The sequence below is a fragment of the Meriones unguiculatus genome, chromosome 17 (genome assembly GCF_030254825.1).
Source record: "Meriones unguiculatus strain TT.TT164.6M chromosome 17, Bangor_MerUng_6.1, whole genome shotgun sequence".
Lineage (NCBI taxonomy): Eukaryota > Metazoa > Chordata > Mammalia > Rodentia > Muridae > Meriones > Meriones unguiculatus.
The window spans coordinates 77,596,461-77,668,549 of record NC_083364.1 but is presented as its reverse complement, the minus strand read 5'-3'; the positions used below and the strand labels follow the sequence as shown (position 1 = coordinate 77,668,549).

The 72,089-nt window shown below is 37.6% G+C and overlaps 1 protein-coding gene across 1 annotated transcript; it reads left to right on the top strand.

Annotated features, from left to right (window-relative positions):
* The first annotated feature begins 15,404 nt into the window (after positions 1–15,404).
* On the top strand, positions 15,405–64,568 carry Samsn1 (SAM domain, SH3 domain and nuclear localization signals 1). The gene is made up of 8 exons (XM_060370663.1): positions 15,405–15,582; positions 37,136–37,207; positions 41,391–41,540; positions 44,709–44,838; positions 49,074–49,225; positions 52,546–52,752; positions 53,748–53,898; positions 63,759–64,568. Exons 1-8 carry the CDS (start codon positions 15,526–15,528, stop codon positions 63,956–63,958), a joined length of 1,119 nt encoding a protein of 372 aa, XP_060226646.1. The 5' UTR covers positions 15,405–15,525; the 3' UTR covers positions 63,959–64,568.
* Positions 64,569–72,089: the final 7,521 nt, after the last annotated feature.

Genomic DNA, 72,089 nt, shown 5'->3' with positions numbered 1-72,089 from the left:
GCTATAGGCTACCTCTGTGCAGGGGCTCTAGGCCATCTCCATGAGTGGTCCTTGGCTGGAGTATCAGTTTCAGAAAAGATCCCTGAGCCCAGACTTTTTGGACCTATTGCTGTCCTTGTGGAACTCCTGTCCTCTCCATGTCTTTCTATCTCCTACTTCTTTCATAAGATTCCCTGTACTCTGCCCAAAGTTTGGCTATGAGTCTCAGCATCTGCCTTGATACCCTACAGGGTGGAGCCTTTCAGAGGCCCTCTGTGGTAGGCTGCTATCCTGTTCCCTGTTTTCTCCCTTCTCTGATGTCCATCCTCTTTGCCTTTCTGAATGGGGATTGAGCATCTTAGCCAGAGTCCTCCTTCCTGATTAGTTTCCTTAGGTGTATAGATTTTAGTAGGTTTATCCTATATTATATGTCTAATATCCTCTTATGAGTGACTTTATACCCTGTGGGTCTTTCTGCTTCTGGGATACCTCACTTATGTACACAATGGAATATTACTCAGCGATAAACAAACAAACAAACAAACAAGGAAATCATGAAATTTGCAGGTAAATGGTGGGAACTGGAAAAGAAGAAAGCTCTTTTAAGAAAAGAAATGTGCAAGGGAAGAAGAAGAATCCTAATAAAATATGTAGCCATTGATAATGGAGAAGGGTATTGAGAAAGGGGAACAGACAGGATAGAGTAGAGTTGAGGGTATAACCTAGGAAACACACCGACAAATCTCCTCAACTCTAGGAGCTATGAGACAGGTAGACAGACCTACCACACTCTCAGAAAAAAAAAAAATAACAACAACAACAAAAAAAAAAAACCCACAGGTTCAAATTCTATATAATGTAAAAGCAGCACTTAAAGGTAAAGGGTCTGAAGGAGCAGCCTTTTCTTTGTTACAGACCTATGCTTCTGAAAATGAACTGACTGGAGAGGTCCTGTCTAAGGCAGAACAATCCAACCATGGACTGGGGAGACAGAAATGTGTGAACGTCGGGCTACTTAATTTTACATGCCCTATGTCTAATTTCATATCTTCATATCCAAACCTTTCTAGTGCTATCTTGCTCTTGAACTTCCTGGTTTATAGGATAGTGAGAAGTCAATTTTTAAGGCTTAGAAAATGTCAGTTCATGGTATTTTGTTATAGAAGCTGGAATGGACCAAGACATTTGGTCCTATCTGTGAAGCTGATACTGCCTTGAGGTTTATTCTATTTTTCCTTGCTATGGATTAATAGAGCTCCATTTTTTTTCTGTAAAATGTGCTTGTCATTTCCTTAATCATGTCTTAATTTTCACATTTCACTTGCCTTAACATTATGTCCAAATAATGATCACACTCATTTTCGTACTTCTATAATATTGTCTGCCCTACACTTTTAAATGCTATTTTTGGTTCAGTAAAATGAAAGTGCTCACATTCAAAGAATTAAAACCAGAATTTCCTTGTGCCTCCTCCTTTACTTTCTCTCAGGCTTCATCCTTCAGTTTTTTATCAGATCCCTACAGAATTAAAACCTTGTTAAAATGACTGTTTGTATACAATTTTCTAAAAAATAGGTACATTTTTTGATTTATGTATTGATTCTTGTTTTTGTCCTTGAGAATCGTGTGCTATTCTCTGTCTCTAGATCTCATAACTATTTAGTTAAGTAATCAGCAATATATATATATATGTATACAAGTATACATATATATATATCATTATGTAAACTGTGATGTTTATGTCTGAGCCACATAGTATTTCACACTTTTTATTTCCTTAGTTGTCCAGTTTGAGAATCACTGGCTCATTTTTTATATGTCGTTTTTTTTTTACATAAGTTGTTGCTATTTCAAAAGAGATACTCTGCCAAATACATCCTTCTCTTTCCACCTCTTTTGAAATGATAGCTCTTCTATTCTCAAGTCATTTCACTCTATGTTTTAGACATTTACCTCTTGAGCTTGACATATTTTATATAACACATTGCCCCCCACTTCCATCTGTTTTTCCAGATGACGAATGGGTGGCATTTTTCCTTATGACTTCCCTTTGTTGTTGTTGTTGAAGGAATCTCTATATTGTCTTTCATGGTAGCTGTACCAATTTATGTTCCCAACACTAGTATATAAAGTTCCTTTGCACACCTATATTGAGGGCCTTAACATAAATTCTGGAGTACTGTGGGTTACTGATACTTAGATTACAGCACTGGAGAACTTCAAAACTGTAGGTAACTAAGAACTTTTACAAAATATGGAGAAGACTGAGTTGTATTCTTACCCACATTACACCAATTTGTTTAAGCACAGAATTAGAGAAGATGACTCTGATATAATTAAGGTTAGCACTGAGCAGTGATAAAATCTACAGCAAAGCTATTTGAATTAAAAGATAGCTTTGTCTTCAATTTAAAAAAATATTATTGAATTGATTTTCTCAGCAACTACCCCAAGCTGCTCAGCATTATCCTCCCAAACCACACTCACCACTCCTGACCCCAACTACCCCATAAATCACAACCATTCCATGCCAGGTTCTCTTAGGGTGCCAAGACACAGTTATGACATAGAGTGATGGTTATGAGCAGAGATTTTGGATGGAATCCTGCTGTCAGCACTTCAAAGATGATCACATTAGAATGAGCCCAAGAGAATTGGTAAAGAGTGCATAGAAAATACAAACAAATCATACAGCATACTTTATAACGTATAATAAGCACTAAAATTATAATCACTTCATAAATATTATTAAATTTGAGGATGAGATTAGTTCGTGAATAACAAATTTTAATCACATATGGATAAAGTTTATCTTTATTATGGGAACCACTTTAACATATTTATATTATTTGAAATTACATAGCAAGTATGTATTTTTAATTTATTGATGTAATCGGAATGATTCATATCCACGCATTAACTTTATCAGCTCTGCTAATTTATTCAGTTGCCTTTAAACTTGTCCTCCCTTTCTGTCTTCTTCAGTATCCCTTACACTGATTCTCAAGCATCTTCACATGCAAATGTGAGTTAAGAAGCTCTCTCTTTCAAGTGAGTTTCAGTCTGTGTGATTCTCTGGAAACTTAGCTCATTGTACATTCTGACCTTATTCTACAACCAGGATAACAGTATCTTGTATTGCATTTTCTCTTTAGAAATTAAAAATGAGATTCCCTGAGCTCAGCCTATTGTATGGCTGTGGGTCTCTGTATCTATTTCCATAAGCTGCTGTGTAAAGCCTCTCATAAAGAGCTCAGGAATTCTGTGGAAGAGTGGGAGGAAGGATAGAGGGAACTGGAAGGGTCTAGGACACCACAAGAAGACCTACAGAGTCAAATAACCTGGGCCCATGGGTGCTCACAGAGACTGAACCAACAACAAAAGAGCATGCACAGGGTGGACCTAGACCCCCTACATGTATGTAGCAGATATGCAGCCTGGTCAACATATGGATCACCTAATAATGGGGGTAGGGACTGTCTCTGACTCTGTTGTCTGACTTTGGATCCTCTTCCCCTGCCTGGTCTGCCTTGCCAAGCCTCAAGGGGAGAGTCTTGCTGTGACTTGACATGCCAGGTTGAGTTGGTACCCCTTGGGGGCTTCTCTGAGAGAAAGGAAAGGGACTGGATGGGGAAGGGGCATGAGGGTAGGACTGGGAGGAGAGAGGGAGAGGCCAGATATCAGGCTGTAAAATGATTAAATAAATGAATAAATAATGGGAAAAATAAACAAAGAACATGTACTTAAAAAACAAAATAAAAAAATGAAAGCACATCCTTAACAACTTTTTTTTTTTTTTTTAAATAAGAACTAATGTTGTAGGAGAGACTGTTTCCAAGACATTTCTGCAAATATCCAAAGCCTTCTGGACCATTTATTTTTCACCTCCCAAAACCACTTGGAGTGAATGAGTGAATCTAAGTGTCATACCTACATACACAAGGACAGATGGACAGAGAAACAGACATATCCACTTACACACAAACAAGGGTACATACATTCGATGAAATTCACTTTAAGGAAAAAAAATGAGTTTATAAGATAGATATCCATAAAGAATTTCAGGTAGATTTCTAAATGGAATTGCTGTCTTCCCTGCAGACATATTTAACTACTGGTGGAGCCCATTCAATTTTGAGGAGTGGGGAGTGAGATGGTTGTGAAAACCTACTAGTTCAGACAGGAAGAGAAAGCACCCAGCTGATCTTCCTACTTAGCTCACTTCTGGGTGGAAAAAACCCAGAAGGCTCACTAGCTTAGCTGATAGCCCAGTAGGAAAAGGCCCAAAAGCTCAAGGCCAAAGCTTTGCTAGCTCAAAGCCCAAAAAGCCCCCAAAGGCAGAGAGCTAAAAAGTTAAAGCCTAAGCTAAATCCAAGGAGCTAAATCCCCATCTACTCTTCCAGGCTGTCTGAAATCCCTCCCCTTCAACTCAAGTCCCTCCTACTCTTCACCCTCTCAGTTGATTTCTTACTCTGCCTCTTGACCTAGGTTTAGCCTTATCAAATCCTGTGTACAGAAAGTTCTTGGGCTAAAAGTGTTAGCAAGCCATGGCTGAACCACATCATGATCACCTGTTTACACAGAAAGTTCTTGGATTAAAGAACTTTAATAGGGCTGCATAGTAGGGCTCAACCACACCAAACAAGAAACACGGATTTACAGTTCACAAATTTGGGGTTCAAAATGGGATCAAATATCCTGCAACGAGGTGTTGAATTTTGAAAGTCTTTTTCTGCAGCTAATGAGATGACCCTATGATTATTTTTCCCTTTGAGTTTGTTTATATGGAGGATTACATTGATGGATTTTCTTTTATTTTATAATTTTTTCATTTTTATTTTTTAACATTTTATTCTTCCTTTAATTACAGTTTATTCACTTTATATCTCAACTGAAGCTCCCTTCTTTGTCCCCTCCCAATTCCACTTCTTCTCCCTCTTCTCCTCCTATGCCCCTCCCCCAGACCACTGATAGAGGAGGTCCTTCTTCCCTTCCATTTGATCCTAGTCTATAAGGTCTCATCAGGACTAGCTGCATTGGATTCCTCTGTGGCCTGGTAAGGCTACACCCCCCTCAGGGGGAAGTGATCAAAGAACCAGCCACTGAGTTCATGTGAGAGAATGCCCTTGTTCCCTTTACTATTGAACACTGATTTGCCATGGGTTACATCTGTGCAGGGGTTCTAGGTTATTTCCATGCAAGGTCCTTTGTTGGAGTATCAGTCTCAGGAAAGATCCCTATGCCCAGAGATTTTTTCTTTCTCCTTGTGGAGCTCCTGTCCCCTCCAGGTCCTTTTATCTCCCCCTTCTTTCATAAGATTCCCTGCACTCTGCTCAAAGTTTGGCTATAAGTCTCAGCCTCTGCTTTGATACCCTGCAGGACAGAGTCTTTCAGAGTCCCTCTGTGGTAGGCTCCTGTCCTGTTCCCTGTTTTCTCCCTCTTCCGATAGTCACCCCGTTTACCTTTCTGAATGAAGATTGAGCATCTTACCCTGGATCCTCCTTCTTGATTAGCTTCTTTAAGTGGATTTTCTTATATTGAACCATCCCTGCATTCCTGGGCTGTAGCCTACTTGATCATGGTGGATGATGTACTTGATGTGTTCTTGAATTCGGTTTGCGAGTATTGTATTAAGTATTTTGCATCAGTGTTCATGAGCAAAAATGGTCTGAAATTCTTTTTCTTTGCTGAGTCTTTGTGTGGTTTAAGTATCACGGTGACTGTGGTGTCATAAAATGAGCTTAGCAATGTTCCTTCTCTTTCTATTTTGTGGAATAGTTTGAGGAGTATAGGTATGAGCTCTTTGAATGTCTGGTAAAATTGTGTGCTAAAACCATTTGGCTCTGGGCTTTTTCTAGTTGGGAAACTTTTGATGACTGCTTCTATTCCTTTAGGGGTTTTAGGACTGTTTAAACTGTTGACCTAATCTTGATTTAACTTTGGTAAATGAAATATATAAAAAAATAAAAATGTTCATTTCCTTTATATTTTCCAATTTTGTGGAATAGAAGCTTTTGAAGTAAGACCTAACGATCCTTTGGATTTCCTCTGTGTCTGTTGTTATGTCTCCCCTTTCATTTCTGATTTTGTTAATTTGTATATGGTCTCTCTACCTTTTGGTTAGTTTGGTTAAGGTTTTGTCTGTCTTGTTGATGTTCTCAAAGAACCAGGTTTTTTTCATTCTTTGAATTGTTCTCGTTGTTTCTAATTCATTAATTTCAGCCATGAGTTTGATTATTTCTTGTAATTTATTCCTCTTGGTTGTGTCTGCTTCTTTTTGTTTTAGAGCTTTCAGGTGTGCTTTTAAATTGCTAGTTTGAGAGAGATCTCTCCAATTTCCTTATGAAGGCACTTAGTGTAATGGACTAAACTTAGCACTGTTTTCATTCTGTCCCATAAGTTTGGATATGTTGTGCATTTATTTTCATTGAATTCTAGAAAGTCTCTTTTCTTCTTTCCTTCCTTCCTTTTTTCCTTCCTTCCTTTCTTTCTTTCTTTCTTTCTTTCTTTCTTTCTTTCTTTCTTTCTTTCTTTCTTTCTTTCTTTCCTCCATCTCTGACCCAGTGGTCACTGAGTAGAGTTATTCAGTTTCCATGAGTTTGTAGGCTTTCTGTTGTTGAATTTCAGCTTTAATCCATGGTGGTCTGATAAGATACAAGGGGTTATTTCAATCTTCTTGTGTCTATTAAGACTTGCTTTGTGAGCAATTATATGGTGAATTTTGAAGAAACTTCTATGAGTTGCTGAGAAGAAGGTATACTCTTTTGTGTTTGGGTGGAACATTCTGTAGATATCCATTAGGTCCATTTGATTCATGATGTCTGTTAATTTCATTGTTTCCTCATTTAATTTCTGTCTCAATGATCTGTCCATTGGAGAGAGTACAGAATGGAAATCTCTCACTGTTAATGTATTGAGAGTCTAATGTGTGATTTAAGCTTTAGTAATATTTCTTTTACAAATGTGGGTGCTTTTGCACTTGGGTCATAGAGGTTCAGAATTAAGAAGTCTTAGTGAATTTTTCCTTTAATGAGTATAAAGTGTACTTCCCATCTCTTTTGATTAATTTTGGTTGAAAGTTTATTTTATTAAATATTAGAATGGTTACTCCATCTTATTATTGGGTCAGTTTGCTTGGAAAACTTTTTTCTATCACTTTACGCTGAGGTAATGTATATATCTTTATTGCTGAGGTATGTTTCTTGTATACAGCAGAGGTGTGTTTCTTGTATGTGTGAGGTGTGTTTCTTTTATGTGTGAGGTGTGTTTCTTATATGGATGTTTTCAAATCCTTTCTGTCAGCCTCTATCTTTTTCTTGGGGCATTGTGGCCATTGATGTTGAGAGACATTAATGAGCAGTGGTTGTTACTTCCTGTTATTTTGATGTTTGTAGTGTTAGAGTGTATGTGTGTATGTGTGTGTGTGTGCTTCCCTTCTTTTTGTTTTGCTGATGTAGGATTATTTATTCCAGTATTTTCCTGGGTGTGTCTGGCCTTTTGGGGTCGGAGTTTTTCTTCTACTACCTTCTGTAGGGCTGTATTTTTGAATAGGTAATGTTTAAATTTGTTTTTGTCATGAAATATCTTGTTTTCTCCCTTTATGGTGATTAAAGGATTTTCTAGTCATGGCTGGCATCTGTGGTCTCTTACAGTCTGTAAGATATATGTCCAGCCCTTTCTGGTTTTTAAAGTTTCTGATGAGAAGCCAGGTGTAGTTATGATAGGTTTGCCTTTATATGTGGCTTGGATGCTTTCCCTTGCAGCTTTTAATATTCTCTCTTTGTTCTGTGCATTTACAGAACACATTTTGATTATTATGCGGCAGAAGGATTTTCTTTTCTGGTCCAATCTATTTGGTGTTCTGTAAGCTTCTTGTATGTTTATAGGTATCTCTTTCTTTAGGTTGGGAAAGTTTTCTTCTATGATCTTGTTGAAAGTATTTTCTGGTAAGTCTTCTCTTTCTTCTATTCCTATTACTGTTAGGTTTGGTTTTTTCATAATGGCCCAGATTTCTTGGATGTTTTGTGTCAGGAACTTTTTAGACTTAACATTTTCTTTGACTGATGTATTGATTTCTTCAACTATTTCTTCTACCTCTGAGATTCTTTCTTCCATCACTTGTAGTCTGTTAGTGATGCTTGTGTCTGTAGTTCCTGTCCTTTTCCCTAGAGTTTCTATCTCTAAGATTGTCTCAGATTGTGTTTTCTTTATTGCTTCTACTTCTATTTTTAAGTCTTAAACAGTTTTATTCATTTCCTTCTCCCGTTTGATTGCATTTTTCTACATTTCTTTAAGGGATTTATTGAATTCCTTCACCTATTTGATTGTATTTTCCTGTATTTATTTGAGGGACTTACTTTCTTCTTTTAAGACCTGTATCAGTTTCATTACCTCAGATTTAAACTCTTTTTTGTTGCATTTTGGGTAGTGTCTCCAGAGCTTGCTGTGGTAGGACTGACTACTGGTTTCCTGTGATGTTATATGGCCTTAGGTCTTATTGCTTATGTTCTTATGCTGACCTTTAGTTATCTGCTCCTCTCTGGTGTTAATGGGTCAGGTGGTTTCCTATGCCCTTCCCCCAGTCCACTGATAGGGGAGGTCCTCCTTCCCTTCCAACTGACCCTAGTCTATCAGGTCTTTTATATACATCCATTTCAACATGACGCATGTTTTTGGGGGGCAGTTCTCAGGAAAATTAGTTATTTAGGCTTTGATTCTTTTTTTTTTTTTTAAATCTACCATCCAAATAGTCACTACCAAGATCTACCTCTGTTTTACTCTAATATCCCAAACTATGTAGGAGAAGTAGGCCTTGGCCAGCCTCATGTTTGCATCTATCAGAAATATGCCACAGATCTCTGGGCACCATAGGAGAAACTAATAGAAATGATTTTAATTTCAAATGTGGTCTTGAAAGAATGTGGGCTTGAAAGGACTTCAACAAGTCAGAAGATAGGATCAGTAAACATGGACTTCCTAGGGAACGGGTAAATGACTCCCAGAGCAAGGAAAAGTACAAGGTCTGCAGGAAAGCCACTGCAGAGGCAGGTTCCTGTGAGAGCTCAGTGTCTCTGCCAGGTAAGATTTTATCACCTCTGCCCAGACAGCTATCTGTAAATTTCTCTTCCCAGCCTTGAGAAAACAGAGCCTGGTCTGAGGGACTATCAACTCAAGTTGGTTTATGTTTGACTCCTTTTGTTCTTGCAAGACATCAAATTCTGCAGATTTTAATGGAAAAACCTCTTCTTTTTTTGGTAGTCTAATTTACATTGTGACTTTCAGAGATGGGTTCCATCATGACAGTCTTATTTTGCTGATTTCAAAGTTCTTGAAAGATACTTCCCTGTGGCCCTGCTCAACACTCATTTGAGGCACAGCCAGCAGTGTTTCAGGTTGTAAAATTGGTCTCATACGCAGTTGTCTCAGTAAAACATGGAAGCATATGATTGCATATGACCAGCCATGCAGGTTTGAAAAGGCACAACTGTCATTACTATGTGGGGTGTCTAGGTCCATTCTAAAAGATTTGATTTCAAAACTATTCATAAGTTGAACAAAAAAAATGTAAACTATAATCAACAAGATACTTTTATTAAATTTTATTATTGACCTTATAATGGTAAAGGCAGCAATGTCAGTGGAAGTCCTCAGCCAATCAGTATCTTCAGATCACATCCATCAGACAGAAAATTCTCATGTCAACTACTTTCCTGCCAATTATGACTTGACTTTGATGAAGACTGAATAAATGATTGGTTGATCAATGAAACAATTGTGCAAACCTCACTTCAGTTTTCCAAACTATACACCTCACTTTCTCACTTGCCTGCAATTTCTTCAAAATTTTGACTCACTATCGATGACTCAAGCAGGAAGTGGTCATGCATACCCCTCTCCTACCGGTTTCATCGTGCATGCAGGATAGAATCATTGAGGTAGCCTGTGACAAGCAAAGTACCGAAAGGGCACTTCTGCAATTTCCTTCTTTGGCAAATATGGGAAGCAGCACGTGGCCCAGTGGCTGACTCCACATGTGACTAACACTTAGGTGTGCTCAGTGTTGGCCCTCCACCTCGGTCTTGTTGTTCCATGGACTTCTGGACTCACTGGACTATTTGGGGTCACTCGTTAATAACTGAATTGCAGAATTCCCTAAAATACCAGTAGATTAACGAAAATATTTGTTACATGATGTCTTCTAAACAGCAAGGACTATAACATGGTTACATTGTAATTAGAGTTCAAGCATCATATCTTTTAAATGTCAGAGAACTCTGCCAAAGGTTTGGTCATGAGTCTTTGCTTTGAAAACACTGCTAGTTAGCGTCTTTCAGATGCGCTCAGTAGACTCCTGTCATACGTTCAATGCACATCCCATCTGTCTTTCTAAACGAGGATTGATCATCTTACCCCATGTCCGCTCAATTGATTATCTTTTTTAGGTGTATAGATTTCATTATGTTTATCATATCTTATAGGTCTATATAAGTGAGTATATCCCATGTTTGTCTTTCTCCTTCTGGGATATTTCACTCAGAATGATCTTTTCTAGATCCCACCATTTGCCTGCAAATTTCATGATTTCCTCCTTTTTGATTGCTGAGTAGTATTCCATTGTATAAAAATACCACAATTTCTGTACCCATTCCACCGTTGATGGACATCTGGGTTGTTTCCAGGTTCTGGCTATTACAAATAGAGCTGCTATAAACATGGTTGAGCAAGTGTCCTTTTTGTGTACTTGAACAAACTTTGGGTATATACCTAGCAGTGGTATAGCTGGGTCTGGAGGAAGCACTCTTCCTATTTGTCTTAGAAAGCGCCAGATAGATTTCCAGAGTGGTTGTACAAGTTTACATTCCCACCAGCAGTGGAGGAGGGTTCCCCTTTCTCCACAACCTCTCCAGCATGTGTTATCGCTTGAGTACAGGGAATCATAAGAAAGAAGGGGAGTTAGTCTGATGGGGAAAGGATAGGAGCTCCACAAGGACCAAATATATCTGGGCACAGGGTCTTTTCTGAGACTGACATTCAACCAAGGACCATGTATGGATATAACCTAAAACCTCCACTCAGATGTAGCCTGTGGTAGCTCAGTAACCAATTGGTTTCCTAAAGTGAGGGGAACAAGGACTATTTCTAACAGGAACTCAAGGACTGGCTCTTTGGTCTCCCCACCCCCGAAGGGAGGAGCAGTCCTGTTAGGCCACAGAGGAGGGCTTTGCAGCCAGTCCTGAAGATACCTGATAAAACAGGATCAGATGAATGGGGAGGAGGTCCCCTCTATCAGTGGACTTGGAAAGGGGCATGGTGGAGATGAGGGAGGGAGGGAGGGACTGGGAGGGAATGAGGAATCGGGACACGGCTGGGATACAGAGTTAATAAAATGTAACTGATAAAAAAAAACAAAATAAAATAAAATAAAATAAATAAATGTCAGAGAACATTTTTCTTAAATAAATGAAAGACTGGAGTCCCTTCTTTCATATATAAATTTAACATATTGATTTTATTTACATTTTAAATATTCCTTATGGAATTAGAACTGGTCAAATGCCTAGAAATATAAACATATAGTTATATGGAATGCTTAAGTATGATATTGTTTACTATAAAAATAACCTTATTTATACTCTGATAATTTTATATGTGCATACAATTAAGCTTGATTTACACATATACCTGATTCCCTTTCTCATTTTCCCTGAGATGCTGAACAGATACCCCTCACAACTCCATGTCCTTTTATCTTTTTTATAATCTACTGAATCCAATTAGTACATTTGCAAGCATTTGGACCACCTGCTAACAGCAATGCCTTGAAAGGAAACATGCACATTAATGTATATTAATTAATAATACATATTATCAATTGAATTAATTGAATCATTATTAATTAAAATAAATATATATTAATCAATTAATATATGTTAATGTGTGTTCCTTAAGTTCAACATATATACATGCATACATACCTATATGTTTGTATATGTATATATATGTATATAATGTGTATATACATATATCTAGCAGCAAGTGTTCTGGTCCTCTGGCTTTTATATTCGCACATCTTTCGCTAAGTTTCTGAACCCTAGGTATAGAGGTGGCATTGTAGATGTACCAGTTAGGGTTAGCCATCCCACAGCAACTTATTCCCTACCTTTTGACCAGTTCTGGGTCTTTGTAGTAGCCATCACTGGTGGGAGGTTAAAGCTACACTTTGGGTACAAGAATAAGTATTCGAACACAGTTAGAAATTATATTAATTTAGGAAAATGACAATAGTAGTTTCTTCTCTAGGGTCCATGACCTCTGCACCCACACACAGGCACTTGGCCATGTTACACAACCATGCATGGCCTGAGGTCCAGTGAGATAGCTCTTGGTCATCTCCAAGATGATCGTGCTACGGTTGCACCACTGGGCGTTCGTTTGTTTGTTTGTTTTTTCCTGAGCAACTAATTGTTGGCAGCTTGCAGAAGCAAGCTGGTACTACAAGAGCTATCTGAACCTCCAGGATGGCGGTCCAGGTCAGTTCCAGCCTGATTCATCTGAGTCTTGTGTCTGCAGTGTGTAGTATCTTCATCAACATGGTATTATGCTCGAACTCTGCGAGGTGACCAAAGATAATGACAATAGCATAGATATTGGTGAGTCTCTTGGAGTATGCCACAAATCTAGAACTCAAAGGATATTTCCTATGACTTCCATGGAGGTTTAAGTTAGGGGCCTGTGGCTCTTTAGGAGAGCATCATTACCACATGTGTAACTCCATCTAAACTGTAAACATGCACACACACACAACGTGGGCACTGGGGTTTGAGCAGTCACTATATTTTAATTATCATAACAAAAATGTAAACTATGAAAATCCTCCAAATATAACTGATCTTTCATGTTCATTTAGTACCCACAAATAATTTTTGATGTAAAACTGTTCTGAAGCGATGTTGCCTAAGTGTGGGCTATACTGACATTAGTTCTTAGTCTCAGTGAAACTTTCATGGATAGGCACCGCCATTGCACTTGTCATTGAACTGATCAATTTCCACTGATGAATTAAACTTCCATCTGTTAGACAAAGAAATGGAGGAGCACAAGTGTTTCAGCTAAGAAAGTATTTTTATGACTATTAATTTCTTAGATGATAGAGTAATTTATTTCCTTAGGTTCACTGAGACTCGCCCAGAAAGTTTACAGAAAGGCACACTTCTAGGGAATTACCCAGCCTCAGAGTTTTCGGGTCTTCTGGTGTTATTCCCCTGCCAGTACCTTGAAATAGTAATCTCTTAGTTCTCAAAGTACCTCTACTGTGAATAACTGCACCAGTTTGTTCACTATAATCCTCGTAAATGATTTACCCAATCCTACTGTAGTGCATTAAAATATCCTTTTGGTCTTGTTAGTGAAAATGTTTGATAAAGCACATAAATTGAGTGCCCACTATGTCCAACAGCAAATAATGGGCACTCAATTTAGTCTATCTTAAGTGAATTAGTGAATGTCACCTGGGCTCAGAGAGGAAGGTACAGATGTAGGAGGGAACACTGAGCAAGCAGGGCCAGAGCAATGGTACCTCGAGAAGCTCTTACTGAGAATATGGCACTATTGTTTTTTTTTTAATTCTTTTTTATTTTTATTAATTACAGTTTATTCACTTTGTATCCCACCTGTAGCTCCCTCCCTCCTCCCAATCCTACCCTCCCTCCCTCTCCTCCATCCGTGCCCCTCCCCCAGCCCACTGATAAGGGAGGTCCTCCTCCCCTTCCTTCTGATCCTAAGGTAGGATCCGAAGGCTCTACTGTTTTTAACCCAAAGAGTCTATGAGCAGAAACTATAACTCATCTTGAAGCAGCCCTTTAAATAGACCCAGCATTTAAAACACGCTGCACATGTACTTCAGATAAGGCCTCATTTTTCAGAGCTTCTTGTAAGTGTGGATATCTGGATTTGGCTTTTAACAAAATGTTTAAGGCATATTGGTGCTGTTCTAGGCTTGCTTCGTAGACACTGGATGCCTTATCCAAGGGGAACACTGATAAGTCGGTGACATCAACAAGGAATTATCGGAATACAGAATTATACCATGTAGCAGAAAATGGGTCATTAATTAATTAGAGTTTTTTAACAATGACACGCTTGCTTTTTAAACATTACCTATGAATTGCCAACAAAAGACTGGCCTTACTTGAGATCCATCCCACAGGAGAGAATCAGTCTCTGACACTATTAATGTTACTCTGCTATGCTTATAGATAGGGGCCTAGCATAACTCCTCAAAAAGGCTTCTTCCATCAGCTGATGGAAAGAGATGCAGAGACCCACAGCCAAACATTAAACACAGCTTGGGGACTCACATGGAAGGGTTGGGGAATGATTGAGGGAGTCAGAGGAGGCAAGGACTCCACAAGAGCCAACTAACCTGGGTCCTTGAAGGCTCACAAAGACTGAACCACCAACCAAAGATCATGCATGGACTGGTTCTGGCTTTCATATGGATCCCCTAACATTTGTAATGGCGGACCTCTCAGACTCTGATGCTATCCTTTGGATCCCACTCCCCTAACTGGCCTGCTTTGGCTGGCCTCAGGGGGAGAGAATGAGCACAGTTCTGCAGTGACTTAACGTGCCAAGGCGAGATGGTACTCATAGGAGACTTTCTCCTTGGAAAATGGGTAGAAGGGGTATGGAGGGGCAATTGGGAGGTCAGGAGGGGGGGGTGCAATCAGGATATATAGTGAAAAAAAATAGATACATTTTTTAGAAGTATAAAAATAAGTTACCTACGCCTAATCATTAATCTCTGGAGTTATAATCTTATTTACAGTTGGGTGAATTTAATCTATACACTACATATTAGTAGCTTAGAAAATATTATTTAACTTCAAATAGATCTTTATTTAAAAATGTAAAATCATACATTTAGAAAGACACAGACATATGTCACATTAAAGAAAAATAGGCAATTAAATTGAGAGGGAGCAAGGTGAGGAATAAGGGAAAGTTTGGAAAAGAAAGGGAAGAAATGATGTAATTATATTATTACCTCAAAGAGTAAAAAAATGTAAAATTACAAAGTTAACTTCTCTAAATAGTCTCTAATTTTTCATAATTAAAATCCACAGTATTCTGTTTGATTTCATTTATTAGTTCAGATCTTCTCCTCTTATACTTTCTATTTAATATGTTAAATTCTTTTATTTTATATAAACTGAGAAAATAAACTTTCTTTTCAAACTATTCTACCCCTAATAATTACTGTAGGCACGTCAAAGTTGTGAGATAGGAATTACATCATAGAACACAGCACCAAGAAGGCAGTATAGAGTTACCAAATAATTACGGTAATATAGGAGAGGGGGGGAAAGAAGAAGAAGCCTTTACCCAAGCAGACATTGAAGTCACATCCTGACCGAAGGAGGAAGTGTCATATCACCAGGCTCGGAGCTATCAGATGCTGTATACCACAGAGAGCAACTGCCGCCTGTTTTCAGTTGTCTCTGTAACAGTAGAAACTGGGCTCACTGGAGGTGGCCTGAGTTCAAAATGCTGAGGAGGAAGCCGTCCAGTGCCTCAGAGAAGGAGAAACAACACAAACCGAAGGTAAGGCGATTTTCTAACATTCTTAAGTAAAGCAAAACTTCTTACTAGGAAGCATACACATATACACAAATGCATATCACATACACATACTGTGTCTGCACACACACACACACACACGCCAACCCCCTCACTCAAACACACACATTTTTAAAAACACACATACACACCACGACAAACCACACAAAAACATACACATACACACGCCCTACACCATCACCTCCACTACATACATGACATTTTGTCTGTCACTAAGTTCAAGGAGAGCTGAGTGCATCAAAATACAAATAGAAAGAATCCACATGCCAAAGTTAGGTGCCAATGGGCAATTACGGTCTTCACAGCTGTGTATTAGATTCAGCCATTTATGTTGGTAGCTAAGGTTGGGTTTAGATAATTTTATGGAAATCTGTTTGGTGGTCTTTGCTTAGTGATTAATATCATTTTTCATTACTTGGTTGCTCAATGTCTAACCAGAGTACTTAAGGAATTATTTCATCTGTTAAATTTTAAACATTTAAAAATACATAATTGTAAGAAGACTGTTAAATGGAGAAGTTTTGGGTTTTTTTTTCTTTTTGTATTTTGAATGTTAAACTGTGATATTTTGTTGTAGACATGCATTTTTACATTTGTCAATAGAGAAAGAATTGTGTCCTATTTTGAGAAGCAACAAAATATATAGGTTAGTAAATTTGATAAGCCAGTCTTATATAGAATGTTCTTTTATTCTTTCATTTGGAAACAACTGCCATGAAAAATAATATAGAAGAAGCAAAGTTTATATTTTACCATAGAACTCTAAACTAGTCTTACCAGTAACATTAATTTCTTTAGTATGAAATTATGTTATCAAAATCTCTGTCTTATTTATGCATTACTAAAGTTTCTCAAGAAATTCAAACATTTTATAGTAGTTGATTCTCAGTGTTTTTACAGACTTTATATTTTGTTATCAGCTTTTATTTGTCATTGTCAGAGAAACAGTTTGGGAATTGATTTTCCTTTGGAATTGAGGTTGCATGCAATCCTCTCCAAAATATCTGAAGTAAAATGAGAATAAATTACTTCCAAATGTAGGAAACTTAGACTAGATGATTTTCAATATTACTTTTTTCTAATACAAAAATCCAAAAAATCCAATAAAGGTTAGACAAGCATCTTATAAAAGTATAGCAGAATAATATATTGCAATTTCTGTCTTTTTACTACTAATATGAAATTTCGAAGCAACACATCCCAAAATATATAAAAAAGGTTTTTGAAAGTATTACTTATATTTCTTCATATGATTATTTTTATGTAAAATATCTCTGATTAAATGAAATATTCAGTTGACAATAGCTTTGGAAGAGATTACAGAAATTAAAATCAAGTAGTTGTTTCTCTGAAAATGTTTCAAATGTGACTTTTGACTATCTCATAAAAACTATTGTTCTGTGTGTTATCCATATATTCAAGTCACTGTACTCTTTTCAAAATGATCTTTTATTATTTGCAGTGGGCTTAATCACAGTAATTACTACAGCACATTTGAACCATTGGTCATCTTGTTGACTTCCACAAATATAAAATAAAAATACGCTTGATGCACCTGGGAATAAAATATATCACACAAATTTGTCACATTACAGACATTTAAATTTTTTTATATGAAACCAATATTCCTCCAATTACTATAACTATGTCTTAGAAACACCGCCCTACTAATTCATATTTATTTTACCACAGAAAACTTTTGACTATCTTATGAATAAAGGGTATAATCCATAGGGGTTATTAAGAATACATTTTAGTCTTATCCCTACACGGACGGCTATTTGAAGGAGTACAAACTCCACATACAAAAAGGAATGTGACGCCTGTCTAGAAAGACACAGCAGAGCTACCAAGAAACTGGCCTGAAATACAGGATGTAACTGTTTGTACTGATTATCTGTCAGATAATATTTTCCATATCCTGACCCACAGGCATTCATTCTTTGTGCTGTGCTCTTAAAGTGTAAAGGGGATTTCCTTGTTTTTTTTTTTTTTTTTTTTTTTTTTTTTTTTTTTTTTTTTATTGTGATGTCAAAAATGAGGGAAATGTTATCTCCCCACCTGGCATATTTTAAATCTACAAATTCAGGCTTGTGGATGTAGCTATATGATATAGAACCTGCTGTGTCCATAGGTTTAATCCTCTAACACCAGAAACACAGGAGACACCTATTCTACCTAGTGTTACCTTAAATGAAACCTAATGAACATTTTATTTAACTGGAATACTGGTGGCTACTGAATTAGCTGGGAATAAGAAGTCCTGGGATGCGACTGCATAAAATGACTCTCTGCAATTAAAATGTATCATCTTCTAATGGAATAATAAGTTAGAGGTGAAGGCACGGCTCATTCTATAAGTTGATTTCTAGTCAACCATGATGACCTCATTTTTTTTCCATCAGATCCTATGTAAAAAAAGGACAGTGTGGTGTCTTTGCTAGTAACCTCAGCACTGGAGAGGCAAATGCAGGCATTGACCTGAGCATGCTGGCCAGAAGCCTAGCCTAGCCTTAAAGACTCAAGTGGTGCGAACCACTGTTTCAAATCCCAAAGCAGACAGGGTCTGAGAAGGAATGACACCGGAGGCTGTCCAATGGCCGCCACATAAGTATACATGTACAGGCAGCGGCACACCCACTCACATGTGCACACACACACACGCACACACACACCCCAACACAAGAAATAAGACGATAAATATTTGAGAAAGACAGAGACATGATTGATTAAACATTTGCAAGCTTTACACATGTATTACATCAAATCACCAGACACATGTACAATTTGAACAATTTTTATTTTCTTAATATATCAGCTAAAAATAAAGTTAGAGAAATAGGCTTTGTTATTTAATATTTTCTAGTAAGTTTTATAGTGACATTAAAGATATTAATTAAACAATATGCAGTAATAGATTTTTAGAGAATACTACATATAAAATGATGTATTATTTTTTTGTTTACAATATTTTCCAATAAACATACCAATGCGTTAAAGCCAAATTATAATTTTGCCACATCTTATTTTATCATTGATGATGTGCTGATCTATTATGCTTTTTCTATGCTTTTTCTATGCTTTTTCTATTATAGCTTATTTTATTCAAGTAGCTTATATGTGAGATGAATAGCATTTAAATATGTTATAAAACATTAAAAATATTGGTTGAGACTCAGAAACCAAAGATCTTTCCTGTGAATACCCAAGAATACATGAAGATATATTATAAAATAGCTAACTACATATAATCAGAGGTTAACAAATTCTTGCAAGTTTAGCATGCCCCAGAACTATTTGTCATATAGGTAATTTCCAATTAAAAATGAAACTTGATGAATAGTGGCTAAACATTCTACATGTGGAGTAGTTAAAAATAACCTCTCTTCATCCACCACACTTTTCTTCTTGAGTTTTATTTTTCCTCTTTCAGTACTAGTGCTCAATGCTGACAGTTTAGAGATGTGTAAACATATTCCACACGCGGTCTCAATAAGCTTTTTATCTACATAGTTTATATGATATGTAAATGCTCAAATAATTATAGGGCCTAATTTTTCTCATGCATGTCTAATGTTTATTTTTGCTGCCTCTGTTTATTATTAATTTTATTATGTAACAGTTGTTCTACTCAGATTTTCTACCCTAATGTTTGCTACAACTCTGTGAGAGAACGCTTATGTAGCATCACAAATGAAGGAGCAGAAACATATGAAAGATTATTTATATTAAACAAAATCAATTATCTTAGCCAAAAATACATAGGTAAAAAATTGTGTCATGAAAAACATATGGTGTCAGTTTTCACTACTACAAAACTGGATGTCTTAATGCCACTGTCAGTGACAGTCCTGCCACTGTCTGTTTTAAATGCCAGATGAGTTTTAAAGACACCAGGGAAAGCCCATCTTTAGAAACTTTCGTACTTTGAAAAGAAATTTAGTGACCTCTCCTCCTCCAACTAAATTCAGGAATTATTATCTATGAACTCTCTGCAGGTACTCTATCTGTCTAAATTTCAGCAATTAGAATTGTATACATTTTTTTTCTTACTTGCCACGTGGTTTTTTAAAAAAATGTTATCCAGTGGTGAAAGTGAGGCCTTGCATATTTCTTCTTTGCTAAGCTTTCCAGTGCAGTTGGCTCTGAACAGATGTGTAGAAAAAAGATTCCCAGGTCTACTCACTGTGACTCTTGGTAGCCAGTCATTTATGTGTATGTGTTTACATCCACCTTTAGTTAATTTTCGAGTGTTAAAGAACAACTCCATTGTGCCAAGGATTGCCCAAGATTCCTAGAAAGCTTATTTTCTTTCATGGCCAACCTTTGTTCCAGGTGAGAGAACATGCTAGAAAGTTTCGAAAGAAAAAGGGAATGGACCACACAGATAAATTTGGAAGTGTTCTAGGACAACAGGGACTTAATATATCTGTGCATGGTAATCTGTGTCAATACATTTGAACTGAGGTCTGCACCGAGTTAAGGAGATTCAATACCACTGTCATTGGAAAGGGAAACATTGGAATAATGGCACTTCTTGAAATAGCTTTGTAAAAAAGGTTCTTTTTAATCTAAAGTGCATACAGAATGAGACACCATTAGTGTCACAGATGCTAATTTTCACTAGCAGTGACTGAAGTGGCATTCTTTCCCATTTGCATTTGATCCCAGAAATGATGAGAGGTGATGAGTTGATTAGGAGCTGTTTTCACTGTACTGCCCGCTGTGCAAATTTATGCTCCTAGACAGGGATGACACGTAGTTGTGGCATTAAAGAGCCGTCTGCATTGCTTTTTTGTATCAAGGCTGTTAAAATGCACTTTAACTCTTATTTAACCATGTACGGGAAAATGGAGGGCATTTTCCTCACCTGCTACTGACTTGAGGTAAGACATTGCATGAGGAGCATATGTCCATTAACTGCTTTATTAATTCTTTGAGGAATGTACAATAAATTCAATCAACACCTACCAGATATACTGCAGTTATCATATCTGTCCAAATTTTAGCATTTGGAACTGTGTTAATTTCTTCCTTGCTGGGCAGTAATAATCATTTGTATATTTTTTTTTCTTTTATAAACCACCAAGTCCCATTTGTGTTGTACATATATTGATGGGATTGGGATCATGCCCTGGAGTGTGGGTGACCTACCGGAGGAATGCCTTCGAGGAAAACTGACTCTCTTTCCCTCAGATGCCAGCATGTGTCAGTAGCTACTCAGCTAGGATCAGGCTTGTCAAACTCCATTCACCGTCGGAGAATATTGACCACCTTTATCTGCTTCAGGTCTCCTGCAGACAAATACAGACAAACACATATGCTGCAAATTCACGGAGCAAAAGCCCTGTCATGTCCAGAAGATACTCTTTTGCCCTGCTCCTCCCTAACCTCTGACTCTGACTAATTTTCTACTCTTTCTTCCATAATAGCCCCTAGAGCTGTGTAGGTGGGGTGATACAGATGTCTCATTGTAGCTGAACAATCCTCTGGTGCTTAATCTCTGCAAATGGTCAGCTATGAGTTTCTGCACTACCACCCGCTGCACAAAGACATCTCTCTGATGAAGTCTGAGAGCTGAGCCAATCTATTGGTATAAAGACAAGCATTCAGAAGACAGTTTTGTTCTATGCCCACTCTCTTAAGTTCACCACTGTGGCCTGTGAACTCATCAATTATGGGTTCTTGAGTAGATGTAAATTTCTTCTTACAATACAGGATTCAAATCCAATCAGAAAATAGTTTGTTACACCCCCGCACACATATACCCCAACACACACACACACACACACACACACACACACACACACACACCTAACATTTGTCTCTGTATTGCACCCATGGACATAGCTGACCATGTTGTTCATGAATGTAATTCAGGAGATGGGTAGAGCATTGATAACCCTCTGCCCATAGCACACATAGCACCTTATAGAGGGATGAGATCTAGTCACGAGAGGGGATGATCCCTGATCAGCACCAACTTGATTTTCTAATAATCTTTGACCAAAATGTTTAATGTCTACATTATAGGGTCTTACCATCTAGCTCTGGTAGACAACCAAGAGCAGTGGAGATGGCCTGCACTGTTTGGGTGGATACTTAGAATACTCCTGACAACAACTAAAGGGATGCATCCCACACCAGCTCCCAATAATTTTTTTCTAAGACCACAATAGCATAGCATTATCTCCCCCTAATTTATAGAGAACAGTGCAATATTGTACATGTGAAGTATTTCACTCAAGGTTAAGAACGTATTCTGAAATTTATATAAGAGTGCTTCTATAACCAAATCCGTGCCATACTATTGCTGCAGCTTCTCCTTGGATTTAATTTTTATATACTAGTTTAGATAAATTCAGTTGACTGTTCAGTTTTTCAAATAATAGGAGTTGAAAAACTGTGGAGCCATCAAGGGAAGTAGTATCTTGATGGTGCTGTAGAAAAGAGTTAGACTTTGTCATCTGTACAAATAGACATATTTCAACATATACACACATTAAATGTAGCAAACATTAAAACTGCTACTATCCTATACCATCCTTGTATTCAGCTTGTGCCTATATTCTAAGAAATGGCTCAATTTTACTGTTCACTGGTTCAGAAAAAATTGCCCATAATTGATGAAAGACTTCTGGAGGCCTTTCCCCTCTTCTTTCAAAACACATTTATTTATACTGAATTTTATTTTAATTTTAGGGCACTTCAATTGAAGGATGAACTCATAACTTATTCAGTTCACTGTCAAATTGATTAAAGTTATGAACTGTTTTTAGTGATGAACATTCTTTCCAACAAATTACTATTTTGCTTTAGATTTTTCCCATCTTACAGAATGTAAATCCAAAATCAAACTTTAATCTCAAGCAAGCAGCAAAAGCTTTGGGGCCAAATAGACTGCCAATAAGTCGAAAGTGCTAGGTCAGCATGCAGAAAAAAACAAAGACAGTGAATTAAGAGAATGTAGTTTCCTCTTGTTGTAACATTTGAATATTACATGTCCTATAGGAAGAATATAGAACCACTACCTTGACTGTTAATGCACTTAGTTCGTTAAAACTTGACTTACTCAAGTATTTGTGTCTTGTCTTTTCCTATTTTAGAGAAAAATGGCTTCATTATCCACAAGGAATGTATTCTCTAAACAAAGGAATCAAATCCATAAACAATATATCTACATTCCCAAGCTAAGCATTACCAAACTTATCAAATTCTCCCATTTGTTAGTATTAAGAATTTTGGTGATTGAGGTATTGAAGCAGATGTTGAGATTCATAGCCAAACTTTGGGCAGAGTGCAGGTAATCTTATGAAAGAAGGGGAGATAGAAAGACATGGAGGTGCCAGGAACTCCAAAAGGAGATCACAGAGCCATAAAAACTGAGCTCTGAGTCCCTTGAAGAGACTGATACCCCAACCAAGGGCCATGCATGGAGAGGACCTAAAACCCCTACTCAGATGTAGCCTCAATCTCCAGGTAGGTGCTCTAGTAAGTGGAGCAGGAACTTTCTCTGGCATGAACTCAGTGGATCGCTCTCTGATCACCTTCCCCTGGTGGGTGCAGCCTTGCCAGGCCATAGAGGAAGACTATGCAGCCACTCCTGATGAGACCTGATAAGCTAGGGTCAAATAGAAGGGGAGGAGGACCTCCTTTATCAGTGGACTAGCGGAGGGGCATAGTGGGAGAAGAGGGAAGGAGGATGATATTGGGAGGAGATGAGACACAGCCAGGATACAAAGTGAATAAATTGTAATTAATAATAATAACAAAAAAGAAAAAAAAATAAAATATATAAATTTCACATAAAAAAATTCAGGGTCTTTTCTGAGATGGACACTCAACCAAAGACCATGAGGGGATAAAACCTAGAACCTCTGCTCGGATGTGACCCGTGATAGCTCAGTAATCAATTGGTTTCCCATAGTAAGGGGAACAAGGACTATTTCTAACAGGAACTCAATGACTGGCTCTTTGACCTCCCCACCTCCCAAGGGAGGAGCAGTACTGTTAGGCCACAGAGGAGGACTTTGCAGCCAGTCCTGAAAATACCTGACAAAAGGGAGTCATATGAAAAGGGAGGAGGTCCTCCCCTATCAGTGGACTTGGAAAGGGGCAGGGAGGAGATGAGGGAGGGAGGGTGGGATTGGGGAGGGAATGAGGGATACAGCTGGGATACAGAATTAACAAAATGTAACTAATGAGAAAAATAAAATTAAAAAAAATCTGGTGGATTTTTAGTAAGTCATTCACATTTCCTTAGCAAAGCAAAAAGCTGTGCTCCATTAAGAGAAATGGGTGTTCTGAAACTGTCTGTGGTGGCAGTTGGGTGATTCTTATATAGATGAAGACAGCCACTGTCACTACAATTAAGTCCAGCTCCTCCAACATTAGCATGTGAGGAGGCTTGGGATCCAGTGAGGTCTGCAAGAGGAGAATCTGCCACAGAGCCTCTATTCTGGGTAGTAGATGGATGCCCCATGTTGTCATTTTCTCTGCAATTCTGCTCCAGGATCTTTAGCTCTGAAAAGACCCTATAAAGAAACCGGTAGGATTTGATTAGGGAACACCCCAATGATTACATCTTTTAGTTAATAATACCTTTGAAGTTCTTCACACAGATTTACCTCCTGAAACAATCAAGTTAGAAGACAGCACACAGATTTGGGGGCAAGACAGTTTAGCCACTAACAGTCAAAGAGCTCCCATTAGTAGAGGTGAGGATTTGACTTTGGCTGCTTCTTTTCTTCCAGTTACCTTTGATTTCTTACTTCTGCCCCACACTTGACCTGCACTCCAGATCGAATAGATGCTTCCCCTTTCTCACACTCTCCTGCCCACTTCTCACTCTCATCTTTTCTCATGCAAATATACCTCTGCTATAACCCAATAGCTTCCATGAGGCCTCATTTAAAACATATAAGAAAATTTGCTCTATACCTTTAACCAGTGATTTACGGCTACATATTAGGATCCTCTGGGGTGCTTTATGAAGATACTCACTAACGTACAGTCTGGTTTAGGGAGTCCATAAAGACTTCTGTTCCTGATGCTATGACCACACTCTCTGCTGCTCTTACTCTGGAGTATCTCTGTATATTCGTAACCCATGCCTAGTGAGCTGTCATCTTAAAAAATCCTCCATCCGTCACTCCAACACAGAGTAGGAGTGGTTAGCTAGCAAAGAAAAAGGCAACATGGAATACAGTCACACAGAATTGGGTTTGAAAGTATGAGTTTGATATTTCCTAACCAGAGAATCATGAGCATTTTATTAAACCTCATCCGAGCCTTGGTGTTGTGATTGCAAAAGGAGAACATGTTAAAGCCTGTCATGTAGGCTTGCTATAGGCTGTTAGCGTGTGTGTTTCCTGACCTATGTTCACTAGATAATCTTTCCTTCTTTCTTAATTTGTAATATCTGTTCCACAATTGCTCTATTTTCCTGGCTATAGTTGGTTTCACCCCAACCAGTTGCCCTGTCAAGAACAGAAGATATATCTTACTTTGTACCCTTTGACTTGTGGCAGAAGTCAAGAAAGCTTGAACTCAGATGTTCTTACTTCCAGACTACATTGGCTCTTCCCACCCCCCCCTCTTGGCTAATTGTCACCAAAAGCATTTACAGAATACAAAATTTTAGTGATTTCTCAGTATATGTGAATTGAATGTGGCATGACTAATAGGTAAAATTAGTCATTTACAGAATTAACCTACTTCAGAGAAGCCAGAAAACTCATCCGTGATAAAGATCTGAGCAACACACACATAAAAATAGAGCAACCGTTTCTAGAATCAGAATGCAATGAAATGAACAAACAAAAATCAAATAGTGTATTACAGTGTATGAGGAGTGGAAGACTGTTAGCAGGACAGTGTTGCATTGTAGGGAGCAATATACATACATACATACATACATACATACATACACATATATGTAATCTACATCTACATCTATATAATGAGGGAGAAATTTATCCACTTGCCTGCAGAGATGCACAGAGAAGCAAGAATTTCATTTACCTCTGCAGACTTGCTAACTAACACAAGATGAGACTTGGAATAACGTCATGTCTCCAGTCCTAATGGCACCTAATTGACTTCACTGTTATCCAGCACATCACCAGACCAGGTCCCAGTGGTGACCTTCTGCCTCAGGTGTCGTTTCTTCCAGGGGAGACATTGTTTCAGTAGTCTGGGGCAGGCATTCTTTTTGAGAGTGTACTCTCTTGTAATACAGAGTTATGCGACAGTGGAAGTTTTTGGTGTACTTGTTTATAAGTGCATCAATCTGAAGTTGTTTATTTGTGTAAGCTGGACAAAATCCCAGTATCTGACCTAGAGACACACCCTATGTATTGGTTTCCTAGAAGAACTAATTGGTGTTACTTCTAATAGTTTTTCTTTACGTAATTAAATGAAAATCAGTAAATAATGAGTTTTATTTCTATAATTACGCAGCGTTAGCATCTAGAATAAGACTCAAGACAGATTTAGCCAATATAAAATCTTATTTTACAATACACAGTGTGCTTTAGAGAACACACTGAAATTTTACAGGGCTATTTCCTTGAATCTTTAATTGTTATTGTTGACTTTCTTTGTAATGTTTATGCTTACATATGTTCTTTATTAGAGTTGGATAGCCATCATTTTTTTCCTTTGGTTCAATGCTAGCTTTTGATGACTTCATTAGTCAGTGTACTTACAGATTACATGAAGATTAGGACGAGCTCACTTTGATCACCTCATTGTTAATTTCTACCAATTTTAAAGTAGCCATTCACAATGAAGCAAATGTTTGTAATTTAAGAAATATAATTCCTTCAGAAGTAAATGCACTGCAATTATGAGACATGACTTTTAGGTCATAGAGTGTCATTAGCTTAATTTATTTTTATTACTACTATGTACTCCTCAAAACACTTAAACACACAGGCAGCCAGATGCAAATTCGCTGAAAGAAAAAAATATCATAACAATAGAGATTTAGTTGTAGTAATACGTGTATTTGATACTGAAGAAAACCTTTACAAAAACCTAGCACCCAATACCCAAACTTTCTACTATTTTTTCCACATATTCTTTTCTTGTTTGGGATTGCATAGCATATATTTACCCCACATAAACATGTCTGTTCTTACTAAGAAAAAAAAAAAAACCGTTTAAATTCCTAAGCCCAGTGGCAGCAGTTGCCTGGGAAGAGAATGTTTATAAGCTTTACGATATTAACTGCAGCACTCAACCTCAGGCAGCATAAAGCATGCAAAAAAGAACTTTCTGTCAGTTTTATTATTTCTAAAAAGGTTCCCCTTGAAGCAGAAGAGTGACCTTGCTTTGCTGAGCTGACATATGCCACTGGATTAATGGCGGAGCTCGGCTGAAGGGAAGCTCACAGACACATTACAACTCCAGAAGCTGGGCTGGCAGTGACCATTAATCAGGGCCACCAAAATCATGCATCAAACCTACCCGTTTAAAAGTAGTAAAAATGACTTAAAAAAAAACTTTTTGAGAATTAGCTTATTGTTTGTCATTACCTGTGTTCAAGGAGATTGCTGCATGACTAAAACAGCCCATGAGAGGACCTTTAGAAAGGTCATTTTGTACCCAGAGGCCACCAAAAAGGAGAGCATGTCTGAAGCAAAGGGAATCACAGGGCATTTGTGCTCCTGTGTCTGATGGGAAATTACTGGACAGATTCTTTCTTCTCAAGTTAACACTCAAGCCTTTGACTATGATGTCATAACAATGAGTACTATGAATGAATTTTATCTCTTTGCTATTATACGAATGTATATATTACCTTAATATATCATAACAGATAATAGTAATATGATATAATTAATAGATCACTTATTATCATATTAATATAATGTAGGTTTAGTTATAGTAATACATGACTGACATACTTGTTAGAGGATTTTTCAGACAACTAAAGTTTGAATCAACATATTAATTGATTGAATATGCTAAAAAGTGTGTTGTGCTTGGAAGCACCACATATATTTTCATCATGTTGATCATGATTTCATTACGAATTTTTAGGGACTTTCCACTTCTAATTATTGAAAAGGCTTTTTTTTTAAAAAAAAACGTTCTGATATACTAACTTCTAAAAGGAGGTGTTCCATAAGTAAGAAGGTAGATTACTCTTAACTTTCTAGAACTCTCTTAATACCTAAATTTAATGGTTTTAGCTTCTGTTTCATACTTTTCATTTAGATTAATGCTGTTTTATATAACTATGATATAATTTCACTTGGAGGCAGTACAAGTTGAAAAATAAGACACACTAAGGAAACCAGAAAGAGTTTTTTATTTAAAAATTGGGCTAGTGTAGCAAGGCAACAGTATATAAACTTCTTCTAGATAGTATTTGTTTTCTCTCACCAGGATCTGAAATATTACTTTGGTTGTTCTGCATATACTACAAAAATATTACAATGCAGAACTATCTAGTTTTGAAGTTATTTGACTACATAATTAGAAGATTAAAATCAGTAATGCCATGACCAATTAAAATCATATTTAATATCTGATCACATATTAAAAATCAAATATTCATAAAAGTTATCTTTTGAAATTTGCTGAAGAAGAATGTATGGATTATTGTTTTCATTCAAAATTTGAATCATCTGTCCTTTGCATGGCTTTTCCTGTACCACAGAGTGTACAGAAACTACGATTAGTCTTATGAAGGTTGCTAAATGAAATTACTTAGCTTCTGGTGAGGATGGTGGATGTGTAGGCCTGTTCCCTTGGCTCCTCATGTCTTTCCCTCCTACGTCCTACATCCTCCCAAGCTCTAACTGCACCCTGTATCCACGGTACACCACGTCCAGGGGGTCATTAAGCCTAAAAGGGGCTTCTGAACATTTCTCAATACGGTTCCTCATAAAGGCTTTTAACAAAATAGTCAGACTAGCATACTGCTATAAGAATGTAAAACTTCTTGCTAATTCTCAGCTGGAGGTATTGTTGTCCATACCTCCAGACAATAAAAATCTAGTGAAATAACAGTGTACCAAAATCTTAAAAAATAATCATTAAAATGATTATGCCCATATGGCAGTACACACACACACACACACACACACACACACACACACACATATTGTCCCATAAAAGCTGGAGAGGTCACATTTGTGTCTTCCAGAAGTACTTTCAGTAAGTAGTAAACATACCACAACCTTTTTGCTGTTTTAGCATTATTTAAGCAATATTGCCTTAGCCTTTAATAGGTTGCAAAGAGCATTTCCATCATTAACTATAGAATCTCTTAGAATAAAAATTTTAAAGAAACTTAAAATTGTGTTGATGTCTGTCCCATTTGCCTTTACTGAGTGAGGATTGACCATCTTCCCCAAGGTTCTCCTTCTTGCTTAGCTTCTTTAGGTGTACAAATTTTAGTAAGTTTATACTATATTATATGTCTAATATCCACTTATAAGTGAGTATATACTATGTGCGTCTTTCTGCTTCTGGGATAATCTTTTCTAGTTCCCACCATTTGCCTGCAAATTTCATGATTTCCTTATTTTTAATTGCTTAGTAATATTCCACTGTGTAAATGTACCATAATTTCTGTGTCCATTTCTCAAATGGGTTGTTTCCAGATTCTGGCTATTATGAATAAAGCTGCTATGAACAAGAGGGAGAAAGCAGGTAACAGGACAGGTTCCTGCCACAGAGGAATTCTGAAAGACTCTACCCAGCAGGGTATCATCAGAGTGAAGGGAATATTATGGAAGGAGGGGGAGATGAAAGACTTGGAACAGGAGCTACACAAGGAGACCAATAGAACCAAAAACTCTGGACAAAGGCGTCTTTTCTGAGACTGATACTCCAACCAAGGACCATGCATAGAGATAACCTAGGACCCCTGCACAGGTGTAGCCCATGGCAGCTCAGTGTCCAAGTGTGTTCCCTATTGAGGGGAACAGGGGCTGTCTCTGACATGAACTCAGTGGATGGCTCTTTGATCACTTCCCCTTGAGGGGGGAGCAGCTTTATCAGACCACAGAGGAAAACAATGAAGCCAGTCCTGATGATACCTGATAAACTGGGGTCACATGGAAGGGGAGGAGGAAATCTCCTATCAGTGGATTTGGGGAAGAGCATGGGAGGAAAAGAGGGAAGGAGGGTGGAATTGGGAGAGGCTGAAGGAGGGGCTACAGTTGGGATACAAAGTGAATAAACTTTAACTAATAAAAATTTAAAATAGTAATATTGTATTGATTTTAGATAATTTTATATCCAAAACTTTTCATCATTTAATTTATATTCTGCAGAATTAAAATTACAGGTACAGGGGTCTATTCATACATACAGAATAGTATTATCAAGACTGACATTTTTATGAGTATGTGTATATGTGTGCATGCATGCACTTGACAGTTTATCTATGTGGGTTCCCATGTATATATGTGAATATGCATGCAGACATTGGAGAACAACCTCTAGTATTTTTGTTAACAGCATATACCTAATTTGGGACAGGGTCTTTGGCCTGATGCTCACTAATTAGGCTGAACTGGCTGTCTAGCAAGCTCGAGATGTCTCTTAGCCTCTCCATCCCCAGTGCTGGGTGTGACACTGCACCCAACATCTTTAGTTATGGGGATGTTTAGTTTAGGTATGGAGACCATACACGCTTGAGCTTTCACAGGATGGAGCTTTACTATTGAGCCACACCTACTTCATAGTTGCTACTTTTAAAGTTTATAGTTTCTTTTATATTTTATAGATTTCTAAAAGATTGTTCATAGGGATGTTTGCCACATGATATTTTGTATTTGAAAATATATTTAATGCATGTCAAAATATTACTATGAGCTCCCTTCAACTAAAACAGAATAGAGAAATTTCTACTGACTTCCTAGAATTGTAACATGGCTTACAGTCTTTGGTTGCAGTAGAAACTAGTGGAACATAGTGCTAGATCATGTAGAAGTGAAACTGAGAATTTTAAATACTCAGCTTTTCTACTCTGAAAATTGTTTAATGCACTGTCAGCTGCTATAAATACCATTTTGCATTGACTCTTTTCTTGTATTATAGAAATTCTTCCCACACCCTTAGTGTAATTTCTGAAATAGTTTCAATTTACAGAAAACATTTTAGTGTCACATAAAACTCTAAAAGTAAAGTTTCAGTATGGAAATTCTGAGCAAACTTTAGAAATCTATGACAGCACTGGCTTCTACGCATTCTTTACATATTTTGCAGTTGATATGAAGCTAAGGAGCTGAAGAAGGAGCTGGCAAACTTTGGTTCATAGAAGCCAAATTACACAAATTATCCACGACACTGATTTGTGTTCTGTTTTGTTTTGATAATTTGATCATTTAATTTATTTCTGAGTTGCCTTCACACAAGGTTGTAACGATAGTGTTGACTGCATAACTTTGCAGTTCTTTTGTTTTTTCAGCTTGAAGTTTCCTGACACCCACACACACTGTCTTCCTTTGGCACCACATCATGCTGCAATTATTTAACACTGAGGCAATCCTAACAGACTATTTTCAGTGAGTTAAATTTTATTCTCACTCTACAACATCTTACCAGCTGAATCAGCCAGGGCAGTCAAATCCTTGAATGCTTTTGGATGAGGGGGGATAGACTTGTTGAGATGCAGCCTTTTACAATTCAGTATTTCTGATGAGTTCAAACAGAATTTTGAGCTGAAAAGTGGATAATAAAAAAAGGCTTGAGTAATCATTAGCTGTGAGAACTTGTAGGTAGTAAGAATATATAAATTCCAATTTGCCAGTATACTTCAAAACACTGTGGGTGTCTGACTCACATATGTGAATGTTTTCTTTGAAATGGATTGGCACTTCTATTGGTGCCTAACTCAAATTCTAAAGTCATGGTGCAGATGAGATGTTATCTGACAATCCTAAAAGCTGGTCGCTGGGTAAGAAGGAAAAGTAAGGTCAAATACCCTGGTATTGGTCAAAATATGATTCATAATTTTAAAAGGGATCCCATATGTTTCTTCATGCTCATAATACAGACAGAAGAGTGGTTGAAACAGCCTGCATAGTTCCAACATTCCAGACTTTTCAAAGACCCAAATCCTCTTCCCAGCACTGAACATGCTGCTTTGTCTCTGTACTAACTAAAATCTGGTAGAGGCAGAAGCATGTTGTAATTTTATCCATTGTGTCGACCCCTATAGCCACAAATAGCTCTGCTCCACTTGCCCTCTCTCCTCTCTGAATACCATCTCATAAGAGGTATAGAGTGCCTTAATAATCAATCTCATATTTTCATTGCTTCTCTTTCAGTAGACATTGATAATCATTTCCTATGTCTAGTATTATTATAGAGATTTGCAAAATAGAATTTTATATATTCCTCAATTTTAATAACTAGAATACATACCTATTCAGGCTAATTTTCTTTGATCAATTGTTTAGTTAACTCTGAAATATATTATATTCAGAAAAGACAGTTTATTTTCTTTTATTTTTGTCTGTTCTTAAAATTCAGCTGTTATATTTCCTAAGACTATATATTTCTCTTTTGTATGATCATAAATCAATGATTTTAGACCTGGTAAGATATACTGCAATTATTTCACAGCACATTACATGTATTAATTTTGTAATACAGGATAATCATACTATAATCTGTACACTCAAAGAACCTAAGCAAGAAGGAGGACCCTGGGTAAGATGCTCAGTCATCATTCAGAATGGCAAATGAAATAGACATCAGAAGAGGGAGAAAACAGGGAGCAGGAAAGGAGACTACCACAGAGGGACTCTGAAAGACTCTACCCAGGAGGGTGTCAAAGCAGATGCTGAGACTCATAGCCAAATTTAGGCAGAGTTCAGGGAATCTTATGAAAGAAGGGGGAGATGAAAGACATGGAGGGGACAGGAGCTACACAAGGAAAGTAACAGAACTAAAAAACAAAAAAACAAAAAAACAAAAAAAACTGGGCAAAGGGGTCTTTTTTGAGATATTCCAACCGAGGACATGCATGGAGATAACTTAGAATCCCTGAACAGATGTATCCTATGGCAGCTCAGTGTCCAAGTGTCCTCTAGTAAGGGAAACAGGGACTGTCTCTGACATGAACTCAGTGACTGACTCTTTGATCACCTCCTCCTGAGAGGGGAGCAGCCTTTCATGGCCATAGAGGAAGACAATGCAGCCAGTCCTGATGAGACCTGGTAGGCTAGGGGAAGGGGAGGAGGACCTCCCCTATTAGTGGACTGGGGGAGGGGCATGGGAGGAGAAGAGGGAAGGAGGGTGGGATTGGGCTGGGATGAGGGAGGAGGTTACAAAGTGAATAAAATGTAATAAATAAAAAAATTAAAACGCTAAAATAGTTATGTTTTGGGTTACAATTGATTCAAATACTGAAAACCTCCATTATAGCCCCAAGATATTTGGAAGACTAGTCTGTGGTTTGACAAGGAGCCAGGCCTTCTAGTTTGTGTTCTATTTAGTTCTGAAGAGATCAGCTTCCCTTTTAATGGTGTGTGTGGTAGGTCTAATTTGTGAAGTAGAAGTGATACAAGACTGGGGTGTCATTGTTCTAGACCTTTATAAATGTGAGTACAGCTAGGAAAAGAATGTTTTATAAGGGAGCAAATTGGGAAATGTCATCGGTGTTTTCAATTGGGATTTAAGATTGCAGGTTTTACTTAAGCATTTTGTTTTATATCTGCATTGTTTTTATTATAGGCTGAGAATCTTGACTTCAAATGTTGTTGACATTGTTACTCATTTTAATTGTTTTTTGTGTTTACATATGCACCAATATTAGTAACCTCAAGGAGTGCACACAGGTTAAGATTTAATTTGCCGTAACAGTTTTTCCTTGCAGTATTGCTGTGTACAGAGTACCGTGTTACTTTGTTTTAAAATGACTTGGAATAAGTTTTCCCTTAAATAATGAAATCAATTTCAAGTCAGGTAGATTTATATCTTTAGGATTTTAAAGCTTAGGGATTTTTTTATTTTTATTGAATTTGGTTTATGAATTTGTAAAACTTTTACAGTTTTATATTCAAATCTATGAAGCAAAGTATATTCAGAGAAATAGATTTTCTTTCCTGCCATCTCTACTCATTTATTTTGATTTATTTCTCTGTGAAAGAAGCCCTGTTCTTGCCTTCCTGAGACACAATGTTCCCTCACTTGGGCCGGTGGCAGCTTATTCTGTATACCTTTCCCTGCCTTGCAGTTTCAGTTGTACTATATATTAGGGATCTTCCTATTGAATTAGGGAAGGGTGAGTTTCAGAAGTTTTACCTTGATATATACACATACATTTATATACAGTTATTACCCTCTTGATGTGTGTTGGTGCTTGCAGGGTTTTGGGTAAAATATTACAATGAATATGTGTGTGTGTGCATATATATATATATATATATATACATATATATATATATTTATACATTAATATGTTAGTATAAACCTGGCATAGAAATTTAGAAATTTAATTGCTATGACAAAATACAAATATATATGGAAATTTATAGGATGTTGGCAAATTTTCCTCCATAGGTGTGCCATTTTAGAAGTGATTTTTTTTAGAAAATATATAAGAAGGACATGTACACTTCATTTGGCTCTGGGAGAAATGGAATTGAACATAGAGCCTTGCACATGCAAAGTATGTGTTCTGTTTTTGAGCTCTGCTTCAAGCTCCTGAACATTTACTTACGAAAATGTAAAGAGCAAATATGAAAATATGATCTAATACCAACATCATCAAATATTATCTAACATATGAATTGCTTTTATATTCACACTGCTTTTCCCAGAGACAGTTCCTCTTTCATTTAATTGCCTTATCTTGATCTGCTGTCACCAACCAGTATCTTCAAAATGATCACAGCATACACATTTGTGAATATTCAAACATCTTCTCATTTATTAAGACTACTTTGTAGGAAGCAGGTTTTCCTTCCATATAATTCAGCTTTATAAAATCTGACAGTAGAAACTGTAAATCCATTCTTGTCCATACCTTGTAGTAGACATTAATTCCTTTCTGACATAAGCTATAACCTATAAATATATTAGGAAAATATGTTCTCGAAAAGTATCTAACTTTTAGACTGGATAATGAAATATATTAAATGTCCTTTTAAATGAGCACTGAAATTTTTGTCTTAAGAATATCTTAGGAGGACAGACAGACTCCTCTTCCTTTAGGTTGTTGAGGAATTAGCATGGATAGAACTGACAAAATCCAAAGTAGCAGGTTTTTTTTTTTTGTTTTTTTTTTTTATCTTTTATCTTTTTAAAGTCACTGTTCCTTTATCAGCTTTTCTTTATTGGTATAATGGGGGAAGAATTAATTTTAAAAGGTGGTGGATATTGATTCCTTAATGGAAGAATATAGTGTAGAGAAATGCTGAAGTGAATCTCTTCTGTGCTCTTCCATGCAACAGGCCCCATTACGCCGTAATGGGAAGCATTCTGTAACTCTCATTAATATGTAATAGGCAGGAGCAAGCTGGATATAAGCTACTAAATTGCCACAGGCCCAGGTTCCAATAGGCCATAAGAATGTCTCAAGTACACAACAGAGTAATAAATGTCCTTGATGTATGCGTCTGTAAGCAGGACAGTAGTTTCCTCACGTCCCTCTGATCTCAGAGCAAAGGTGTCTGACGGAAGTGCCCACTAGGCAAGGCAAGCAGAAGTGATCGGTGCCCCGGGTCCCTCTCTAGTCTGGTATGCTCTGTATGAGATTACTTGGAATTTCCCACTGAGGAGCATAATTCCAGCTATTTAGGCTTTTCTTTCACCACAAGCAGAAAGTGCTGTGAGCTTGTTCAGCAGGGGAATCAAGTCAGCAAAAGGTATATGTCTACCACAGCCATCACTCTTGGAGCAGAATGTCTAACAAGCTTACTACTTGTCACATGCCCAGGATATTTTTATTTCAACTCATTTTATGGAGAAGTAAGGAGTTTTAAAGGCACTTAGAAGTAAGAGACATGTTTAAGAGTTCCAAGGACAACGATTCTCTGGCAAAGAATTTTTAGAGTCAGCTATGATTTCTGAGTGGACAATGATAAATTCTATAGATTACTGACTACTGCTAGTGATTTTTTTTCCCAAATAACTAGGTTACCTTTTCAGTAAAATCTATTAATTTCTAAAACCATTTACTTTGAAATGAGGTGCAACCATTAGGACAAGCTGTTTTCTTTGTATCTATAGGCACACACACACACAGAGAGAAACACACACACACACACACACACAGTTAGATTCCCATCACCCTAAACAATGCATAAAATTAAATAGATAGTGAGAAAGTCAATTTTTTGACTCAGTGACTTTGAAGAATTTTGAAAATGATTCAGGAGAGCCATTTACTCTGAAGCACTTCAAGATTATTTATAATTACCTACCTAGAGAGAGTTTCATGAGAATAAAAATCTAACATTATAACACCGGGGCAGTGTTCTGCTAACGACATATGGAGCTTGTCCTTGAAATCGGTGAGAGAATTTTACCTGCATGGTGGGGGAAGGGCTAGTATCTCACTGAAATTCCATGTGAAATGCAAAGAAATTCAGTTTGACTCTCGATTTCACACTGGGTATGCCTTCATGTTCAGTTTATTAATAGGCCCACTTGAATGCATTCTCTTTCTCATAACCAACAGAAAATTTAAATTTAAGTTAATTTACTAGTGGGGAGTGTACTTGTGTTAGCTTTGATTTTAAATAAGCTTATCTTAGGAGACAGAAGAAGGATTACTATGATGCTTGCTTTGTTTTGTTGTTGTGTCTATATTAGTTATCCACTCTGTAAATAAATACTGCCTGTCCCTTCCTACTGAAAATAATTTAGTGTTCAGCTTATCCAAAGAAGGCTCAGTTTATAATCTTCAGAGGCTTCATCTGCTTGTGTCAAGAGCCTAAGAAAGTGTATGAAAATTGTTTTTTAATTTTAATTTTTATATTAATTACAGTTTATTCACTTTGTATCCCAGCTGTAGCCCCCTCCCTCATTCCCTTCCAAACCCACCCTCCTTCCTTCAACTCCTCCCATGCCCCTTTCCAAGTCCACTGAGAGGGGAGGTCCTTCTCCCCTTCCCTCTGACCCTAGTCTATCAGGTCTCATCAGGACTGGCTGCATTGTCTTCTGTGGCCTGGTAAGGCTGCTCCCCCCTCAGGGAGACATGATCAAAGAATCAGCCACAGAGTTCATGTCAGAGACAGCCCCTGTTCCCCTTGCTAGGGAACCACTTGGAGACTGAGCTGCCATGGGCTACGTCTGAGCAGGGGTTCGTAACTACTATACGGTCTTAACCACTATTGCACAAACTAAGGGGAGACATTTTAGCAATTTTAGTATATGATATAAATAGTATTTATACCTTCAATGCCTTTTGATAGCCCTGAGAAGGACTTTTCATAGCCTCCATATTCAAGAGGCATTTCTCAGAAGTTATAATAAATTTATTGCTCTCAGTTGTGAAAGTCACAAACCTTAAGTTTCTTTTCCTTTTTCAATTTTACAGCGCAGCAGCAGTTTTGGGAATTTTGATCGTTTTCGGAATAATTCCATATTAAAATCTGATGACTCAAATGAGGTTAGTGTTTTATTCTATCTTTATGAATGTTGTGATTGCATATTATAAAACTTTATAATGTAAAGAGATAATATCATTTTCAGAGCTAGGTAAGGAAATTTAATACATTTTCATGTCATGTAGACCTGCACAGAATTTTGAAATAAATGAGCAATTATTTAAGGCCTAGTACCATGTTGGGCATTAAGGTGAATAGCTGTCTAAAAAGCCTACTCAGTATTGGGGCAGAACATGCATATCAAGTTAGTTATAATTTTATGATAGTTATAATTCAAAGTTACACTGACAGTACCAAGTCCTGTGAGCACATTCATGCTAAAGCAATACACATGTAAGAACCAATAGCATGCTAAGGGGTTAAGGGGGCTTGATGGTCATTCTGATAAGATGAGCATGTAACTACTCCATTGACTATATCACTTTTAATGTAGGCATTAAGTGTCTTATTGGTTACCATTAAACATGTATGTGTGGACTGTTCACCCCCTGTAAAGGCCTCTAAGCAAAGCACTCTATGACATTACATTTTATATATAATAACAGTAGCAGTATCAATGATAGCTATATTTAATGGAGTGCTTGAAATGAAAGAAGTATAGTGTAACTAATTTACGTATCTAGTTAGGAACTATTAGTGTTTCAATTTTACTGTTGAGGAAATGCATGTGTTCACTGAGCACAATTTCTTTTCAACTACAGACTTAGCAAATGACAAAGGCAGAATGCGAGCTCTTCTCTCACTCTAATGTCTGCAGTTCTGTTATACCATCTTATTTATCAAGGGACACCTACTGTAACTAAGGAAAGGTACAGTAACTAGTTAAATAATATGAAGGTTGCACACTTAGAAAACTAAGAATGCAGAACATATTCATTATTAAAACTAACTCTAAACCTGAGTCAGTGAACTCACTAACAGTTGATTTTTGATAAACAGGTTATATAAATATCACATACATATATATAAATACATTATTTTTAATTCAGAAATGGATATTCTAGATAAAATAAATTAAAATGAAATTTTATATTATATTATTTTGTAATATTTCCATTAGAGCATATTTCTATATGTATAATATATTTTAATTGGTTTATGTAATAGGTAGATAAACCATAACACACACACACACACACACACACAATCCTGTCTTAGTTTTTTTTTCCCCCGCTGATGTGATAAAACACCATTCCAAAAGCAACTCTGTGTAGAATGGGTTTCTTTTAGATAAAGATCACAGTCCATCCTGGCCAGGAAGTCAAAGATGCAGGAGTTTGAAAAAGCAGGTTGTATCACACACATCACCTAGAAGCTGAGAGCAATGAATGCATGCTACCACTCAGTTTTCTTTCTCCATTTATCAAGTCCAGCCAGGGAATGGTGGCTAGAGAGGACGGCTCTTCCCATCTCAATTACCTAGTCAAGATCATCCTGCATGACCATGCAATAGCAGTTCTAACTGATCCTAGATCTTGCCAAACTGACTATAAACACTAACCTCTACAATCACTTTTTGCCATCTATATGTTTATGGATGATTATATATGTACTCACAAAACATATATTTGTAAACACTTGTTTATTTATGTATGTGTATGTGTGTGTATGTGTGTATACACAGAGGAGAGGTTACTTATATGACTATTTTCATGTAGTGTGTTGTATATAATTTTAACACTCTATAACTAAATGTAGCTGTATTCTCTTGCTATTTAGCTTTTAACAAACCTATGAAAGTATCCAAATTTCATTCACTGTCATTGGAATAAGTTATTAATTATTCTTTGTGAAAATTGGCCTTGTAAATTGCTAAAGCATTTAACAGAGCTGATAAAGTAGTTTCTCATTTTTTCTTTAAATGTTTGTAAAATATTTATTTATTTATTAATATTAGTTACATTTTATTAACTCTGTATCCCAGCTGTATCCTGCTCCCTCATTCTCTCCCAGTCCCACCCTTCCTCCCTCATCTCCTCCCTGCCCCTTTCCAAGTCCACCGATAGGGGAGGTCCTCCTCCCCTTTCATCTGACCCCAGCTTATCAGGTATCTTTTTCATCCTGTTCACAGATAACTACACAATGACAAGGTTTCTCTTAGCTACTCCAGAGTACTGTTGCAATAAAAGATGAAAATGCCTATTTCATGAGGCCTGGAGACTGGAAGCAACATTACTTTAAAAGTGGGACTGGGAAAAGATGGAGAGGGCTACAGCCAGGATACAAAGTGAATAAATTGTAATAAATAAATAAATAAATAGATACATAAATAAATGATGAAAATAACAGAACTGTAAATTCAAAACAAAAATTTAGTTCAGGATATGAAGAACTTCACAGAGAAGAAAAATAATTCAAAATATATGGGACAAGTTCTCTGCAATGAAGGCTTACATTGGTTGTCCATTTGTATTTATCATGTGCAATTTGGGGTAAGATATGAAGCAAAATATAATATTGATTAATAATGATGTTAGCTATGTGGTTAAACTTTCATATCAAAATGCTGAGGCCCTCTAAACAGAAGTTCCCATCCTCTTTGTGTTCTGGAGTGACTGGCTGTCCAGTTCTCAAGCATGGTGGGCGGCACTAAGGCACATGCGCTTCAGAGTTGACTGCCTGCACATCTGCGGTGTCAGGAGCGTCTGACCCTGACGCTCTCCAGTGGAGGGGGATTTCCACATCGGGGTTTTGCTTATATAAAGGAGAGTGAGCCCCAGTTAATGTGCCTGGAGTTCTTCTTGAGCACAGACTGGAGTACATAGAGAAAGCCTTTACTCCAGTGGAGTATGTATCATGTGGGAAACGCAGATAACCATTAAAAGAATAAACGTGATCAAGCAAAACAATATCAGAGATTAATAAATCAGATAAAACAAACAGGAAATGTGGACAGGTATGGAGTGACCGGTCAGATCACTTCCTTCCTGTTACTATGCATAGAGGAGGAAACCCAGATAGCTTAAGAAAGACATTTGTGGCTATTTAGAGGAAGGCAAGGCAAAAGCAAATCCAAACTCTGGTGAGAACCTAATAAAGTTAAGGATATGCATTATCATGGCAATATTATATTATCAATTCGTTCAAGTTTTATTGTATATCTGTGGGTCAGAATCATAATTGTCTTGTAAAGCTGTCCTCATATACTGTTTTGAAATATACGTGCTGTTTTGGAATCTGATTAGTAGCTAAGAGTATATTCATAAAGATATATTATTCCAAATAGATTCTATAGGATGTAACACATAATTTATAAACATCATATTAATAATATGTTAATTATGTGGTTAAACTTTAATATTAAAGCATTTAAGATTACCTCAAAGAAGTTTCCCATTATTAATTATACTATACTGTGTCGATTTATGCTTTGCTGTTGAGCTTTGTAGCAAAACACCAATACTTGTTTTATTCTGAGTCAGAGGGAAAAAAATCACTGCTTTAGGAATATTGTTGAGGAGCACCAGCTAACACCAACAAAAAAATAAAAGACTTAATTAGTACCATGTATGCAATATTTATGAATTATGTATTTCTCTATTAATGGATTGAGCCTGGTAATATTTACTGTTACTTAAAGTGAAAAACATGCAAGCATATGCAAATGGCCAGAAGAAAACATTGCAGATTACAACTGTTTTAATTAAAACTTTAAAACTTCTTTGAAAATAGCTATGACCATGAGAATCTCTTGGAGACACAAGAGGCTGTTATAATGTTCTTCCATCACAGATCACAGATGGGTGTTAAAGGTTTTTCTAATCCCTCCATTACATGATCTCTCTTCTTAGGAGCTGGGAACAGTCAGGATGCCTGATGATTACTTATATTTTGTTCATCTCAAAGACAAGAACTAAAATGATTGTTCAATAGAGCTATTAAGCCATAAGTTCTCAAAGACTTTCACATGCAAAGATGAGAACTTTCAACCAAGTTTCCTATGCAAGAAGCCAGCTGTAAATGTTTACTAATATGTGTTATGTCCAGAATGTGTACTTCATGAAATGAACAAAAAATTCAAACTTGAATTCTCCTAAGGAACTTATCAATCAATGCCCTTCGGGTTGGACTTGGAGTTTAAATGTGGTGCCCTTGCCTAGCACATGAAATCCCTAGCACTGACAAACACTTGACTCAAATGGTCTTTTCTTTATTATTTTGTCTTTTGTAAAAATTCTACATTAGGTCCATGAAGGGGAACTAACAAATGGAAGTGAAGAACAAGATAAAACTTCAAACAATGGAGGAAGTCTAGGTAAAAGAATGAAGGCTATTTCATGGACAATGAAGAAAAAAGTGGGAAAAAAATACATCAAAGCGCTTTCTGAGGAAAAAGTAAGTATATTTTGGCATCTGTGTTTATATATAAATAGATTAAAAGTATCCAGTAGGCCCTTCCTCTAAACCTAGACTATTTGGTATTTTATGAAGCACTCAGACATATTTTTTCCTTTGTCATACCCAGAAGTTCTGTAGTTTTCTTTTTTCACCAAACCTACTTTACTTAGGGTTCTTTTTGTTAAATTATAGGCTTTTTGTTTTCTATTTTTTAAATTTATTACAATTTACTCACTTTGTATCCCAGCTGTAGATGCCCCCCTCAACTCCTCCCTGTCCCACTCTCCCTTCCTCTTCCTCCCCTATCCCTCTTCCCTAGTCCACTGATAGGGGAAGTTCTCCTCCCCTCCTGTGTGACCCTAGCCTATCAGGCCCTATTAGGACTGCCTGGACCCTCTTCCTCTCTGGGTTCCCTAGGTCACTCTACCAGGGCGAAGTGATGAAGGAGAAAGAAACCAAGTTCATGTCAGAGACTGTCTCTTTTCTGTTTACTAGGAGACTCACATGGGTGCTGAGCTGTCTATGGTCTACATCTGAGCAGGGGTCTAGGTCCTCTCTCTGCATAGTGTTTGTTGATGCATCAGTTTCTGCAGTGTCCCCTGGGTTGGACTGGTTCTTATGTTGTGCATATCATAAACATTGATTCTTTGTATGAAGAACTTTTTTGTTTCCTTTTGATATATGGTAATTATACAGCTAATATTTTGAGAAGCTGGGAAGTCCTAGCTCAAAACTGCACAGTTTTACAGACCCAATATCTATGAATGAGTGGCTCCAGTGTTTCTATGTCATTCCAGCCCATGGGATTTTTAAGTATCAGCCATTAGTAAATATGAAGTAGACTCACACTGTTATTTTTATTTCCGTTTTCTTATAATAGAAAATCCTTATATCTTTTAATGTGCTTGTTGGTTATAACGATTTATCTTTAGAGACATATCTATTTAAAAATTTTGTCTGTTTTTTAATATTCAGTTATCACAATTTATTAAACTTTAGAGGTTTACATAATTTCAGAATGAGAGAAACACCAAGGATTTACTAGGGGGAAATGCCTGTGAACTCTAAAGAAGATACATGCAAAGGGCACGCCTGCAATGGCAGTGCAAGTCTGACATCTATAAAGAGAGAGGGAGGAGAGATAAGATTCAGAGTCTATCTTTTCAGCCCACTTCTGAGAACATTTTGACATATGTATTGGGAATTCTTGAACTAAGCCTTCCCAAAAGAAGAGCTCAGTTTTTCACCAATATAGTTGGTTAGGTACTTGTATTCAGGCACTGAAGTGGTACAGTCTGTGTGAACACACGGGTGGATACAAAGGGGAATGGCTGGAACGCTAGTGTATTAGTCACATTGCTGTGCTATTGACATAACACAGCAGACTTGTTACTCACAAAGAACCTTATTTTAGGCCATAGTTGTGGTCCAAGATTGAGGGGCCACATCCCATAATGGCTTGTTTAGTGTCAGGGTGACAGTGCAGCAGAGGTTATCATGCAGCAACAAATACAGTATATGTGTAGATGTTTTTAGTGTCTATATCTTTGCTAGTAAAGTCACCGCTATCCAGTCATGGATGCTCTGTTCTAATGCTCATCTAGTCACCTCTACACACCAAAGTCAGATGATGTTTCTCTTTTATGATACTGCACAGTGAAAATGTCATGCATGTGAGTTTTTTGGAAACAAAATGAAACCATAACCTTTGGTCTCCAACCTCCAAGGCTCATGTGCTTCTCATAAGACAATAGTACAGTCAGTAAGGTAGAATCCATGGCAAGAGGTCTAGGGGTCACATGCCCATGGCCACCACAGTGGTCTATGATGTTCCTCATGAGCTGGCTATCATTCACTGCTTTTCTTTCACTACATTGGCCTGAATAGACAAGGCTAATTGTGAGTTCCTGTTTTGTTCTTATCTTCCCTTTTGGTTATAAAAGTATCTTTAGAAGAAAATGTAAGTTCTATTGTCTCATAATTCAGGTCTACATATTTTAAAAGAATATCTTCATATTTTTTCAGGTGGATTCTGGGCATTTGTTACCATACGATTGAAGTCTTTGGAAGTCATTTTGTCTAAATCAGCTGCCTCCCCTCCATCCTTGCCTGACTTACTAGTTGTCTCACCTTATATACCTCCATCCATCTCCTTCACAGCATTTGTGATTATCATCCTAGTCTGTTCACATACGTATGTCCACTTGCTTCAAAGCATATAAACACATCGTTTACATACTATGCATTGCCCGTTCAGGCTATAACATTATTTGTTAGAGTCAAAACACTTTTACTCTGCTATCTTGCTTATTACAGTATTCACAAATTTTAGAAAGGTGGCAAGTACCTAGGCTGTGCTTTATAAGCCTTCCCTGAATGACTGAATATAGATGAAAGCAGAGAATCTAAGTCTATGTGTATTATAAAGTTTTATCAATGCTCAGTAATGCTCAAAACTAAGACTATTGAATTATATTGTGATGAGTATTAAGAAATTCATAGGCTTTGCCCAAAGGTTCTAAAAATGGAAAACATTTGATATGTTTTCAAGGAAATGTAATTTGTTTTGAAATTGTCAGTCTTTTCTAATTTTATGCAAGATCTGCTTTTCACTTGACTAAGTGGCAAGCACAGTATGAGATTTGTAAAGCTCCTTAGATAAGGCTTGCTTTAGAATTGCAAAGTGAGCATGTTTTATTCATATCTAGTGATCTGGTAGCGTGCAAATAACTGACATGAAACAAATGTGCAGAGTTTAAACCTGTAGTATCAGATCTCAAAGGATTAGTAATGGTGGCAAACAGATAAGGAGAACATGAAGAAGAACTGCACTTTAGCAGAAAAAGCATTGATGCCAATACATCTAACATTTCTGATTAAATAGTTTTGATATGATATTCATCTTTATTTGCAAAAATAGAGCATTATAATTGCAGTTGAATTCCATAACATGCAATGTCTTATCTAGGGAATTTTTCCAAGTATACTCTAAACTGTTTTCCTAGAAAATGAACTGAAGATTAATGACTCTCATATTTTATGCTGATGTATTCATGAGTGTTTTATTGTTTAAATGTGTCTTGCTTGTTGAGTCGGTGCACACAATGCACATCTCCATGGAAATCTGATCTGCACACTTAACCTCTGATATGTTTTGTTCTGAAGGAGGAGGAAAATGGAGAGGAAGCCCTCCCATATCGGAACAGTGATCCCATGATTGGAACACGTGCAGAGAAGAGCACCCTCAAAGCCAGTGACTCTATGGATAGTCTCTACAGTGGGCAGAGCTCATCAAGTAAGGCTAATGAGTAAGGGGTGGTGCTGTAGAAATGAAGCCAAGGATAAGCTAATTTAAAGAACAAGGAATGATCACCCAGAGGTTCTTTATCAAATTAGAAACAAATATAATAGAGAAGTTGAAAAGGCTACATACATTGAACATACATTGAGTATATGCAGACTTATTATTGATTGTGATACGAAGCATAGAGCAACATATTTTTTATGCTATAGCCTGCAGGGCTCTTGTGAATATTTCTCCAAAAAGTTGTGTTAAGAAATGAAATCTGATAGCAAAATTGTGTGCTCTGGAAACCTAGTGTTATCTTGATTTGAAAGGCATAAAATTATTTGAAATGAAGAAGTAAAATTTTATTTTTTTTATTATTTTCTGATGTTCCTTCTTTGATTTTTTTCTGTCCCTTCTTCTGTCTATCTTTCACTCCTCTACCCTTCCTCTTCTTTCCCTCCCTCTCTCTTTTCTTCCCTTGCTCCCTTTTTCTTTGCCTCCCTCCCTTTCTCTCTCTTTCCCTTCCACTCCCTCTCCTTCTCTGCCTCCCTCCCTCCCTTTTTTCATTCCTGCTCTCCTTTCTTTTGTAATTTCCTGATTTTTTTCAAAGTGTAGGACATTTGGTTCAATTCTGTCATTTACATTTACTGTTAGTAAGGAGAGACTGAAGCAATGGATAATACTGCATGATAGATATGTCACCTGTGGGGTGAGAAAGGGGATTAGCAGAAACTGTAAGGACTGCTGAATCAAAACTGATATTTGTCTAAGAAGGACATTTCTCAAGATCAGTTACATTTTCTGCAACAATAGTTGCAAGAAAATACTGATAGTGCTGGTGTTGTATATATTTTATATGTAAACTGCTATTTTTCCTGCATTCTCTTCAGGACTTTTAAATGTCACTTCAAAGTTTATTTTTTCCATTTCCTTTTTTTGAGATTTTAATTTTTTTATTAATTAGACTTTATTCACTTTGTATCCCCCCGGTAGCTACTTCCCTCTACCCCTCCCAATCTCTCCCTTGTTTCCCCTTCTCCAAGCATGCCCCTCCCCAAGTCCACTGGTAGGGGAGGTCTTCTTTTCCTTCCTTCTGATCCTAGTCTATTAGGTCTCATCAGGACTGGCTGCATTGTCTTCCTCTGTAGCCTGGTAAGGCTGCTCCCCTCTCAGGGGGAGATGATCAAAGAGCAGGCCAATCAGTTCATGTCAGAGACAGTCCCTGTTCCCATTACTATGAAACCCACTTGGAGACTGAACTGTCATAGACTACATCTGTGAAGGGGTTCTAGGTTATCTCCATGCATGGTACTTGGTTGGAGTATGAGTCTCAGGAAAGACCCCTGTGCTCAGATGTTTTGGTTCTGTTACTCTCCTTGTGGAGCTTCTGTCCTCTCCCAATATTACTGTTTTCCACTTCTTCCATTCACTCTGCCCAACAGTTGGCCATAAGCCTCAGCATCTGCTTTGATAGTCTGCAGGGCAGAGCCTTTCGAGGCCCTCTGTGGCAGGCTCCTAACTTGTCCCCTATTTTTCCTTCTTCTGATGTCCATCCATTTCCTTTTAAACTATTTCCCTTATTTGAAGATGGCTCATGAAGCGCAGGTGTTTTAAATACCCTTAATTTTAATCTTATTAGCTACAGAGCAGTTATTTTGGGGTAAAAAGCTAATGCAGAAGCATTTGAAGGATCGTGTGTGTGTGTGTGTGTGTGTGTGTGTGTGTGTGTGTGTGTTCTATTTGGGTTTCATAAGTGTCCAGTTCTGTTGGAAGTTTTCAAATTCAAGGTGTGGTACTGAATGTGGGAAGAATTAATTCTCCCAACGTGCCATGCTAAGCCTGCACCTTCACATTCATCCAGAATGGAGGCACTGGCAGACAGCGGTCTACTCAAATGCTTTATTTCCCTTCCTACCCAATGTGGAAATTACAGAATTTTGCCTTATTTCACAATTCATGGCAGCTCTTTGAGCAGCAAAAGGTCAGCGTGCAGGAGGAAGTGAGGAAACTGGAGCTGTGCTAGAAACAACTGGCCTCTCGCACTGCAAACAGACCTGACATTACAAAAGGGAAGCAAAAGGGAGCGAAACGGAATGCTTCTCTCTCCTTGTCTTGCTCTTACTTGTTTTGATTTACCTGGAATTCAAGATCAGAAAGGAAAGGGACGAGAAAACAAGCATTCAGGCTGTTTAGGGTAGTTTGGAGGTTCACACAATTCTGCAAATGACCTCTCCACTCTTATGACAAACAAAAGTATTGCCATTTATAAGCAGAGATATTTCTCTCATATGGCCTTTGGCCCACAGTAAGAATTCTGTGGATGACCTGTTTTTGAAATTATTTATTCATTTTATATCTCATGGTAGCCCTTTCCTCCTTTCCTTTCCCTACCACCCTCCTCTTTCCACCCCCTCCCCCAGCTCATCAATTCATTCTCTTCCCCATGGCCTGGTAATGGTGTCTCATCAGTGGGAAGTAATCAAAAAGCAGGCAACAGAATCCATGTCAGAGGCAGCCCCTGCTCCCCTTACTAGTGAACCCACATGAAGCCTAAGCTGCCCATTGGCTACATATATGTAGGGGACCTAGGTCCAGCCCATGCAGGGTCCTTAGTTGGTGCTCCAGTCTTCAAAAGCCCCTCTGGGCTCTGGTTATTTGGCCCTTTTGGTCTTCTTGTGGAGATCCTGTTACCTCTATATCCTTTTATCCTTTCCCCCTCTTTCCCAGTAGACTCCCCATGCTTCCCCCAATGTTTGCTGTGAGTCTAAGCATCAAACTGTCGCTGGGTGGAGCCTCTCAGATGACAACTCTGATAGTCTCCTGTCTAAAAGTTTAGCAAAGTATCTTAACAATGTCACAGGTTGGCTCTCTTCCATAGGATGAGTCTTGGATTGGGCCAGGACTTGGTTGGACATTCCCTCAATCTCTGCTCTGTCTGTTCTATCATAGCCCAGCAGGCAGGACAAGTTTCAGATCGAAGTTTTGTGGGTAGGTTGGTGTTCTCCTCCCTCCACTAGGAGTTATGTCCAGTCCAGTCTAGGAAGCTGCTGCTACTAGAGTCTCAGCTAAAGTCCCCCTCATATCCTCCCAGACAGATGTCTCCAGCTTATAACAAAGGTGCCCCTACCCACAGCTTCTCTTTTCTCTGCAAGCCTTCCATCCTCCCACCCCCACTCTCCCCAGGTTTGATCTCTGCCATCATTTCTCTCTGAGATTCATCTCCTATCTTGTTCCCTTTCTTCAACCACTACCTGTGTCTATTCTATTTCCCCTTCTGAGTGGGATTTAACCATCCTCCCTTGGCTCCTCCTTGTTACTCATCTTCTTGGGGTCTGTGCATTATAATACATCTATCTATCCTGTAGTATATGCTAAAATCTGCTTAGAATTGAGTACATATCATGTGTGTCTTTCTGGGTCTGTGTTACCTCACTCAGGATGATCTTTTTTTAGTTTCATCAACTTGCCTGAAAATATCATGATTTCCTTGTTTGTAATGGCTGAGTAGTATTCCATGATGTAAATGTACCACAGTTTCTGTATCCATTCTTTGGTTGAGGGACATCTAGGTTGTTTCCAGATTTTTGGCTATTACAAATAAAGCTGCTCTGAACATAGTTGAGCAAATTTCCTTGTATGGTAGAGCATCTTCTGGGTGTAGGCCCAGGAGTGGTATAGCTGGGTCTTGAGGGAGGGCTATTCCTAGTTTTCTGCAAAAGTGCCAGATTAATTTCCAAAGTGGTTGTAAAAGTTTGTACTCCCACCAGCAATGGAGGAGTGTTATCCTTTCTTCACATCCTTACTAGCATGTGCTATCATTTGAGTTTTATACTTTTTTATAATTATGTAAGTTATAGGAAATCCCAGAATATCATGTGTTGACCATTTATGATCAATAATAACAAATGATAGAACGGTTTTGATTGAATTCTTTTTTAGTTTTCAACTATACAATTATCTGTGTAGCTAAAGGTTTGAACCTATACCTTGCTCCAACTTAGCAAGTAGGCATTGTTTATGCCCTCTAAGACAGATCAGATCATAGTGTCCAAATGAGGCCTGATTGTAACAAGAATTGAAAAGAGTATTCAGACTGGCAGGGAAAGTGTCAAAACTACCTCAGAACAGAGTCTTTGCAGGACTTTAACTAGGAGCTACATAAGATCGTCATCCATTGTTTCAGTTCTAGGTGCAGGAGGCAAAGAACCTTTTACAAGAAATGTTAACATTTCCTTCATCAGGTGGAATAACAACCTGTTCAGATGGAACAAGTAATCGAGACAGCTTCCGACTGGATGATGACAGCCCTTACTCGGGGCCTTTCTGTGGCCGTGCCAGAGTACACACAGACTTCACACCAAGTCCCTATGACACTGACTCCCTCAAAATCAAGGTGGGCCAACATTACATATGCTTCCTGGTTTGCCAAACACTAGTTGCATGATATACTTTAAGGACTGATGGAATCTGGAAGTTTTTCCTATACAGTAAGCTGGACCAGCTTCCAGGGAAGAGTTTGAACTTAGCATAAGGTGGGATGCAAGCGATCAGTCTACTGTGGCCATTAGCCACAATAATATAAGTTCAGAAACTGGGAGAGAGATGAACTGTCTGCATTCTTCTAAACGCTGCAGTCTTCAGAGGTGGCCAGCCAGATACTCCCACCTGATACATGGCAAAGTAAAAATAACAAAGCAAAAGAGAGAAAAGGAAGATAGAACTCTCAGACAGGAACCCAGCAAAGCAAAGAAAGACATGGGGAACCAGACTTGGCTGCAAAGCTCCAGTTCTTTCTAAGTGGTTTGCCATGAGCAACCACAACTCTTTTTTTCTAATGAAAACCCCGCCCCGAATTCTTCTTACAACAAATTACCCTCAGCTCTGAGGCTTTAAATAACACATATTTATTTAATCACAGTTTTTGCAGGTCATAAACCTAGGTATGACTCAGCTGTTTATTGAACAAGGATATCCCTGGGTTAAATCAGGCTTCCAGCCATGTTGTGACCCCCTGAGACTTGAAGTCCTACTTCAAGCTCCCACACTGCTGGTAGAAGACAGTTTTTCATGCTCTCTGGTCCATGTGCCACCAAGACGATCCTTTGGATCTCTCATACAACACAACAAAGAACCCACAGTTACCACTGAGGAAGTACATTGACTGAGTCTTTCTTTGCCTGGGTCACCTGTCAGCTTTGCTGAAATGAGCAAGTTTAAAAGATATGAGGTACAAAACATGAAAGTTAAAATATGATAGGAAAGACCCGGTAAAGAAGTACCACACCTAGAAATGCATCAGCACTTTGTGGAGTTTGCTGATCTCATTGTTGGATGGCATCTGGTTTGCTAATTCATTCTCTCAAATGAAAAGTGGAAATGCCAAGACTCATACCCAGACAGACACACAAACTATACCAAATCAAAGAGATCGTATCTTTCAATCACACTCAATTCTAAGTAAGTATAACAAATAAAATTGTGTTTCACATCAATCACATTCACAGGCTAGCAGGAAGATGCAAACTTAAGCATAGCTCCAAGGAGCAAATATTTAAATCCAGCAAATATTGGGATCTGTTACATCTTTTGGGGATCTAAAGCTGTATCTCAAAGGAGCATATATGACTCTTACAAACAGACATTCATTTGCCCAGAAATCAGTTTTCTTTATAAAGAAATAGCTGCAAGAGAATTTTTTTTGTATTTTAAAAGTAGGTTGTTTTTATTATCAAAATACATAAATATAAAATCTGAATTGTCCTTTTTCAAGTTTTGGAAATTTTTTATGCATTCAGTCATTACATGTTTAAAAGCCACTTAATTCTTCTTTTTCAAATTTTTTAACTTTTATTAATTACACTTTATTCACTTTGTATCCCCCCATAAATCCCTCCCTCCTCCCCTTCTAATCCCACCTTCCCTCCTCCTCCTTCACGCATGCACTTCCCCAAGTCTACTGATAGGGGAGGTCCCCCTTCTCCTTCCTTCTGATCTTAGTCTATCAGATCTCATCAGGAGTGCCTGTATTGTCATTCTTCTGTGGCCTGGTAAGGCTGCTCACCCCTCAGGGGGAGGTGATCAAAGAGCAGGCCAATCAGATTATGCCAGAGGCAGTCCCTCTTCCCATTACTCTGTAACCCACATGGGCTACATCTTTGTAGGGGTTCTAGGTTATCTCCATGTCTGGTACTTGGTTGTAGTATGAGTCTCTGGAAAGACCCCTGTGCTCAAATTTTACTCTTGCTAGTAACTGCAGCCTATAGGCAAATGTAGTCTTAGATGACTATACAAAATGCAAGCTGGTTTGGCCATGTCAGTCTGCCTAGTTCATGCTTCTAAGAAAACTTCATTGTGGTTTTTCAGTCTGTGTAATATCTCCTCTTGATGTTATCAGAAATTTTGGGGAATCCCAGTGAGGTTACCATATTACCTGGGAAATCAGAGTTCCTATGTGGATTTCTTAGTCTCCTTAATAAAAGAATTTAAAAATAGACTCAAAGTTGAGGAAAATTTGATTATACTTAAAAACAAACAAAAAAACAAACAAAAAAAACAGGGTAGCAAGCTGTAAGTCTTAGCAGCTACAGGGAAGAGGAAGCAGAAGAAAAGGAACAGAGAAAGACATGCCCTGTGAATTAACTCTGTGTAGAGGTTCACCCACATGACAAAGAAGCAGCCAAATGGTAGAAGTAGGCATCAGAGAAAGAATGACGTCAAATTGTTAGGGAAGGTGCACTTAGAGAAAAGGTAGGCTTATGGAAGGAGAAAGTTATGCTTTTCTGAGTAACTCAGACAGAGCCAGGAGACTGTCTGCAGTGCTGTACTAGGGGTGCCAATTCAGGAAAGTTGAGCACTCTTCTTTCAACATGGCTTAAGGTATACCCAATTACCAAGAGGTGGTCTTTTGTCCAGAATAAATAGATTATTTCTCTTCTATTTGGAGTACCTTGGAATGTTAGGGCTCCCTTTAGGCCCTAGAAATAGCTTTCCCTAATGGGCCCCCACCGATTATAGCTCAGTGCTACCGTGACACTGGTGGGAAGAGCGCCATCAGTGCCTCAAGAATCAAGCAGCAAACCTGGCTGCATGAATACTTTGGGTACATATTTAGTAAATCCTATACTTGCATTACTTTAGGTGAAGAAAACTGTTCACGTGGACTTATTTTAGACTGTAAATGAATTATGTTAGATGAGCTAAAATCATGGACGGAATCCATAGCTTCTTTCTCCCCTTTAAGAGAACAGATTGGATGATGACTTGATGATTTGGCCCAATGCTGATTTAGGAAGAGGAATGAAAAGTCTGACCCCATCCTTACCCTCTTTTAGGCTCTTGAGAAGTCATTTAATATTGCTGTTTCTTTTCCTGTAATACTTAAAGCAGTTATCTGATGCTGCACACTCTATACCCAATACATATGCAGTGGGTTCAAAATAATAGTATATTTAATTTATCATGTATATTGTTCTACAAATGTAAGTCAGTGAGTTGATACAAGGACAAGAAAAGCATCCTCAAGCATGTGGGCATTTTCTTCACTACACAGTGAAAACTTTCAAAGAATTGAAGTCACATCAATTTTTGTAATCTCCAAACACCTTGAGCTTATTACTCTCATTTCTTTAAATTCCCAACAGCTCCTTTCTTTTTACATATTACTACAGCATGATGGTGCTTTGGAATTTGATTTGTATTTGTCTTCGTCCTTAGAAAGGAGACATCATAGACATTATCTGCAAAACACCAATGGGAACATGGACAGGGATGCTGAACAATAAAGTAGGAAACTTCAAGTTTGTTTATGTGGATGTTATCTCAGAAGAGGAAGCAGCTCCTAAGAAAGTAAAACCACAGAGAAGCAGTAAGAGAGAGGACACCAAGACCGTGCAGGAGTTCTTAGAGACGATTGACCTTCAGGTTAGTAAACTTTTGGTATGTTTGATTTTGTTGGAAAATGGAGAGAATACTTGAGGAGAGTGGATTAGTATTTATGCAGAGTTGTTAAAAATATATTTACAGCAAAAGAAAATCTGTTTTCCTAGAACAGCTCTTATTTTGCCTTGATTACTTTTATTATGCAAGGACAGGTCTTAACATAGCACCCTTTGGATTAAACCCTAATGGTACTTAGCAGCCAGTGACAAGACAAATAAATGTAGAAAAGCAAAAAAGGGAAATGAAAAATGAAAAAAAAAATATCTAGGAGAATAGAAGACCATGGAAAAATTTAAGTGAGAATGATAAAGAGGAAAGGAAAAATATAGTAAAATCTGTGAGATTGAGAGGAAAAATGACAAGAAGCTTGAAATTTTATAGTAGAGAAAGCAAAATGAAGTGCGAAGAAAATGACTGAAAATAAGATCTCCAAGGTAATTCAAGAAACAGTGATTATTACTGTTCTAGCAGTTATTTCAAAGAAAAGTTTGTTTTATTAGCACTTCAGTTGAACCCATCGCACCACTGGCACTCCAACTGTCTATTTTATAACCTTATTTACTTCTATTATTACATTTTAAAAGAGAACTCTCGATAAATGGTATAATATGCCATATAGTACAGCATACACTATAGTCTCATTCCAGTCACAGTTTTGCATTCCATTTGTAAAAATGAACTCAGCAGTACTTTGATAATGTACATAATTCATCCTGACAACAGAAATTATATTTTTCTTAATTGGTATTTCTGCGCTACTAATTGACTCTACTGTCTGTCAACACACTGTTTAAGTATTTTCTATCAAATGCTCTAGAGTTTGTTTGGAGGAAACTAGTATATATAAAATGGGCTTAAACAAGAGTTCCATTGTTTTGATTATTGTAGACATTTCTATACTTAATTCCAATGTAGAGAAAACACAATATTTGAGCCCTACTAGTTTACAGATAATACATACTTCTCTCCACCTATAGGAATACACTTCAACACTTCTGCTCAATGGTTATGAAACTGTGGATGACTTGAAGGATATCAAAGAAAGTCATCTCATTGAATTAAACATTACCAACCCAGAAGACAGGATGAGGCTACTGTCTGCTACTGAGAGTCTCCTGGATGAGGAAAGTAAGTATATACATCCATTCTTCTCCCGCTTGCTCATCATGCCTTAATGTAAAGAGTGAAATCATTAAAAGCGAAGCTCAAATGTCTTTTACTAAGAATCCTATAAAGTATTCTTTTCTTTGACATGAGGAACACTTTTTACATAATATTGGATAAAACAAACGCTGGCTAAAATGTGTAGTCAAGGAAAATATATTTTTACTATATTCTTAAGAAAGGAAAATATTTCTTTGGGTCTCTTGTTTTGATTCTACCAAGCTATTAATTTACACACAATTGGATGCCTGCTTTCTCAAAGACCAAGGGACTTACAGACAAATATTCTAGTGCCAGCATGAGCTATTAGTAAGTAATGCCACACATGTCTTCTGTAGCACAACACAGAGCCTGGCTATATGCTAATGAGCCTTCCCTGCCACATAGGAGAATTCATTTCATTACCACATAGTCACATCTTGTGTGTGTGTTTATAGTACTCTTTGTAAATGTTATAATAGCTTGTAAAAATATTCAGCACTCACTTTTATTATAGGAGATGGCTCTCTGTATTTGTAAATATAAACTGAAGATGAAATAATAAATGCAGATTCATTTATGGTTGAGTACAAGTTACACCAGCTAGGTTTATAAAAAATGAAATAGCTTTTATTTTTACAGTTGTCCATCCAGAACACCATTTCTAATGAATCTAGTTAAGCCTCCAAACCCTGAGTTTAGGGTGAACATAGTACTGTAGAGTATTTTGTAATGGAAAAAAAGGGAAAGAGCCTCACCCTACAAACATGCAAAGAACAGAAAAACTAATTAAACTCAATAGCTATAGATGTATAGTTATTGCTGTGTGCTTGTGAATGCAATTATCGATGGGACGCTAGGGAAACATGGTGGGAGATGGCAGGAGGAGGAGAATGGGTAGAAATAATGTCATTACAATGTATTCGTGTATGGCATTCTCAAATAATTTTTAAGAGAAAAAGAAAAAAAGAAGAGAGAGAGAAAGACAGAGAAGAGGGAGAGAGAGAAAAGGAAGAGAGAGAAGAGGGAGAGAGAGAAATAGCCAGAGACAGAGACAGACACAGAGAGAGAATAAAATAAAAATCGGTGTTTCCGAAAAGTGGCAAGAGCATCTCATCATCATGAGAGGGAAGAAGCTACTGCAGCTGTCCTGCAGCAGGGTTTGTAAAACGCAGGGCATGGATGCAGCAAGCAGTGCTGTCAAGGACAAACAGTATTCAGCAGGAGCCAACAAAGGGAAGGCAGAGTCACTTATGTTCACTTCACCTCTTCATCTGTATTTCAATTATCAGTCTACTCCCTACCTTATCCAAAGAAGAACGACTCACAAAGATAACAATCTGAGAGCTGGGTGCAATTTTACCAACTTCCAACCCCAAATATTAGCAAGGTAGAAAAACTAAAACATGAATAGCTAAGTGGATTTTTTAAGCCCATATATCTGGGACTTAGTGTCCCAGTCCTCTGAGATTGTATGTGACAGACTTTCTTGTTGCTTAAAACAAAATCCAATTGTTAGACATACAGAAAGGACAAATCCCAGAAATTACTTCCTTCTATAAGGCTTTAGAATGTGCTACTTGAAAGTCAAGAGATACTGATTACTCGGTAAGAGCCTCTTCTGTACAAGCATACATGCAGAGACTCTATGGTTAGGAGACAAACAATAGAAATAATGCAGATTTAACTTGTGTCACTTTTAACACAGAACCCTGAGATTATTCTCATTTTAACCTCATGGTATAAAGTAGTGTTAGAATATACATGCCAAAAAGATGCATTTTGTGTGTTAGACTATTCTGACTGAAAGTGATTTATCTTACATGAAACTGCTTCGCTTAAGAAATAAAGAAGAATGACTTCCATTTGTTGATAAGATTTCTGAATTCTGATGATGCGGCACCATTCTGCTGCAGGCTTATTTTTATCTCTCCTACCTTGTGAATCACATCTTCTACAACCAAGCTAAGATTAAATGCACAACCTTCATGTTCCTGGAATGATAAAGACCTTGAATATATGGTTATATAAAAGTGCAACATTATTTTAAAAACAAAAACAAATGCACACACATCACAGTCATACTAAAAATAGCTCTTTGAAAAGAATATGGCACATAAGTTAGCCTCATTTTATGTCTGTAGCTTTATTACTATCACTGAAGAGAAGCAGATCAGGAATGTCAGCAAAGTCCTATTTTGTTTTTCCATAGTTAGGTTGAACATTTGCAGAGGTTTGGCTTTTCCAGTCATTCAATATAAAAAATTAGCTAACTGGGCATGAGTTTTGAATGCTAAAAAGCTTGTGATAATGCAGTAAAGATCACAAGCTCCTTGTGACTCCTTAATGTATCTGGAGTATTGAGAGGATAGGAGATAGAACAAGGGGTAGGGAACAAGAAGTTAAGATTTAGAAAAAAATTAGAAGCAATTTTAATTTTCTCATGGCCCTGAAGTAGATAGTACTGTTCTCGCTTTGACCTTTAAAATGTAAACTGGATTCAACATTTTAGGCCACTGGTTGGCAGGAGACAAGATTCTTCTCCAACTGGCAGACTGGAGAATTGAGATGTGTTTCAGCTGATCGCAGGGTTACTGCAGGAGGTCAGTGATGACTTCGGACATCATGATGTCCCAGATAGACAATCAGAAATGTTCAGAACTCACTGCCATGTTGCATGATCACTGAGCAGAACAGGGTCACTGGCTCTTTCACCTGGGGATGGAGATAAAGAATGAGACAAAAAAAAAAAAAGTGGGGGTGTTACCTAGCTCTTGAAGAACATAAAAGCAGGATGTTTACTTTGTACATAGAAGGGTTCCTGTATTCATGACGAGACTTTAAGATTGGTCTCAGCATTGAGAGGAAATGTTCTTAAAGAGAACAGTGTGTGTGTGTGTGTGTGTGTGTTATAGAGGTGTTCTACAAATAAAATTCTTAAAGCCCAATTATCTTATTAAAAAATGCTTCCTTAGAATAAAATAGTTAACTGCTATTTGTAGTAAATAGTTTCCATTTCTTCTGCACAGTTTCTCTCTGTACATTTGGAATTATGTTGATGTGTCCTAGAATGTATCTACCAAAATATATACTGCTGTCCTTGGGGCAAAGGAGTGATGGAAAAGTCTTCCTTTCTTAACATTCAGAGCTAATTAAATTTTAAATTGAAAAATAATGATAACAAAATAGGCAAACTTCACAGAATTGCTACTCAGAATATTTTAGGTACTTGTAAATTCTGATTTCAGTGCCAAGAGAGGAGGAAGGGGAAAGGGTGGGTTGTGTGCCAGGTCATTGGCACCGGCTGTGGTCACAGCAGCTCCTTGTTGCTCTACCATCCCCATTTGTGCCTTCCTGCCTGCCCAAGTTGATGCAGAGCAAATGGGAGGGCCCTGTCAGGAGCTGGAACACGAGCCGCCAGAGGGGAGATTTGTAGTGGTGCCAGACAGTAGTCCAGCAGTTGGTCCAGCAGCGTGCCAGTCTAGCCTGGTGTCTAGCTCCTGACATGTGTACCTGGGCTTCCCAACCCACCCGGCATATGACTTAAACCTAGATTTAAAAAGGTACCCAGTTTAGAAAAGATACAATAACTGCTCACATAAAAAGATAGAGAAGATAGACAGGTGTTTTATTGGTGTTTGTTTACACATCCATGTGCACACACATTCATATACACACTACACACACAATTTAATATATTTTCAGTTGTTGCTGTTTGGCTTTAGGATTTAATTTCTTCAGATTTACTTTTGTTCTTACTATCTGAGATTTCATTTATGACAAACAGCATATTCTATATGACAAATAATAAACTGAAATCAAAGCGTCTTTACCCTTCGCTGAGAAAGTAATCTTTAGTGAGACTTTGCACATCAGTCACTTAAAGATTAGTGCAAGGAGTGTGTGTGAGCACTGTTGCACATGAAACCTCCCAAAATATGTGCATTTCTGCAGACCCCAGTCCTGCTCCTCTTCCCGTAGGAGTCTAGCAAAGACTCAAAGAAATCTTATAGATACTGAGTGAGGATTTGCAGCACAGAGACTTACAAGTAATGAGGAAGACTTTCTCCTGACGGTGTCAAGTGATGTGGACTGAAGTGTGTTACATACTGTATGTATGAGTTCTTCAAAGGGCAGAAGGGAATTCTGGTGTGTGGTCAAGATTTATTTCACAAATATGCCAGTGATGTATATATGGCGTGCAAGTGTAAATAATTTTTGGAAAGCAACTGTGTATAAAATTGAAAGTTTAAAATACAAATAGCTAAAATAAATAGTAATTCAAGATCTAGGATTATCCCATTAAATATACCAAGAAAAATAGTAGCTCAAACACTAGTAGGTCTAGTTAACAACTTAAATTTCTACCCATTAATTTAAGTGAATTGAGAGGTACCTTAGAAACACGATATTGTAAAGATATTAAGAGCCTGATAGTGGTCTCCATGCTGATATGCACATACGCGCATAGCATTAAATAATATATTCAGTGTTTTATTGTTGCTGTGGTTAAGTCACTTACATGAAAAAACTTAAGGGAAGGTTTTTGTTTTCCTTACAGTTTCAGAATACAGAATTGCTGGGTTTCAGTGTTAGAGCCTCAGGCAGAGCTCGAACATGAAACGGTCTGTGGCTGTACTAAAATGTGTGTGCCTTCATTTCCTCTCTGGTGATTGTGTGCCGCCCCAGAAAGAAAGATTCATAAAGCCAAGCAGTACCTTCATTATTTTCAACATTCATAAAATTTCCTTTGGTCACCTTTAGTTTCAATTTAACTAGTGAAAATATTTTGTTACTTTTAGTAAAATTGTTTTTACTTTTAGTAAAATTGTGTACTTCTTATGTTTACAGAAATAAAAGAAAATTCTTTTTATAGACCAAAAAAAAAAAACAAGGAAATCTTGCAAATATCATGAATTCCTTATTTTTCGTTGCTGAGTAATATTCCATTTTGTAGATGTACCACAATTTTTGTATCCATTCTTCAGTTGAGGGGCATCTGTTTCCAGCTTCTGGCTATTACAAATAAAGCTGCTACAAACATGTAAAAAAAAAAAAAAGAAAATATTATTTTGTTACTGTAAGCCCACTGTCCATTAATACTTCCTTTGGCCAGGAGCTTCCCTGTGCCTCTCAGCTTATGCTATTTTACATGTTTGGGGTCAGAGATACAGGTACTTTATTACATCTAAAGCAAACAAAATAGTAAAGTTGAATTCTGGGAAATTTTTTTTGTTAAAAAACCTGGAAGGTGAAGCAAAATGGGAAGTTCTTACTTTCACTGAACTTTAAACTTTAAACTGAAACAGAAAATTATGGTTATTATTATTTTTTTTAAATCACAGCTGCGGTTTCCCTCCCTTCTTTCCTCTCAGTTCCTCTTCCCTCCCTCCTCTTTGCACAATTCCCAATTCCCATTCCCTTTTATTTTCAGAAAAGGACTGGGCTCCCGTGGATATCCACCAAACAAGGCATGTCAAGCTGCAGTAAGACCTAGGCACCTCCCCTCATATTAAGGCTAGACATGACAACCCAGTGTGAGGAAAGGGGTCCCAAAAGCCTGCAAAAGAGTCAGAGATAGCCGCTGCTCCACTGTTAAGACTCCCACAAGAAGACTCAGCAACACAAGTGTAACATATGTGTTAAGGACCTACATCAGGCCCATCCAGGCTTCCTGGTGGTTGTTTCAGTCACTATGAGTGCCTGTGAGCCCAGATTGGTTGATTCTGGTTTTCTTGTGGTGACCCTGACACCTCTTGCTCCCCCTCTCCCCTGCAGGATTCCTTAAGCTCTGCCTATTGTTTGGCTGTGGGTATTTGCATCTGTTTCCATCAGAACCTTAAACTTTGGAATGTATAAGAACTGGGAAGACTGCTTTCCTTAGAGACTGAGAAGCTAGGTCCAGGAAAAGGATCTATTTTAAAGTCTTTAAAATGTTCTTCATTTTTAGTAAAAGTGAGACTGCCTTAAGGAATAAAATGTCACAACTCCAATACAATTATTTTATGAATAATTATATTGGCTGTCTTATGTCTTAATCACTGTGCCATTTTTCAACATTGATGACAATCTTAAACATATGACTTTTGATTCATAGACTTTATATAATTCTCTAAAATTTTTGATAGGAAATAAAATAATTTTAAATAATCTTTTCTTAATATGTTAATTAATAGTTTCATTATGTAGCATATATAATTAAGTTACTAGAGTTTTGCTTTGGATATTCGTTGCTTGCAATAAGAGACATATCAGTAATTACTAATAAATCTTCATGCTCATATTTGAAAATACATAGCCTTTGGTAAATTTGCAAAGCATTTTGTGGCTATATTGGATAAAATATACTCTTTTAACTTTTCCACTATCTAAAATAAGTATAAAATATTATATGTAACTAAGAATTAAACAGAAAGTCTATCTACCAAATGAATACTTCCCTTTGTTTATTAATTATATAAACATATTTTAATTAAATATTTACATTAATTGCAGTTTATTCACTTTGTATCCCAGCTGTAGCCCCCTCCCTCATTCCTTACCAATCCCAGCCCCTCTCTCTCATCTCCTCCCATTCTCCTCTCCATGCTCTTATGTAATCTGAGTAACATAGTATAGAAAAATATGTTATTTTGTTGTTGTTTGGGGGATTTTTAGCATATTACCAGAAATGATTTAGTGTGTAAAGATGCACTGAGAAAGCTTCTGGGAAGTCCATAATTTTAGCAGTAAATTGTTTCTTTTGACAATATGGTATGTGCCTGGTTAATTGAGATGATTGGACCACAGGACGGAGCTGATGTAAGCTGCTGTTTCCATTTCTAGGTAGACCAGTTAGCCTTGCTCAGTTTCACCTACATACTCAGGGTCTAAATGACTGAGAAAGAAAATGAGAATGCATTACTGTGAGTCAATTCTCTCTGGAGGCAAGAAGAAAACCCAAACAAATAAAACAACAGAAGCTTAAGAGCGAAGTTCTTACCAATCCCTGACATTACTGTTGTGATAAAAAGACACAAGAGGAAATCTGACCCTCTCCACACACAGCCTGGGTGCTAAGGAGCTGTGCTCTCCACAGTGCTGTATAATGACCTGCCTTTTCTTTTTATAGTTACAGTTGAGGGGCTCCAGCTGATAACCTGCCTGAAATTATTGCAGGCCTGGTGGGAAGCATCTGAAGAGAACAGTCATGTTTTCACTTGACAAGGAAGCCATTAGCAAATCACTGCTGTTCTGTAAATTACTGTGCTGCTTAACGTTCAGCCAGAGACCTTACTTTCTTTCTTCATAAAAATTGCAGATGAAAGGGCTCTCACAGTAAAGAACCTGTATTTAAAACAAAGCAATTCCTAGAATTCAGAGACTGTCAAACAGCAGCTCTCAGGTGAAAGCAAAACAAATGCCCTTTCATTACTGAAACAATGTCCATGCTCTGGTAGAGTCAGCTTTTCTTTGACTGTTTTGTGACCATTTGTGGTGAATCTGTAGAAGTTTTTGAGGATGAAAACAGAAGCTAAGTTGTTTTTGTTGTTTGGTTGGTTGGTAGATTTTTAAAGGAAAAAAAAAGAAAGATAATTTTGGAAATCAGAAGCTTTTGAGCCTAAGTTTCTATCTTCAGAATTGCTTCACAAATTCTACTCTATCTGAATATGACACAGGGCCAGGAGCAAATGATCCTTACCGTATTGCTTAGAATGTCATTCTGAACAGAAGGAACTAAGGGCTTTTCATTTTATATTGAGATAACAGATCCATACTTAATCTGAGAAAATGTGGCCTTTTGTCCACCAGCACGACATAAGTGTTGATGCTCCGAATAAGGCAGTTTCTGCTGTGGGAGGGTGTAAATAAAAGAACTAGTCTGGCTAGCCCTCTCCAAAAGTGTCAGGAGAATGGGACACAGAACTGTCTCATTTCTTTTCAGTAGCAATAAGATGAAGAGGCAGAGGCAGAACAAAAGCAACTCCTTAGAGAGTGAGATCCACATTCAGCTGCCTGTCCGTAAAAGGGGGGGGGGTGCTGGAAAACACAAGTGATCAAACCTGATCAAGTGCACTCACTAAGTAAAGCTCCTACAATTTCAGGACCTTTGCTAGTCAACAGCAAGTGTAATAATTTTTTTTTCTCAAACTATTAACACCACCAGGCTTCAAAGCCAGATACCAGGGTACTTGAAAGTTGTAGCAAATATTTATCAGGAGCCTATTATTTATATATTATATTACATATGTTATTATTATATATCAAGAATAATATGTTCAGGAAAATGGGATAAATGTGGCTTTATGGTTTGAAAGTGCAATCCTTCAGGAAAGGGTTAAAGGAACTGGTGTGTTTCATTCTGAAGACAAGTAGACTAGGTTTTTAACATTTTTTCCCAGCCTTTTTGAACAAGTACTTATCTTGTAACTAGAGGATTGGAAAATATTTTAAGCATCTGTTTTCTCAACTCATCTAAGTGTCATGCATAACAGTTCCATTCTGATCCATGAAAGGAAAGTTAGTTCACTACATAGAGGCATGCATGAAATCAACCAGGGCATGGTTCTCATGTCCATCAGAGATTAGTGAGGATTGATTGGGTACATGGCAGAATACAAACCAACACTGGCAAGACAGAACCTCAAAACTGCTCCTGAAAAACAGAACATGACATGTAAAACAAAGACTGATTCCTAAAAATAACTCATATAGCATTATGAGTCGATTGGAAACATTTTTAGATTTTGACACTTTGCTTTAATTTCTTCTAACTGGAATTGGATAAGTATAGGACAATGCGATTAAGAATTCAAGGCACAGTTCTAGCCTCAACCTCAAATCTAAGTGTTTGGCTGTCACCGTATAGGAGAAGTGACAAGCAAAGTGAAGAATCCGTGCTGTTAGGTTAAAACAGAGGATGGGCTGGTTTTGTAAGAGCTAAGAGATGACAGCCAGAGATTCATTTTCTGTCTGAAGAACTTGGCTCATGATGCAGGGAAATGCCTATCTCTGGCATCAAAGAGGACAAAGAAACTTCACATTGACAAAGAGAGGCTGATATAAAGGAGCCTTGAAAGGAATTCCAGCATACAGGGTTGCTTAGGTTCTGCAGAGGTACCTTTTGTTCATGTTCTGATAGTCTTCATTCTAAGTGGTAATACTTTTGTATACAAGAGTGCTTCAGTGAGTCAATCATGAATAAACTATTGTTAGAATTACAAAGATACATGAGGCATACTAAAGTTTCATAAAGTAGTTCAGGAAACTTTGAATTTTATACTCAAAAAGCTGCCTCTTTTTCTTATGTCTACTTTTATGGTAAATGCAGATATAGGAAAATTTTGGATAATTCAAACAGTAGTAGTATTAGTATTTGAAGACCTCTGTATAGTTGCTAACAGCAAATGATCTTTTAGTTACTTATCCACAGTCATAATTCCAGAACTGTTCATCAAGATCACTTGGATTACACTTCAAACTACACATGACTTTTCCTAATGATCCTTTAAGGAATATTTGGACCAGGCATCTGTCATACTGTGGATACAATCTGCTTTCTTTGGCAACTTGTTATTAATGTTAAATGAGAGTCCATACTGGAGTTTGCTCATGTAGGCAGTTCACATGAACGACCTGAAACTGAAAGTGAACAGTGATGAGCAGTTGCTGACTTCCGAGAGTTTGAATACCTGAGTGTCCATGTCTCATTTCTATTTTACTCACTCGTGTGTGTTTTACTCACAGGCGTTTCTGTTTTATTAAAGTCAAGATTGGAGTAGTTGACATAGGATAATGTTTGAGGCTGACATTCGTGTAAAGCTTGCCTCAGCTCTCCCTGACCACTGCACTTGTTCCATTTACAGCCACTGCAGAGCAAGGAAGTGAAGCAGTACCTCTGTCTGCACGCCCAGACATCTTAAGTAAATCACAATTAGATGAGTGCCCAAGGGACTCTGGCTGTTACATTTCATCAGAGAGCTCAGATAATGGCAAAGAGGACCTGGAATCAGAACATCTACCTGACATGGTACAGAAGATTGCCATCACCGAGCCTGGTGACTGAACCCACACTCGCATGGCCATACGCACAGCTGAATTTCATTTGAACTCTTTGTCTCTGCTACAGGATCAAATGGGAGGGTTCCAAAGGCATTCCAAAGTGCAAGGTGTTTGAGTCTGAATGATTTTATAGCTCTAAATTTCCAATGAGTGTGCATAAAATGCCTATTTATTAAATGCTATGTGTTAAAGTTCACCTGCCTGTATTAGAAAAACAGACAAAATGCGTGTGTGGTGTGTGCTGTATCTACCTTTATTTCCTAAGTGTAAAAAATATAGTTATGGAAACCTTGTACTTAAATATATGTATATATTATTGAATAAGTTATAGAAGTTTCAGTTGAACTAATTTCTTCAAGTAGCATATACACTCATTCTTTTAAATTACTGCAAAAATGAAGGCTGACATTGACTGTGTTCTGTTCAAAGGCAGAATTTTAGTAACAATTTTCTGTTTAGTTTTTCACTCTGCTATCTGATATACAGATAGAGTTAACAAAGTACTGTCTTGCTTTAGTAAAAGTAATTGTAGAGATGTTTTATCTTTATATGTAAATATTTTTAAAAATTTTCTGTACCCTAACAATAATAAAATAAACTATGTACATATTGTATGTGCTAGGCTGAAGTTACTTAAAGTATTTAATATTATGCTTTAAAGAAAGTTTCTAACAATTGGAGCAAGGCTGTCTCTGACTCAGAGGCCTGCCTCTGGTTCCTTTTTCCCTAGTTGGGATGAGGTGTCTGGTAACCATGGGGGTGAGGAGAGGGTGAAAGAGGAATTAGAAAGGGGAGTGTGAGGGTAGTAACGGGAAGAGAGAAGAAAGGGTTCTTCTATCAGGATATGAAATGGTTTAATAAATAAATTGATGAAAAAGACTTACCCCCCCAAAAAAAAAACAAAGAAAAAAAGTTTCTATTGGACCATGCTGTCAGCCCATGGTTAACACTACATAGAGATTACCAAACCATCTCCAAACTCCAGATCCATGTTACTGAACTTCCTGAATACTTCAGATTCCCAATCCCTTCATTTCCATTATAAAATTGTCTCTCTTGTTTTATTTCTTCCATCCCTCTATATTTCTGAAACCAGGAGCTAGTCACTGAAATAGGAAGTTGTTTTATTCTTTGCTCTACATGCATCTTCCTCATAGAAAGTCACTAATGAAGTCCTGTAGAGCCTATCTCCAGAAATTCTTCCATATTCACAACATCCCATCCATACCCAGGGCTGCTATCAAATTTTGGACTCTTGAGTGAAATATTGTAATGTCTTTCCAGTCAATATTCCACCTTCAAATCCATCACCATATAGTCTCTAGAAAAATATTTATGACTCAGATAAAATCACTCTCCTCGCTTGAAGCATTTGATGGCCTCTCATTAATTTTAGCATAACATGTAAACACATGTAAGTTCTTTGCCAAGGACTTCTAACCTACTTTGTGAGTCATGTCTCTGCCTTCACCTTTCAGTGCACAATGCAACGCTATGAATATGCCCACAGTCTTCTAAATTACTATTGCCTCTGTCATTCTCTATGGGATGGGTAATTTTCCATGGCTTATCCTGATTTTTTTTTCAGTTGAATTGTCCCTCTATTCTGTGCCCAAACTACCACAAAAGTGTTCGGTATGTGAGTTTCGTGACCCCCTTCTGTGCATTCTTCCTTGTGTTTTGACACCCCCTGATGTATTGCTGATGGCAGAAATTCTCCACTTATTTACACGATAGCTGCTTTTACAAAAGACTGTACTCTCTTCGTGGCAGAATTTTTTTTTGCTCAGGCTTTTAAATACACAGTATCTAGCAGAATCTAGCACAGGCGGAACATTTAGAAAATAGTTGCTGTATTGAGCATGGCAAATATTTCCCGTATTGAACTGGTACATATTGTTTTATATAGGTTGGTAAGTAATTCTTAGGTGAATGCCTCCACATTATATAAAAGTTTTAAAGGGAAGATGTGGAGTTGGTGGGATAGTTCAGTGAGTGCTTCCTCCTCAAATCATGAGATCTGGAAACTGGGAACAAAACCAAGTGGGGTGTCACACAAACAGCTGTAGTTCTAGCTCTAAGAGACCAATACCCTATTCTGGCCTCCGTGGATACACACACACACACACACACACACACACACACACACACACACACACGTTCATACAGTTAAACACACACGCACAAATAAATCCTAAAACTGAAATAAATAGAAGGTAATAAAGATAACCCAAGCAAGATAAAATACTGTGAAGGCTGAGGACAACAAATAGTTTTAGCCTCTGACACCTTTATGAGATCTAATCTCGCAAGCAGGGCCATCCCAGGTGCAATGCACATGGTTACCTCTTTTTGCTCCTCCGCCAAGAGTGCTCTTTCCTGATGATGATGACCACTCTCGATAGGAAGTCTAGAAGTTGCTTTTGGGCACAGCACAGGTACTGACATCACCTTTTGTTTTAAGCTATGCTAACTCTACTCCCTCAGTTTGTTCAAGAGAGTGTAACATTTTCACAGTGATGCAAAGTGACTGTGGAATAATAAAACGGTGCTAATCTCTTAATGAGTTAAACTCTCACAATTTCTACTTCTTGAAAATGAGAGTTTTATGCCAGTTGAGGATTTAGGGATGACCTATGAAGGCTTAGATGAGACAATAGCAAAGAAAGTGTGAGCTCTTACAAAAGGGAGAAGAGAGAGAAGGAGAAAAAACAAGAAGCTTAAGTGGTCGGGAGAAATGGCTGCACACACAGACCTGCTCTGATGAGGACATCTCTAGAGGAATGTGTCTCCTCTCAGAATGCTGGGACATTTTCTTCCCCTACTTAGTCCCTGGAGACCTGGCATCAGTCTGACCCATGCCAAAGAGGTCAAGATCAGCAGAATAAAAGCAGGTTCTCACCTATTACCCACATAGAACAAGGAACAGAGCGAGGCAGAAAAGCAAGAAAGCGCTCACCCAAAGGCAGTGAGCCATGGGAACTGCACCTTCTGCTGCTTTTTCTAGAAGAGAGTTCATCTCAGACCTTTAAAAGCAGATGAGAAAATAATTGGAGAGCCATGAAGCTAATATGTACAGGATATTCTTCCTGGCTCTGTAGGTTTTAACCTGGCAAGATGCCCAATCATATACATTATTTAGTCTTGGTCAGTAGATGCCTTTTGTACCCAATAGTGTGTATTTGTAGACAACAGATGCGTGTTTGAGCCAGTAGTTCACAGGTAGTTATATACAGTTGTAAAGCCTCTCTGGTACAGAGTGCTTAACTGAGCTCAGAGGTTTCCTATATTTGCATAATTAGCTGTAACAGTAGATAAGGTTAAAGAAATGTTATTCTCAATAAATGAATAAAAAGGTCTGATATAACAGCAATATCCAATACTTGGGATTGGATCCTGTGCTCTGTACATGTAAGGCAAGAACTGTATCACTCACTTATTTCCTCTCTCTCGCTTTCTTAGTCATTGTGATCCTCCTGCCCCAGCCTCCTCAGTAACTGGGATTATAGATCTGCACCATTAGATCCAGTCTAGTTTTGTTTTTTATTTTGTTTTAACAAGTAGAAAATTCAGAGCATTTTCAGTTCTGGTTTTCCATTTATTCTACACCTGATATTTTTAAGCCTCAAAATTTCTTTAACTAAAAGTGTGGTATTAGTGACTTCTTAGTTTTTTAATAAGATTGCTAAAGGAGATAGATGGAAAAACCTTAAAAAGAAAACGATCAGTAGTTGATAATTAGGTTTCAGACAACTTGCATTTCACTGAGGTTAAAGCCACGTGTTTTGCAACTTCCTGAGTGTGGCAAAATTGATGACGTTTCATGTTGAGAAATTTCCGCTGCAAGCATAAGTTCTGAGAACAATATCTGATGAAAGTTTGGATGTTCCCCCTCTTACACACCAGTACTATCCCATACCGCCCCCAAAAGATTTCCTTTCTAATTACCATTGAGGCTTCAAATACTCTTGATAAAGTCAGAAGCCATCCTGTATTTATTAAAAGGGTCAGGGAGAAGTGAATAAAATCTACACAGAGGTTAAAAATAATAGTAGCTTCTAACTTTGATAAAGTTTTTGAGCCCTGGGAATAAAATAAGCCTGCTTTTGATCTACCTCTATTTAACAACCGAATTCCTGAGCATTCTTTGTGGTACATAGACCTATAAGCTAAACATTACAGAGTTGAATCATCTGCTTTTGAGAACTGTGTGATACACTCAGGCATTTTATCCCTAGAAGGTGATTGTTTTTCCATATAAAAATGGTATAAATTATAGTAGATGGATATGAGGCACCCAACAGAGTGTATGTAGTGTTTGTGTAAAAGCTCTACATTTGTCTATCCACGGTTCCATTTTTCCCTGGTTAACTCTGGCTATGAGATGGAAACAGTACTCAGTCTGTGAGCGCACAGGTATGTACTTATAGTACATTTTCAAACATATATGGCCTGAGGTCTGCAGAATAGCTGTGTTGGCCAGAAGCAATGAACCAGGTCAGCTGCCTGTGGAGAACTCAGCTCATTGCCTTTTGTGTGTGTGTGTGTGTGTGTGTGTGTATGTGTGCGCTAATTTAGCTGTATGCCACATTTTGTTTTGTCTTTGCATATCTCAAATCATTTTTTAATTCCTCTTGTGATTTCTACTTTTGTTTTTTTATTTATTATTTTTTATTTTATTTTATTTTTTTTAATATTTTTTTTAATTTTTAAATAATTTTATACATTCACTTGTATCCCAGCTGCAGCCCTCTCCCTCTTTCCCTCCCAGTCCTCCCCTCCCTCCCTCATCTCCTCCCTGCCCCCTTCCAAGTCCACTGAGAGGGTGTGTCCTCCTCTCCTTCCATCTGGCCCAACCATCTTCAGGATTGGTGTAATGTTCTTATCTGTGGCCTAGCAAGGCTGCTCCTCCCTCAGGGGGGAGGGGAAGCTCATGAGTTCATGTCAGAAACAATTCCTGTCCCCCTTACTAGGGAACCCACTTGGATATTGAGCTACCATGGGCTAAGTCTGAGCAGGGGTTGTAGGTTATATCCATTCATGGTGCTTGGTTGGATAAACAGTCTCATAGAAGACCCCTGTGTTCAGATATATTTGGACTTTGTGGGGCTCCCTGTCTCCTCTAGGTTATACTAATTCCTCCTTCCTTCATATGATTACCTACACTCTGCTGAAGGTTTGGTTATGAGTCTCAGAATCTGCTTTGATAAACTGGTAGGTAGAGTCTTTCAGGTGCGTTCTGTGGTAGGCTACTGTCCTGTTACTTGTTTTCTCCTATTTCCAATGTCCATCCCTTTTGTCTTTCTAGACGAGGATTGATAATCTTACCCCTGGAACTCTTTCTTTTTTATCTCACCTTACACCCATCAGAATGGCTAAGATCAAAAACTCAAGAGATGACGCATGCTGGAGAGGCTGTGGAGAAAGGGAAACCCTTTTCCATTGCTGGTGGGAATATAAACTTGTACAACCACTATGGAAATCACTCTGGCACTTTCTCAGACAATTAGGAATAGTGCTACCTCAAGATCCAGCTATACCACTCCTAGGCATATATCCAAAAGATGTTCAAGTACACAACAAGGATATTTGCTCAACCATGTTTGTAGTAGCTTTATTCGTAATAGCCAGAACCTGGAAACAACCCAGATGTCCTCAATGGAGGAATGGATACAGAAATTGTGGTATTTTTACACAATGGAATACTATTCAGCAATTAAAAACAAGGAAATCATGAATTTTGCAGGCAAATGGTGGGATCTAGAAAAAAATCATCCTGAGTGAGGTGTCCCAAAAGCAGAAAGACACTTATATAGACCTATAAGATAGGTCTATATAACATACTAAAATATGTGCACCTAAAGAAGATAAACAAGAAAGAGGTTGTTGCTGGTTTTTACATGACACATTACTTCTTTGTTTGCGCCTGATGAGTGCAAAATGAGAGGCAGTGCTGCACATAGCCTTGGTTCTATACTCTCGGACATGAAAGGAGTAATTATTTTTCTTGATGAATTATTAAATATATAGATGATTGTTCACTTTAATGGGTGAAGAAATAAAATTGGGATTGTTATTGCCATGGGCCCAGATTTCTCATAAATCCGGAGTCTCAGATGATTGAGCTCTAGCCCACAGAGAAGGCCTTAGGAAGGCACCGTAAGTGTAAGTATTTACACATATATGAAGCCTATGCACATTTAGGCAGAAGATTGCCACAGGACATCAAAGAGCTAACAGGTTACAAGAAATGTATATGTGCTTTCCTTTTGTTCCCCTTCCACATCTGTATTATGAAAACCTCTCACATCTCCACTTCCATCACTTAGTTTTGTTTTGTGCTGTATTTTACAAATTTAATAACCATAAAGAAAAAAGAGCTGGCTTTAATATATTCGGTGATGTCTCTGACCTTCTAGGATCCCATGTGAGCCTAAGCGCAGAAGACTGGTTCCCCATAGGGCAGGAGTAGAATCATGATGTACTAGCTGAGGAGGATCGTTTTCTCTTTAAGTTCGTGGGCATTGGGCCAATAAAATGGGCAGGAACCCTGCCATTTGCAGAGGAAAATGGGGTGAAAAGCACTTCTGGCATACTTTGTCCATATAAATTATACTTGTTTGCAATTCATCAACTCATTCTCCCTATTATATCCATATGTAATGTAAGTGATCATCTTTCGCTGAAGCTCAGTAATGATGCACAACTCCAAATATGATGGAATCAGCTAAAAGAAAGCAGATGGGAGGCTTTTCCATGATATGCATATTCATAAAAATATAGAGAACACAACAAAAGGAGATTCAGAAGAGCTCATACCCGAAGGCTACATGGACTTATGCACAGCAGTAACTGTTGTTTTCTGCAACTGTTTATTCTTCAAACCTTTACTCATTTCTTCTTGAAGCATTACTGAAAATGCCCTGAGGAAAAAAATCTGCCTCTCCCTACAGAAACAAACATATTCCCCTTTGAATTTTTATTGTAGCTTAAAATCCAAGATTTGGGAAGTGATGTTTAAGTATTTTACTAGAGACTATAATTAGAAGGCAAACTACATACTAACATGAAATCTTAAGGGTTGCTTTAGCATATAAACTACAGATGTTTCAATCATACTATTGTGCTCTCCCAAAAAACTGATAGTGGGCTGTCCTATGATCAGTGGACTGATATGATCAATGGACTGTCTTGATCATATTTATCTGTTTTTTAAAAATGTGTGATTAATTAGAGATGAATGCAGATCATTAAGTGTACTACAGAAGTAGGAACATGAAACTTTGTTAAGATAAAAAAAAAATAGGTGCAAAGGAAACCCTGGGAACATAGACTGTGGTTTAAACAAAAGTCTGAAAAAAAGAAACAATCAATTTAAATTTAAATGATAGCTGGTGCCATAATTGACAATGTAAAATTCATGCCACATCACATGTTTCTGACTCTTTATATCTCTGTCCAATTCACCTCACCCAGGACTATTAATCTCAAGAGCCATTTTTGGCAAATATGATCCTCAGAGAACTTAGTTTAATATGTTCTAGAATAAATGCCTGCAATGTTAGCATGTCGCAGGTTTCCTGACATGAACAGTACCATATGAAGAAGCCCATTATCCACTCAGAGCTCACCTTTGTGGCCAACATCCTGAGTCTTTGCATTTGAGATACCTCTAGGGCTTAGTGGTTGGGCAGCTCCATCAGGAGACTGGAGAGACAGAGGGCAATGTGAGCCCCATAAAATGGCCTTGTGATAGGTGTCCTCCGAAATAAAAAGTCACCTGTCAGTCCTCACCAAGTAACTTCACACACGATTCTTTTTAGAGTCTAACAATATCTCATTCCCTCATCACTTAAGGCTGACACTCACTTTCTCCTAGCCATTTTTGGTTCGTCTCTCAACTCTGCCCATGCTTCTTTGCTTTGTTCCCTTATAAATAAGACCCCTTAAGTTATCTTGGCTTGACTGTGCCATCTGCTTCCTGTTGGGAATTATGGTGGGACATTCATCCTTTATCCCTGTGACCACTAGTTTCAAGGGCCATTCATGAATCCAATGAACACTGCTCTATGTCTCTACTACAATTGCATTTAACTGGCCTCAGGTAATTTACTTCTAGCTCACTACCATCCTCT

Excerpts from the sequence above, each read along its gene's own strand:
- Samsn1 (XM_060370663.1), top strand. The coding sequence starts at position 15,526 with ATGCTGAGGAGGAAGCCGTCCAGTGCCTCAGAGAAGGAGAAACAACAC. Across the intron at positions 15,583-37,135 it reads AGAAACAACACAAACCGAAG|CGCAGCAGCAGTTTTGGGAA; the intron begins GTAAGGCGATTT and ends TCAATTTTACAG. Across the intron at positions 52,753-53,747 it reads TAGAGACGATTGACCTTCAG|GAATACACTTCAACACTTCT; the intron begins GTTAGTAAACTT and ends CTCCACCTATAG.